Here is a 72,089-nt window from a genome sequence, read left to right on the forward strand (position 1 = left end):
TCATACGGTGCCATCTGAATGCTAGAATGGTAAATGTTATTGTAAGCAAACTCAATGAGTGGCAAATGGTCATCCCAATTTCCTCCAAAATCTATCATACATGCCCGTAACATATCTTCAAGAGTCTGAATAGTACGTTCAGCTTGCCCATCGGTCTGTGGGTGAAACGCCGTGCTTAGGAGCACTTGGGTCCCTAAACCTTCTTGGAAAGACCCCCAAAACTTGGCTGTAAACTGAGTCCCTCTATCGGAGATAATAGATACCGGAACGCCATGGAGTCTCACTATCTCCTTAAGATAAAGCTTGGCATAATCTTCTGCCACATAGGTCGTTCTGACAGGTAAGAAATGCGCTGACTTTGTGAGCCTATCCACGATCACCCATATAGAATCATATTTACGTCGAGAACGGGGTAACCCTGTAATGAAATCCATATTAATCACTTCCCACTTCCAAGTTGGGATTTCTATAGCTTGCAATAAGCCACCCGGCTTTTGGTGTTCTATCTTCACTTGTTGGCAATTGGGACACTGAGCTACGAATTCTGCTACGTCTTTCTTCATCCCATTCCTCCAATATATAGTCTTAAGATCATGATACATTTTCGTCGCTCCGGGGTGAACGGAGTAACGGGAACAATGAGCTTCTCTCAGAATCTGATGGCGTAGACCTGCCACATCGGGAACACATAACCTGCCTCGACATCGGAGAACTCCGTCTTCCGACATGTCAAATGATGACCCCTCCTTCTGAGGGAGTGTATCTCTGTACTGCATTAGCATGGGATCCTCATATTGTCGCTCTTTTACTTCCGCTACTAACGATGAAACTGCTGAATTCTGAATAGTAGCTCCCCTGCTACCTGAGTCCACCACTCGGACTCCTAGGCTAGCTAACTGCTGAAGATCACGGGCCATCTCTTTCTTTTCTGGTTGTACCTCACTTAGACTTCCCATCGACCTACGGTTAAGAGCATCAGCCACAACATTTGCCCTTCCGGAGTGGTATAGGATTTCAACATCATAGTCTTTTAGCAACTCTAGCCATCGTCGTTGCCACAAATTCAACTCTTTATGCTTGAAGATGTACTGGAGACTCTTATGATCTGTGTAAATATCCACGTGGACACCATATAAGTAATGTCTCCATATCTTTAAAGCATGGACCACCGCGGCCAATTCTAAGTCATGGGTAGGATAATTCTGCTCATGTTTCCGTAATTGTCTAGAAGCATACGCAATCACCTTACCATTTTGCATCAATACACAGCCTAGCCCGACGCCTGAAGCATCACAATAAATAACATATCCTTCCAATACCTCTGGAAGTGTCAAGACTGGGGCTGAAGTCAGTCGGTCTTTCAACTCTTGGAAACTACGCTCGCAAGCATCTGTCCATTGAAACTTAGCTGACTTCTGAGTCAACTTGGTGAGCGGTGCAGAAATAGAAGAGAAACCCTCAACAAATCTTCTGTAATAACCAGCTAAGCCCAAAAAGCTACGAACCTCCGTAGGGGTCGTGGGCCTTGGCCAGGTCTTCACGGCCTCAATCTTTTGGCTATCCACTCGAATACCGTCAGCTGCAACAATGTGGCCCAGAAATGCCACTGAGTTCAACCAAAACTCGCATTTGGAAAACTTCGCGAATAACTCTCGAGTTCGAAGAACTCCAAGGACAACACGCAAGTGATCCGCATGTTCTGCCTCGGATCTAGATTACACTAGGATATCATCGATGAATACAATCACGAATAAATCCAGAAAAGGCCTGAATACGTTGTTCATTAAGTCCATAAACACTGCCGGTGCATTAGTTAGCCCAAACAACATTACTCGGAACTCGAAATGGCCATATCTTGTTCTGAAAGCTGTCTTAGGGATATCTTTCTCCCTAACTCTTACTTGGTGATACCCGGACCTCAAATCAATCTTTGAAAACCATTTGGCACCTTGCAATTGATCAAATAAATCATCAATCCTCGGGAGGGGATACTTGTTCTTAATTGTCACTTTATTCAACTGCTGATAATCAATGCACATTCTCAAAGAGCCATCCTTCTTCCGGACGAACAATACGGGTGCTCCCCACGGGGATGAACTAGGCCTAATGAAGCCTTTTTCAAGCAAGTCTTTTAATTACTCCTTCAACTCTTTCAACTCTGCGGGTGCCATCCTATAGGGAGGAATAGATATGGGTTAAGTGTCTGGCAACACATCAATCGCAAAATCTATCTCTCGCTCGGGAGGAAGGCCTGGAAGCTCTTCCGGGAACACATCCGGAAATTCGTTCACTACCGGAACTGACTAAAGAGTCGGCGACTCAGCTTCTGCATCTTGAACGCGCACTATGTGATAAATACACCCTTTCGTGATCATCTTCCTTGCCTTTAGATAAGAAATAAACCTACCTTTTGGTGTTGCCGAATTCCCTTTCCATTCTAAGACTGGTTCTCCCGGAAACTGGAAACGAACCATTTCATTCGGCAATCAACATTGGCATAACAAGAAGCCAACCAATCCATGCCCATAATAACGTCACAATCTACCATTTCTAGCTCATGCAAATCAATCATGGTACGACGATCACAAATCACAATCACACAATTCCTATATACTCGGCTAGCTATTACTGATTCACCCACGGGTGTAGACACCTCAAAAGGTTTGATAGACTCCGGCTCAATTATAAATCGACCCGTAATATATGGAGTAACATATGATAATGTGGAGCCCAGATCAATCAGAGCATATACATCATGAGAAAATACCGATAATATACCTGTGACCACATCAGGAGAAGACTCAAGATCTTGGCGTCCAGCCAAAGCATAAATACAGTGCTGAGGACCGCTAGTACTGGGAGCTCTGCCTCTACCTCTACCATGGCCGACTGGCGCATGTGAACCTGGCCCCGTAGGGCGTACAGATGCCGAAGATCCGGCTGCCGACCCTGATGGCTGGGTCCTACCTCTACTATGTACTGAGGGGCAATCACGCATAATATGGCCTGGCCGACCACATGAATAGCAAGCGTCTAAACCTGATCGGCACTGACCCCAATGCAACTTTCCACACTGAGAGCATCGTGGTACGGGTGAACTTGGCTGGCCTGAATCACCTCTAAACTGAGACCCCGAATAACCCTGACTCGGCTCGGAACGAGTAGATCTGTCAAATCTCTGCCCCGTGAACTGTGGAGGTGTACTGGTCATAGAATAGCCTGAATGGTTGGGAAATTGATGTCTTTTTCCGCCCCTGGACTCGCTCCTCAAACCCGAAGGTCTGGCCCTCTTGTTATGGCCCCTATCCTGCTCACGTTCATTTCTCCGCTGCTGTAGGTGGTCCTCAAATTCCTGAGCATGTGCCTGAATGCGTGCAATATCCATGCCATCCTGAAGGGACGCAGTCAAACATTTATCCATCAAGTGTGGCCCTAGGCCTTTCACAAACCGGTGCACCCGATCGCCCATATCCGCTACCATGGCCGAAGCATACCTAGCTAAGGAATTGAAGCGGAGACTATACTCTGTAGCACTCATGCTACCTTGCCTCAGATTCAAGAATTTATCGGCCCTAGCTCGCCGAACTTATGGAGGCATGTAGTGACGGATAAAAGCATCGACATACTCTTGCCATACTGGCGGAGGTGCATTGGCTCCCCGCGAAGCCATCCAAACCATATACCACTGGATTGAGACATCCCTCAATCTGTATGATGCTAGCTCCACCGATTCAGTGTCTGAAGCATGTATCAACCGGAGCGTCCTTAGCATACCATTAATAAAGTCCTGGGGATACTCCTCCAGTTTCGACCCAAAGAATTCCGGGGGTTTCAAAGCAATGAAGTCATGGGCCCTTGCACTAACAGTCCTGTCACCTTGCCCTGCGCTTGGCCTCTGAGTCTGGGCCGCAACCAAATGAGTCAACAAATTAATGGCCTCTCTTACGTCTTGGCCCGAAGCATTCGGTGAAGGAGCTGGAGCTGGGGCTGAGGCTCCCACGTGTTCCTCAGTAATAGGCACTGTCTGGGAGGACTGAGATTGAGCCGCACTCTGGGACTCATCTTCCTCTACTACCGGTGGCGGTGCTCTTTCAGCCCACTTTTCTGCCACCGTCTTTCCCTTTTGGGCTGCTGTAGCCTTTTTCTTTTTAGGCATCTCTGAAACACACAACACACGATTTAGGAACAAGAATTTCTTACATCATGGCTCTATCGCACGATTCTTATGAAGAAAGAAGGTCATATATTCCTAAGATGTCCGCACCTTCTCGTTTATAAGTGTGGCGCGCAACACACCCATAACCAAGACTCTACTAGACACGGCTCGTAGACACATCCTAGGACTGAACTGCTCTGATACCACTGTTGTCACGACCTGACTCGGGGCCGCAACGAGCACCCGGTGCTAACCCACCCGAGCGCCCTCTTAGCTTACTCTTATACTTACATCTAGGTGAGCCACATAATTATACATGCATTTCCATTGATTCGTCAACTAGTCTCATATGGACAAACGCACATTTATGTCATCATAGGCATTTATGCTACATCAATATACATGGGCCAACGAGGCCGACAAAATGATATACAAAACATAGGCCGACAAGGCCAAACACATCTACCCACACACACACACGTCTACGAGCCTCTAAGAGTATAACATATCACATTAGCGGGACAGGACCCCGCTATGCCCATAATTATATACACAAGAATGAGTACCCAAAAGATATGGCTCCGAAGGAAATGGAGCTCTCTATGAAATCTCCGAATAGGCAGCTAAGGATCAAATCTGTCTCCCTGCGCACCTGCGGGCATGACGCAACGTCCACAAACAAAAGGACTTCAGTACGAAGAATGTACTGAGTATGTAAAGCATGATCAACATCAATATAGAAGCATAATAGATATCATATCAAGATAGCATAGGAGGGGAGACAGTAATATCATCATCATGTCGCTTACTTGCATACATCGTCGTTCGTATCCCATAATAATACTCGTACCAGACTTGTGCTCATATTCGTATACATGTCCTTATTCGTATTCCTATACATAGTCTTTTCACATTCATATTCATATTATATACATAGTCATTTCATATACATAGCATTTACATAGCATACCCGACCTCATGGGATCGGTGTCTTATACATACTTGGCCAACCAAGGCTCAAGGTCATACATACCTGGCCCTACCAAGGCATCAGGGTTATCCGTACCCTCTGCAGAGGTGTGCGCGCGTTTCGTAGTCGTATACATACTTTATACATAGTCATATACATATTGTCTTACCCGGCATCATTAGCTCGGGTTCTTATTATAGCCCTTCATAGGCACACATACACATATATCGTAGCTCGTAAGCATCTCTAGTCTCATTTTACTCTCATCATCATTACTATCCTCATCATTATCGTTACATTTACATTATAGACTTACTCGTCATACGAGGGACGTAGTATAAGCATAGTACATATCAAGGGTTGTGAGCTTATGAGCTCGGAATGTCAACCATGTGAAGACAACATGCTCATGTAGAGGAATTTAGGAATTTGGCCAAGAACCATGCCTTATGAAAGAAAGGGTTAGCCTTACATACCTTTCCGTCGAACTATTCTATGCTTGCACGTTCCCTTCCAATGCTAGCGTTTATACCTTCATTAATATCATAACAATGGCCATTAGTCATTCACATTATCCACATTATCTAGAATTCCTCAATTTGCCTCTAATTCACCCACATTCATGATTATAACACCCATCTTCGTCCATTCGTCTAAAGTGTTTAGTTCATGATCTTAATACCATTTATAACACATTCATATCACAACACAACAACATTCATAACTCAATTCAAACTATTTCTCAAAATGTCACTATTCATCATTCATGACCTAGTTGACCACATTTTCTACAATCCATGTATTTTAATTCTCCAATACCTCAAACATCTTGTAAAAATCATGAATCTTACCTTAGAAGTTGTAGGAACAAGCTTTTGTTGATAATACTCTTCTTTGAGCAAAACCCTAGTTTTTCTCTATTTGAATTTCTTGACTTGGATGATCCTTGATGATTCCCTTATCCTTGATTTACTTGTCTTAATGTTATGGATGACTTATAATCCTTGAAAACTCATAAAATAAATGTAGAGAGAAGTTCTAGAGAGAAGTGGTGTAATGTTGTAAATGAAATAAGACAAGTCTTGATCCTCATATTTAATGAATTGAAAAATCTGTGCTGGGTGAACAGTGGTCGTCCATGGAGGTTTACGGTCCGTATTTCAGTTTACGGACCGTCCCTCGTGGTCATTTTTAAGCTTAAGCAGAACCAGAAACTTTGGCCTGCATGCATGGTGATTTACGACCATGGTTTACGGGCCGTAAATCACTTTACGGCCCGTCCACCAGGTCGTATTTTAGCCATTTCCTCAGCTGGCAGAAAGTTGAAGTTGGACATGCCAGTTTACGACGTCAAGTTTATGGACCGTATTGCACTTTACGGTCCGTATTTTGCACTATACGACCACTGGGCAGTTTTGCCAACTTTCAATTTTTTTCTCATTTCTCGACTTTTCATTCTAATCATCCACATCCCTTTACATACATTTCCCATGAAACATTATACACTCGCACTCCTCGCAGACATCATTAGTTCATTTACTTGCGTACCAACGGGAAATTTTCCGAGGTGTAACAGGTTTGCCTTTATTGCTTCGCATTTAACCCGTCTGACTCAGAAAGGGGTGCCCTTCATGTGGTCCGATGAGTGTAAGGAGAGCTTCCAAAAGCTCAAGTCTTTATTGACTACAACTCCTATTCTATTTTCGCTTGTGGAAGGCAAGGACAATGTGGTTTATTATGAAGCTTCTTGTTCCGGTTTTGGTGCTGTTTTGATGCAGGAAAAGAAGGTGATTGCTTATACGTCCAGACAGCTGAATATCCATGAGAAGAACTATCCTACTCAAGACTTGGAGTTGGCAGTTGTGGTTTTTACGTTGAAAATTTGAAGGCACTATCTCTATGGTGCCCGTTGCGAGGTATTTACTGATGATCACAGTCTTTAGCACGTGTTTACTCAGAAGGATCTTAATTCTAGGCAGCGGAGATGGATGGAGTTACTTAAAGATTATGATATTACCATTTTGTATCATCCTGGCAAGGCAAATGTGGTAGCAGATGCTTTGAGCAGGAAATCAGCTAGTATGAGGAGTTTGGCACGTTTGATTGCGTCAGAGCGTTCGTTGACCAGGGAGGCTCAGACTGTAGCTAACAGTTTCATGAGGCTTAATGTGTCTGGTTCGGGCAGAGTGTTGACTTGTATTGGGGCGAGATCATCGTTTCTGGAGCATATTCAGGCCAGGCAATTTGAGGATGCGAGTTTGAGTAAGATTCGTGATAAAGTTTTGCGTGGTGAGGCCAAAGAGGCCGTGATTGATAATGAAGGTGTTTTGAGAATCAAGAGGTGTGTTTGTGTTCCCCGTGCTGATGAATTGATTAAGACAATTTTGGCGGAGGCTTACAGTTCTAGATACTCCATTCATCCTGGTGCTAACAAGATGTACCGTGACTTGAGGAAGCACTAGTGGTGGGATAGGATGAAGTGTGATAATGTTGAGTTCGTTGCACTGTGCTTGAATTTCCAGCAGGTGAAGTACGAGCACTAGAGACCCGGGGGTACACTTCAGAGGATTCCCATTCCAGAGTGGAAGTGGAAAAGGATAGCGATGGACTTTGTGGTTGGTCTTCCGAAGACCTTAGGTAAGTTTGATTCGATTTGGGTCATTGTTTATAGATTCACCAAGTCTGCCCATTTTATACTGGTTCAGATTACCCACACTGCTCAGAATTTGGCCCATATTTATATCTGGGAGATTATTTTCCTGCATGGGATTCCTATTTCCATCATATCTTATAGAGGCACGACGTTTACATCCCGATTTTGGAAGAATTTGATTTTAGAATTGCGTACTAGATTGGACCTTAGTACAACTATCCACCCTTAGATAAATGGCTAGTCTGAGCGAACTATTCAGGTCCTAGAGGATATGCTCCTAGCTTGTGTGATTGACTTTGGTGGTCATTGGGATCATTTCTTACCATTGGCAGAGTTTTCTTATAACAATTGTTATCACTGGAGCATTGATATGGTCCCATTTGAGGCTCTTTACGAGAGGAGATGTAGGTCTCCTATCTGGTGGTTTGATGCATTTGAGATAAGACAATAGGGTACAGATCTTTTGAGGGAGTCATTAGATAAAGTCAAGTTGATTCAGGAAAAACTCTTGGCTGTTCAGAGTAGACAGAAAGAGTATGCGGATCGAAAGGTCCTAGATTTTAAGTTCATGGTTAGGGAACAAGTCTTGTTGAAGGTCTCACCCATGAAGGGTGTGATGAGGTTTGGGAAGAAAGGTAAGCTTAGTCCTAGATTCATTGGTTCGTTTGAGATTCTCAATCGTGTGGGGGATGTAGCCTATGAGTTGGCTTTGCCCCCAACTCAGAGATATCATAGTGATGGTTCGTTTATGATTCGTTGGGATTCTGTCTTGTTGGATGAGAATCTGTCCCATGAGGAAGAGCCTATTACTATTTTAGATAGAGAGGTTCACAAATTGAGGTTGAAGGAAATAGCTTCAGTGAAGGTTTAGTGGAAGAACTGTCCCGTTGGGGAAGCTACTTGGGAGACAGAATCCGATGTGCGAAAGAATGATCCCCAGCTTTTCACTGTGTCTCTTCCTTGTCCATTCGGGGACGAACGGGTGTTTAATTGGTATCTAATGTAATGACTCACTAGGTCGTTATGGGGGGTGACTTAGAAAATTAGACCTCCGTTGGGAATTCCGAGGCCGCAGGTGAGTCCGTAGTGGTTATATGTGTCACGACCCAACCCTATGGGCCATGAATAGTGCCCGAGCTGGACACCCATATGTACCTGTCAGACATAATCAGATTGACACTATAGATAACATGGGAATCGGCATGAACCCAAAGGTTCTCAATCAATCACAACGCAATAAAATACGCAAGCCGACGAGGCTGCCACTACATGTCAATATACTACGCAAGCCGACAAGGCTGCCACTACGTATAGATAACATATGCAAGCCGGCAAGGCTGCCACAACCAACAGAAACATCCACAACAACTATATAGACACAGCTGATCATAATCTATATACAACCCACACACATGTCTACAGACCTCTCAGAGTATCAACAGTGAAATATGACGGGACAGGGCCCCGTCGTACCCCTAGATAAACATATATATATATATATATATATATACACATCAGCAGATCTGTACCAAAAGTCTAGGCTCCGAAACAACGGAGCTCTCCAAGACAGCTGACTGGAAATCCTAAGCTGGGGGATCACCGAATCGAGTGTCTGTACCTGCGGGCATGAAACGCAGCCCCCCCGAAGAAAGGGGGTTAGTACGGGATATGTACTGAGTATGTAAAGCATGAAATACAGTAAAGAGGATCATAACTGAAATAGGGAGTACAGGAGACAAGTATAACATCCAGAATACCAAAACACTTGCCTTTTGAAACATAAATCATGCATGTCAATATCATATATCATACCCGGCCCATTATGGGACTCGGTGAATAAAGTCATCATATACCATCCTGGCCGCCATAAATATATCATCATATCATATATATATATATATATATACCGTACCCGGCCCTCTAGTGAGGGACTCGGTGAACAATGCAGTGAAACTGTGCACGATAACATACCCGGCCCGGGACTCGGTGAAAGACATATTGAGGCATGCACGAGCAGAGTAGTGAGCAACCATATACAAACTAAATCATCTCTGAGACTCAATAGAGTAATCAAAACGAACTACCATTTGGAAATCAAGACAATAGTCATATCAAGTACCTTTCGAATGTCACTATGGATTATATCAAAATAGAACTTCTGGAATCATATACACGTATCAAGACATAATGAAATAACTTCTGGAAATCAAGGACATTAGCCATCCTAGTGGCTCTAAGAATAGGAACTTCTTTGGAATCATATACACGTCGTCTGTTTGTTTCATAAAGATCATGCCAAAAGAAAGAAAGGATAACTTTACATACCTGTTAAAGGTTAATCGTAATCAAGTTCGCTTTGTCGCCCCTTTAGCCTATTTAATATGAAAGTAACGCTATCGTTAGTAAACTATACTTTCTAGCTTATAAATATGTAATCAATCACTTATAGGAATCATTCTTTAATTCATACTTTCTTGATTAGGATTTTCATTAGTTAAGAACTTAACGGAAATCGGGCAGCATTTCCCCTATATAACTCGCCTAACCCGAACTTCCAATTAACCTCCTGTTATCACAACAATACCAACAATGACAGTAATAGAGATATGCGTACAAAACTCTTACAACTCAGCCCCTAAACAACTCAAACAATCCAACAACCCTTCTTAATCCTTTTCCAATCTAAATCATTAACGTTATAAGATTTTACACCAAACAAATCAACATATGCTTTGTATACGATACATTATACACTTCTTTCTTCCGAATTTAGAATCCACATCAACGACAACACCACCACAACACGAACAACAACATATGAACCATAAATCATACTTTTAATCCTTTCAACTCAACAATTCCATAGAACAACTACAACTCCTAATATCAACGATTTCATGCAATTTCTTACTTCCAATTTCATCCAACCCAATTTTAATCTTTCCATTACAACACCATTAATACAATTATACCACAAAATAAGAAAATCTTACCTTAATTTACTTGGAGGAATTTCTACACTTATTTGCTCCAATTTCACTATTTCTTCTTGCTCAATCCAATATCCAATGTTGCTATCACCTCATTGAACTTGCAAATCACTTGGAACTTAATCAAAATAAGCAACAATTTTTTTTTTCCTTCAACCATGGCTGGCCGAGAGCATCCATGGAAATGTTTTTTTTTTTTCTATGTTTGATTTTATGAAATGAAAGTGAACTAGCAAATTTGTTCATTATCAATGCTATATATATAATTGCCCTCTAATGGACACGTGCCCCCCCTCCCCCCCCCCCTTATGACTCACCAATTTGATTTCTTGATTTATATTATTATTATTATTATTATTATTATTTATTTAATTACGGGTGGGCCCCACAAAGTATAATTAAATTAATTAATTTTAATTAATCACTAATCCCTACTTAATAATCTAATCATAATTAATTAGTCCCTAATCTCCAATAATATTTCTACACTAAATAAAATTTATAAGCAACTTGTGTACTAATTAAAATTGAGAATTAAGAGTCCTATTTCATATCCAAAAATAATCCCGTCATTAACTTAAGTCGATTAGCTTGCGAATAATTCGACGTATAAAAATACGGGATATAACAATATGTATGTGCACGTTTTGTTTACATTTGTAGGGTCTCGGATTGGTGTTGGGATTTTCGAGTGCAAAACTGGTGGAAAATCGAGCTACTGGTCAAAATGGACCGCTGCAGCGAGTAAGGGACCGTTGTAGCAGGTACGTCGTAGCGGTTCTAGGATCGCCGTCAGGGTAGCCGGGGATTAATGAGGTCCGCCATAGTGGGAGGCTTCCCTCTATAGTGAGTCCACTGCAGCGAGACGTTGACCGCTGCGAGGCAGAATCCGTGTTTTATATTCTTTATTCTGGACCCATTCCCCACACAACTCCAAAATAGTTTCCAAGAAATCCTGTGGCGAAATTCTAAGGCAAGGGCTAAAACTCTCTTGAAAGGTAAGTCTCAACCCTTCACTTTGTTCATCCCATCATAGTGTTAGGTTCCATGATTAATTAAAGGGTCTAATGGTGAATGAAAGGATAGAACCCTAGAAACTGCAAATCCTCAAATAAATGAATGGGTTATTGATTTCATTGCTATGTAATCATCTAGGAGTATAGACTATCACTTCCTAGGGTGAGAATTTGACTATTGCATGCTGGAAATGATGTATTGAGACTTAGGGTTTCATAAATATGGTAACTTTAGCATAAAAACTTCTTGTAAAAGGGTTGAAATGATTAGAAAACCCATGAACGGATATAATATGATTATTGGGTTCAATACTAGTATGAATTCATGCTTAGTGATGGTTCCCATATTGAAAAAAGGTAGAAGTAGTTGGGTTCTTTTCCCCAATTGCTATATTGTTTGAGTAGATGATTCGAATACTCATGTAACGCTATATTTCTAGACTTTGAATGTTGGAAGCTTTACGAAAGGGGAAAGCTATGGTAGAGTGATTGCATTGTCCCAGTTCTGCTTTGAGGTAGGTTACTGTCTACTTGAGTTAGACTATGACTAGTTGATTGTATATGTTAGGAAATTGATAGAAGAAGCATGATTTGGGCTTTAGATATAAAGTGTGTTTGGAAATTCCTAAGTATGACGTTGATTGATTTATTACATGATGAACTATTATGGTATGATGAAGGAGTTAATAAATACCCTTATTGTTGACTTGAAGTAGCCCCTTATTCATGCTATCGGTGCATTGATTGTCGAGTCGTAATATGACTTGTGACATGGTGTTTTGTGTTCCTTGGTATTGATTTACTGATTGTTCACATTTCTTAATTGATTGTGGAATGGAAATACATTGTGATTAGAAAAATAACATATATATGAAAAAGGCACATTTGATAGGGGGTGAGGAAGTGGCCTAGTTATGGGCTCGTGATAAGAGGTTAGTTCCGCAGTGAGTGGTACATGGACACTATGGGTCCCATGCAGGTCATGACTAATTGGGGAAAACAATACCATTTAGCATGTGTGTACACGGTTGAGATACTTCTATTATTTATTGCGTTGCATCAGCTCATGACTATTTGGGCAAACATTACCATTTAGCATGTGTGTACAGATATATGACAAAGTTGAGACAATTTGTTGATACAACTACGTTGGTGATTACATGATTTGAGTTACCTTTATTGATTGTTGGTTGTGTGGGCTTATCTTAATTCAGTGGGATGATCCTTGTTGATAATTTCTTGTGGTTATGTGCTGTTGTGCCTATCTGTCTATTTTTGATTTCGTGATTTTATGCATGATATTAATCTTAGTCGGCCTATGATATCTATCGGTACATAGTATTTGTACTGGTACTACCTTGCTGGAGTCTTTTGAGTGCGGATTGTGATCCAGAGACGTCATATTTATCGTGAGGCCGGTTACCGACAGGTTTGAGGTCGAGCTCCTATTCATGCCAGGCCGCCTGAAGATATTTCTCATTTCGGATGTCTATCTCATTTCAGACATTTATGTTTATTTCAGACATTATTTCACTGTTTAGACAGTTATTGTTTTAGAGTCCTTGTACAATAACTTTCGAATTTTGGGGTTGTAGTAGTTAGACTTTCGCATTTGTTAATCATTTATGGCATGACTAGTCATTTGGATGATTATTAATTTATTTATATTCCTGATATGTCTAAAAATGTCTAGGTAATTGGTAATCGTTGGATTGGTTAAGGGGATTGGTTCGCCCACTAGGTGAATTAGTGTGGGTGCCACTCAAGGCTGTTTGGATCATGACATCAAGCCCACATCGAACCTTTATATGTATTAGTTATTATGCTATATTTATGTAATTGTGTCGTTCCCCTATAAGGGGATGATTTAAACTAATTTTTAATGCGATAATCTTTGAATGTGAATTGCCCCTATTATGGGATGTTCGAACTTGGCTTCCAAAATATTGATCTTTTAATATGTTTTGTTCTAGGAATGGGTTTTCTTTATTTAAATTTGAGTAACTATTTGAACGTGGTTCCTAAATCGATTAATGACTTGATATACCCCTACTAATATGATGATGAACATAGTCCATAATGAACTATTCAGTTTCCAGGCCTTGATTTGTGATTTGGCTAATATGCCTTGATCTCTATTTGCTTGTGTTTAGAGTTGTATAGGAGTGTTATGATATCCTAGAGGATGAATAGCCGTTATGGATCGTATTGTATCGCTTTTGAGCATTGTTATGTTAGTCCTGAGTACGATTGACTGTCGTGAGTTGGTAGCCCATCTGTATCTATAAGTAATAGGATCCTAAAGTTCCTTTTTAGTTTTTGTGTGTCAGTCCAGAAGATGATTGGTCTCCATGGGTTGACAGCCCAAGTTCATCTATTGGTTATTTGCTCGTGAGTTGGCATTTTGATGATCTTGATATCATAATGGAAAGGCTTGATATATAAATGGCATAATGAATCAAAATTAACGTATTTCTTCTTTACTTGTGTACACTGAACTGTATTACTAATTTTGAAATGTTATAAACATTGTTCTCAATTATGAACATGAACTTTATATTTCATTATAACAACTATTACCCCTTAGACATTCACTGTATACTAGTACTCAGGCATAACATTATTGTTTTTGATGGTATGTTAGGGAATGAAGAAGAGCAGGTACAGAAAAATATCACGGGCTAGGAGTACCTGCTTTTTGTATTTTGGTGAGCCCACACACTTGTTCGTGGGACTCTATCTATGCTTAGTGGTTTATTTTATTAGTTCTGGGCTGCGTCCCAAAGTTTGATTATTCATTATTTGCACTTTTTAGAAGTTCCATAGATATTTGATCTAGTTGAGCAGTGACTTTGCTAGCCATGATTGACATTTATTTGTTAAACTTAGGTTGTTTATATATCAGAATTTCGCTAATCAGTAATGCCCTTTTATTATTAATCTTTATTGTCTTATTTAATTGATGCATAATGAACCATTAACAGAAAATATGCAATTAGTTAACTTATAAGGTGCTTCGATTGCGGTTCCGCAGCATCGGATGCGGGTTGTGGCAGGACTAGATTTGAGGCGTGAACACATATGTGATGTGTAATGCGAAATAATTCTGGATGAAATGATACAAATGATATGAGCTGAATTTGTTAAAGACCGGTCATGAGAGTCATTGGCTAAGTGATGAGATTAGAAGCCTAAATGGCTAAGCACCAGATGGAAAACGGTTCGGTGTGTTGTATGGAACTCATGAATCTCCCATGGATCATATATTCCATATTAGGGATAATGTGTATATCGGTGATGGAAGGCCTTTGCATTGCATTTGCATATCTTATCATTTCATTGAGTCTTTATTGGTTGACTTACTTGAAGCATCGATTGAAATGTACTTATCTCACTTACTTGATTATTTAAATACTTGTTGATTTGGGTGATTTCCCTATCTATACTTGATTTGGTTTATAATTATGCCTTGATGGACTAATCGTGGTTAAGTGTGGAAGTAGGCATTTTATAACGACTCGTTTGGTCGTTTAGAGCATTCTAATCTTTTTCCCAAAATATCCTTTCCATTGTCTCTTTATTGTGCATATGACATGCGGGGATGGGTGGTGTGGTTCTCGAGGCTATCGACGAGTCTTGGTTCATTTTGAGGATTCAAGAGTTTTCTAAGTTGAATAAGCGAACAATAGTTAGCCCATAGTTTGCTTTTGGGTTATTGCATTCAGAATCGGATTATGATTGTTCCGTTAGGTCCGGCACCTAATTTTAGATTAGTGGGGTCCTTGGTTCGGGTCCCCAGGCATCCAGTGGCGTTTTGGGTCATTGGTTGGAAGTTGGTTTTTGGTTGGAGTTGACTTGGGTCAACACTAAGTCAAAGAGACCTCTGTTGGGAAATTCAAGTACACGAGCAAGTTTGTAGCGTGTTTTACGATAGATATACATGTTTGGTCTGTGTCCGGGAGGTCTCGGATAAGTTTCCAGTGCTGGGTTGAATTTGATGAAGACTAGATTTTTCTGGTTTCTGGTGTAACCTCACCAGTGGGTGTAGGGCCGCACTTATGGGCCTGCCTCTGTAGGGTTTGGTCTGCAGGTGCGAGCAATTGTGGCTTGGGGGTTGGTTGTATCTGGGGACCTTCCCTCACATCTGCGAAGTCTTGTTCTGTAAGTAAAGACCGTATCTTCGGCCTTTTCTCCGAAGGTGCGAGTCCGCACCTGCGAGGAAATGCTGACAGTGCTATTGATTTCCCCAATTCATTCACAATTTTAGACCTAGAAAGTTCGGGTAATGGCGATTTTGTGGACTTTTTCAAGATTCTTCTAATGGGTAAGCTCCTTACCACCCTTTTATGATTATATATCTTATTAATTTGAGAATCTATCTAGAATTCATGTTTTAGGATTAGGGTTTTATGGGTTATGAGCCCTAAGTGAAATTTTGGGTTTTCCTTAGTAGATCATGGTTTGTGCTGAGTAATCTTTTAGATTATGTCTATTTAATCAATATGTAACTAATCTTAAGCATGAATTCCCTGTTTAAACTCGAGAATCTTGGTATGAATGTGAGGGTTTTTCTACAATTGGGGATTATAATTAATGGAATTGGAAGCTCATTTGGGGTTAGATTTTCATGAAACTTAGGATGTTGACTATTTAAAATATGGGTAACATATTTCAACCTTAAATTCTATTTTTTCTGTTATAGGCCCGGGTTCACTTTGTAAGGTCGTTTTTGGAATTCGAATTAGAAGTATAGCATTATGGGTATCCTTAGATTCATCGTCTAACGTAGAATACTTATTTGATAGACTTTGATCGTTCAGAGGCTTTTTGCAAAGGGAAGGCTTTAGCTTGATTGTTCATGGCTCCCACTGGGCCATCAAGGTAGGTTACGTCTTACCTCTATTAGAATCCGATTAGAGAATCATATGTAATGGTAGATATTGACGGGGAAAGTGTGCTAGGCCTTCGGGCATGGTTGTGGTGATAAATCCACTGGTTTGGTATGAATGTTGTTATGTGGGCTTGTCGCTATCTTTGCTATTAAGTTGTGATTGTTGATTAATTCATCTTTGTCATTTGGTACCTCACTTGTTATATGAAAAAGGGAAGGATAATAATGTTGATTGAGTTGTGACTTGTGTTCGTGACATGCATTTATTTACTCTATGGTTTGAGTTTTTGTTGCTATTGATTCCATGCATGTCATGCATTCCTTCTCCATATATAATTGATGCAATGGTACGGAAAGTGATTGATAGCATCTGAGGTCTTTGTCGGAGCTAGTTGAATGATAGCCTCCGAGGTCTTCGCCGGAGAGAGTAGATTGATAGCTTCTGAGGTCTTTGCCAGAAAGCAATTTATTGATAGCCTCTAAGGTCTTTGCCGGAGAGCGAGATATGTGATAGCTTCCAAAGTCTTTGCATAAAAGCGATGTCGTACATGGACTTCGCGGGTCCCCTATAGGTCATGACTTTGAGGCATAGTGTCACGACCCGACGAGCGGCCATGATGGGTACCCGGAGCTAACTACCGAGCACCACTCATGCTAATGCTCATCATACTTATCCTGCGTACATTCGTTATTCTCATGCTTCTAATCATAGAGAAACCATTTCCACTTTGAAACATATTTGCATTTATATACATAAGCCCTTCGGCTATAAAAATAATATATATATATATATATAATGAGGGAAATCATGAGACCATAACACCCACACATACGTATCTACCAGCCTCTAATAGAGTACTAGACATATGAACCGGACAGGGCCCCGTCGTGCCCAAAATATATGTACACAAAATAATGAATCATTGGCACCTCCGGAACAATGGAGTGCTCTCAAAGTCTGCAGATAACTCCTACGAATAGGGATAACCTCCCTGCCTACCTATGGGCATGAACACAACGTCCAAAGAAAAGGACGTCAGTACAAACATTGTACTGAGTATGTAAGGCATAAACAATAATGATACATCAATGAAAACAGGAGACATCAAGTAAGGAACAACCTGTAACTGACTGACATTTAAGAATGAAATAGTGCATGTTAACTTACTCCATAAACATCATCATATCATGTATGCATATGTGTATATGCTGCCCGACCATATAGGTACGGTGTGATAATCATTAGCCCGCGTCCAGGCCTACCGCGTCCGGGGTAACCATCTCATGCCGCCCACTAGTGGTGTCTGCCCATGCCACCTAGACATGGGGTATACGCTGCCCGGCTTAGCGGTGTCTGCCCGGCCATATAGGCGCGGTGTAATATCATCATCATCATCATGTACTCATCATAATGCATGCATAAGAACTCAAAGACAGATATACTTTATCGGGGTGACATAAGGTCGTGAACCCCCGATTCCATTATGGAGTTTCATAAACATTCTGCCTCACCTTGAAGGAATTAGCATATAGGGTGAGTGTAGCACAAAGAACGACATCAATTAATCATAATTAGGATCATTATCTTTGTAGAACATCATGTCATGAACTTTATTCTACATCATATCATGAACTTTAGAATCTTTAGACTTAAGCTCATCATCATCATTATCATGCTCATAACGTATCTCTTATCTTTTTCTCATATGGGGCTCTTTATGAACATAGACTTATAATTTTTGGAATGTAAGAAGGTCATGGAAAACAAGGGAAAATCATGTCATAAGATTCATGCTTTAGAAAGGAAGGGATTAGCTTCACATACCTTTTCGTTTAGCTACTCTATCACTTGAACGTTTCTCTCCAATATTCACGTTTCTACCTTCAAGAGAGTTCATACTAACATTAGATAATCGATAGCTTAAGCATACTTGACTAAGGCTAGCGAAAATTGGACAACACTTCCTTTGTTTATACAACCTTATCCATATCACATAACAACTCCCAATCATCAACAATAACATTCGTAATATCATAATCAATAACTTTTGTCAAGTTCATCATTATCCAACTCCCAAAATTTCCTCTCAAGGTTATCCATATTCATGATCATAATACAACATTGCATTCATCCTCATCTAATGTCTCTCCCATGTTCTTAATATCATTTATAGCATAATCATTATCACAACATATGAAGAATCATAATTCATTCTGAGCTACCACTCAAAGATGTCACTATTCTCATATTTATGACCCATCTTCCACCTCCTTTCATAATCTAAGTCTTTCAACCCCTCGACACCCTAAACAACATGAAATGATTATAAAACTTGCCTTTTATTGAGTAGGAATGAGTTTTTGGTGGAAACACTTCACTTGAGCAAAACCCTAGTTTCACTTCCAATGAGATTTCTTGTCTTGGATGAACCCTAATGAGTTTCTTGCCCTTAATTCTCTTGATTTGATGAAGTTGATCATTAGTTTCTCTTGAATTCTTGTAGGATAAGTGTGTGGAACTCTCTAGAAGCCTTGAGAGAGATGGAGAAGTGTGGGAAATGAAATTAGTAAAGTGGGATCACATTTAAATACTTGAACTTAACTCAGCCCGTCGGGACTTGCACGGACACTTATAGGGTCCGTAAAACATTACACGGTCTGTATAAGTGACCGTCTGTCATCATCATCGAAACAACATTTCTGTTGGGTGCTATAAGGACCCTTATACGGACCGTATAATGTTATACGGACCGTATAAGCAGTCGTATAACCCCATTTTCCTGAAATGATTTCCGTCGTTTCGTTTGATCTCCAATCCTTATGGAACCTTCTTGACACTTGTTTAACACTTCATTACCAATCTAAGGTTTGTTGTAACTCTTCCTTAAGACATCATTAAGTCAACATTAGCTCGGTACTTTACCAAAACACAACATATGCTTTGTCTTCCTTAAGGAATTTTCTCCTCTTGCTTCCAACATCTTTGGAATCTTAGTTAGAATCGTTAAATAACCTTTATTACTTATAGAAACATCATATACTCTTTACCTTGCGTTAGCCTATTCACTAGGCAACGACATGAAATTTTCCGAGGTGTAACATCCTTCCCTCTTTTAAAAACATTCATCCTCGAATGTTATGTTCTCTGGAGTTCTACGAAAATTTCGCCAGAGCTTCCCCTGTAATAGGGCACTACCATCCTGTCACAACATCCCACAATAACAATGCCTCATAGGGCCACGACATAATTGCATTAAAGTTTGGGCACACACGACCCAAATGCATAAAAGAGAACATACATACCTCATAATCTTGATGTTTCATCTTGGATATCTTCTGGAGGTGGAAACAGGTGTGGGTACTTAGACTTCATATTTTCTTCCGCTTCCCAAGTCATTTCTTCTCGGTTATTGTTTCTTCATAAGACTTTGACTGAAGCTACTTCTTTGTTTCTAAGTCTCCGTACTTGCCTGTCTAGTATAGTAATGGGTACCTCTTCATAGGCTAGCTTTTCCGTCACTTGGACATCATTTACCAGCACGATCCTAGTAGGATCTCCGACACATTTTCGGATCATTGAGATATAGAAAACCAGATGAACTAATTTAAGTTCTGGAGGTAAGTCCAATTCATAAGCTACTTGACCCACCTTGCGGATGATCTTGTAGGGTCCAATGTATCGAGGACTCAATTTCTCTTTCTTACCAAATCTCATCACGCCTTTCATTGGTGATACCTTCAGAAATACCCAATCAGTAACTTGAAATTCTAAGTCTCGCCGACGGTTGTACGCATAGGATATTTGGCGACTTTTGGCTGTCATTAATCGATCTCGGATAATCCTGACCTTTTCCACTGTTTGTTGAATCAATTCTGGACCTATTAATTGTGTCTCCCCGACTTCAAACCACCCAATTGTGGATCTACACTTTCTTCCATAGAGAGCTTCATATGGGGCCATTTGAATACTGGGATGACAGCTATTGTTGTATGCAAACTCAATAAGAGGTAAGTGGTCATCCCAACTACCACCAAAATCTAGCACACATGCCCGTAACATATGTTCCAAGGTCTGAATAGTGCGTTCAGCTTGCCCGTCAGTTTGTGGATGAAATGATATGCTAAGCTTTACCTGAGTGCCCAAACCTTCTTTGAAAGTCTTCTAGAACTTGGCTGTAAATTGTGCCCCTCTGTCTGTGATAATAGATATCGGAACACGATAAAGTATCACAATCTCCTTAAGGTACAACTTTGCATAATCTTCTGCAGAGTATGTGGTTCTGAGTGGAAGAAAATGAGCGGCTTTCGTGAGTCTGTCCACGATCACCCATATGGAGTCATACTTGCCTTGGGAACGAGGTAACCCAACAATGAAATCCATGTTTATTAATTCCCACTTCCAAGTTGGAATTTCATTGCTTGCAATAATCCTCCGGACTTTTGATACTCAATTTTCACTTGTTGACAATTTGGACATTGAGCCACAAATTCTGCTATATCTTTCTTCATTCCATCCCACCAATACATTAGCTTGAGATCATGGTACATCTTTGTCGCTCCTGGGTGAATAGAATACCGAGAATAATGAGCTTCTTCTAGAATTCAACGACGTAATTCCGCAACATTTGGAACACATAGCCTGTCTCGGTATCTAAGAACTCCATCTATAGAAAATTCAAATGGTGACTTTTCTTTCTCATGAAGTGTATCTCTATAATGGCTCAACTGAGGATCTTCATATTGACGCCTTTTCACCTCCATATCTAAGGATGAAACAGTTGGATTATTAATACCAATTCCTGCACTGCCTGAGTCAATTAAGTGAACTCCAAGATTAGCTAGTTGGTGGAGCTCATGGATTAGTTCTTTCTTCTCTAAAGGAACTTCACATAAACTACCCATTGATTTGCGGCTAAGTGCATCAACCACTACATTCGCTTTTCCGAGATGGTATAAAATACTTACATCATTATCTTTCAGTAGCTCTAACCACCGCCTTTGTCGTAGATTTAACTCCTTCTGCTTAAAGATATATTGGAGACTCTGTGATCTGTATAGATATCGACATGTACACCATACAAGTAGTGTCTCCACATTTTTAGTGCATGGATAACCGCAGCCAACTCAAGGTCATGAGTCGGATAATTCTTCTCGTGTTTCCGCAACTGTCTTGAAGCATAGGCAATGACTTTACCGTGCTGCATCAATACACATCCTAACCCAACACCAGAGGCATCACAATATACAACATAATCATCTAGCCCTTCTGGAAGTGTCAAGACTGGGGCCGAAGTCAGTCTGTCCTTCAATTCATGGAAACTGTGTTCACAAGCATCAGTCCATTGAAATTTCGCTGACTTCTGAGTTAGCTTCGTCAATGGTGCTGAGATAGAAGAAAACCCTTCCACAAATCTTCTATAATAACCTGCCAATCCCAGAAAACTATGAATTTCTGTAGGAGTTGTAGGCCTTGGCCAAGTTTTCATAGCTTTAATTTTCTGGGTATCAACCCGAATGCCATCAGCTGAAATAATATGGCCCAAGAATGTCACAGAATTCAGCCAAAACTCGCACTTCAAAATTTTTGCATACAATTCTCGAGTACGAAGAATCTCAAAGACAATGCGTAGATGGTCTGCATGCTCGGATTCTATCCGAGAATATACCAGAATATCGTCAATGAACACGATCACGAACGGATCTAAGAGTGGCCTGAATACATTATTCATCAAATTCATAAACACTGCCGGAGCATTTGTCAACCCAAATGACATTACCTGAAATTCATAATGGCCATATCTTTTTCTGAAAGTTGTTTTGGGAATATCTTCTTCTTCTTTAATTCTCACTAGGTGATAACTTGACCTCAGGTCTATTTTGGAAAACCACTTGGCACTCTGTAATTGGTCAAACAAATCATCGATCCTCAGGAGAGGATATTTGTTCTTAATCGTCACCTTATTCAACTATCTATAATCAATACACATCCGTAGGGAACCATCTTTCTTTTTCACAAATAGGACTGGTGCTCCCCACGGTGATGAACTGGGCTTAATAAACCCATTCGCAAGAAAATCTTTCAACTGTGACTTCAGCTCTTTCAATTCTGCAGGAGCCATTCGGTACGGAGAAATAGAAATAGGCTTGGTGTCTGGCAACACATCAATAGCAAAGTCGATCTCTCTTTCCAGAGGATGACCTGGGAGCTCATCTGGGAATACATCCGGAAATTCATTCACTACCGGGACGGATTGAAAAGTTGGTGGCTTTGCTTCGGTGTCATGAACTCGAACTAGGTGATAAATATAGCCCTTTGCTATCATCTTCCTTGCTTTAACGTTGGAAATAAACCTACCTCTCGGAGATGCAGTATTGCCCTCCCATTCAAGCACGGGTTCTCCTGAAAATTGAAATCGAACAACTTTCATTCGACAATCGATACTGGCATAACAAGAGGCCAACCATTCCATTGCCATAATCACATCAAAATCTGGCATCTCCAGCTCAACTAGGTCAACTTCAGTCTGACGGCCACATACCACAATTATACAATTCTTATATACTTGTCTAGCTATCACGGGATCACCAACCGGAGTAGATACCTCAAAAGGTTTAATTGGCTCGGGTTTCACCCCAACACGACCAGAATATAGGGAGTAATATAAGATAACGTAGAACCCGGATCTATCAACGCATAAACATCATGAGAGAATATAGTCAATATACCAGTAACCATATCCGGGGAGGACTCGAGATCCTGTCGTCTGGCTAAAGCATAGATACGGGGCTGGGTACCACCTAAACTGGATGCTCCCCCTCTGCCTCTACCTCGACCTACTGGAATCTAGGGAGTCTTCCCTATTGGGCGCACAGAAGAAGAACCAACTGCTGATCCTGTGGGCTGAACCCCAACTTTACCACTCATCGATGGGCAATCTCGCATCATATGTCTAACCTGGTCACATGCATAGCAAGCATCTGAACCTCGGCGACACTGACCAGAACGCAACTTACCGCACTGGCTACATCGCGGTACTGGTGGTCTCCGCTGGCTAAAATCACCCCCAAATTGAGAACCTAAGGATCTCAAACTGTGATTCTGTCCTGAATAAATGGAGCGATCAAATCTCCTACCTGTAAAACGAGGAGGTGCACTAGTCGCTGACTGGCTTGAATATCTAAAATGTTTCTGCCTTGATCCCCCTTTATAGTTGCTACCGGTACCCATAGATCTGGCCCTTTTACTCTGCCCTCTATCGATATCGCGCTCACTCCTTTGCGGATGTTGATGTTCTTCTAAGTTCTGGGCATGGGCCTGAATACGGGAAATGTCCATCCCCTCTTGTAGTTAAGCCGTCAGGCAATGTTTAAACATATGTGGCCCTAGGCCCCTCACGAACGTATGTACTCTATCTCCCATATCAGCCACTATGGTCGGAGCATATCTAGCCAATGAGTTAAAGTAAAGGCTATACTTCTGGGCACTCATGTTTCCTTGTTTTAGATTTAAGAACCTATCCGCTCTAGCTCGACAGACCTCGGGTGGCAATAGTGGCAGATGAAGGCACTTACAAATTCTTGCCAAACTGGAGGAGGTGCATTCTCTTTTCTTGAAGATATCCAATTATTATACCAAAGTACCGCCATATCTCGAAGCCTATAAGATGCCAACTCCACGGATTCAGTTTTGGAGGCATGAATAATCTTCAATGTTCTCAACATTTCATCAATAAAACCTTGCGGGTCTTCATCCGGCTTTGACCCGAAAAATTCTAGAGGATTTAAACTCATAAAATCACGGGCTCTAGTACTAATTACCCTGTTACTTGGACCCGAACTCTGCCGCCGTGCCTGGGCGGCAACTAACTGCATCAGTAGCTGAATAGCATCGGTCATTTGTTGACCCGAAGCACCCGATGGAGGAACTGGAGGCATAGAAGCTGGAACTGAAGTCCCCTCTTGCTCTTCTAAGTTAGGCGGAGAGGGAGAGGTATTAGATGGAGCCTCATTATATGAGTCACCTTCTTCTACATTGGTTGGCGGCTCCCTTTCTGTCCGCTTTTCTATCGTAGCCTTGCCCTTTGGGGCAGCTGTAGCTTTTCTCTTTGGCGGCATCACTGAAATCACAATGCACAATTAGGGAGGATGAAATCTTATAACATAGCTCTATCACACGATCTAGTAAGGAGAAGAATGGTTATTTTTCCTAAATGCCTTGTAGCCTCCTGTTTATAGGTCTGGCGCGCAACATACCATAAACAAGACTCTACTAGACACGGCTTGTAGACACTTTCTAGGACTGAACTGCTCTGATACCACTTTGTCATGACCCGACGAGCGGCCATGACGGGTACCCGGAGCTAACTACCGAGCACCACTCATTCTAATGCTCATCATACTTATCCTTCGTACATTAGTTATTCTCATGCTTCTAATCATAGAGAAACCATTTCCACTTTGAAACATATTTGCATTTATATACATAAGCCCATCGGCTATAAAAATAATATATATATAATGAGGGAAATCATGACACCATAACACCCACACATACGTATCTACGAGCCTCTACTAGAGTACTAGACATATGGACGGGACAGGGCCCCGTCGTGCCCAAAATATATGTACACAAAATAATGAATCATTGGCACCTCCGGAACAATGGAGTGCTCTCAAACTCTGCAGATAACTCCTATGAATATGGATAACCTCCCTGCCTACCTGTGGGCATGAACACAACGTCCAAAGAAAAGGACGTCAGTACAAACACTGTACTAAGTATGTAAGGCATAAACAATAATGACACATCAATGAAAACAGGAGACATCAAGTAAGGAACAACCTGTAACTGACTGACATTTAAGAATGAAATAGTGCATGTTAACTTACTTCATAAACATCATCATATCATGTATGCATATGTGTATATGCTGCACGACTATATAGGTACAGTGTGATAATCATTAGTCCGCGTCCAGGCCTCCCGCGTCCGGGGTAACCATCTCGTGCCACCCACTAGTGGTGTCTGCCGATGCCATCTAGACATGGGGTATACGCTGCCTGCCTTAGCGGTGTCTGCCCGGCCATATAGGCGCAGTGTAATATCATTATCATGTACTTATCATAATGCATGCATAGGAACTCAAAGACAGATATACTTTATCGGGGTGACATAAGGTCGTGAACCCCCGATTCCATTATGGAGTTTCATAAACATTCTGCCTCACCTTGAAGGAATTAGCATATAAGGTGAGTGTAGCACAAAGAACGACATCAATTAATCATAATTAGGATTATTAGCTTTGTAGAACATTATGTCATGAACTTTATTCTACATCATATCATGAACTTTAGAATCTTTAGACTTAAGCTCATCATCATCATTATCATGCTCATAACGTATCTCTTATCTTTATCTCATATGGGGCTCTTTATGAACATAGACTTATAATTTCCGGAATGTAAGAAGGTCATGGAGAATAAGGGAAAATCATGTCATAAGATTCATGCCTTAGAAAGGAAGGGATTAGCCTCACATACCTTTTCATTTAGCTACTCTATCACTTGAACGTTCCTCTCCAATATTCGCGTTTCTACCTTCAAGAGAGTTCATACTAACATTAGATAATCGATAGCTTAAGCATAATTGACTAAGGCTAGAGAAAGTTGGATAACACTTCCTTTGTTTATACAACCTTCTCCATATCAGATAACAACTCCCAATCATCAACAATAACATTCGTAATATCATTATCAATAACCTTTGTCAAGTTCATCATTATCCAACTCCCAAAATTTCCTCTCAAGGTAATCCATAATCATGATCATAATACAACATTGCATTCATCCTCATCTAATGTTTCTCCCATGTTCTTAATATTATTTATAGCATAATCATAATCACAACATCTCAAGAATCATAATTCATTCAAAGCTACCACTCAAAGATGTCACTATTCTCATATTTGCGACCCATCTTCCACCTCCTTTCATAATCTAAGTCTTTCAACCCCTCGACACCCTAAAAAACATGAAATGATTATAAAACTTGCCTTTGATTGAGTAGGAATGAGTCTTGGGTGGAAACACTTCACTTGAGCAAAACCCTAGTTTCACTTCCAATGAGATTTCTTGTCTTGGATGAACCCTAATGAGTTTCTTGCCCTTAATTCTCCTAGTTTGATGAAGTTGATCATTAGTTTCTCTTGAATTCTTGTAGGAGAAGTGTGTGGAACTCTCTAGAAGCCTTGTGAGAGATGGAGAAGTGTGGGAAATGAAATTAGTGAAGTGGGATCACATTTAAATACTTGAACTTAACTCAGCCCGTCGGGACTTCCACGGACACTTATACGGTCCGTACAACATTATACGATCCGTATAAGTGACCGTACTTCACCATCAGAGAAACAACATTTCTATTGGGTGCTATACGGACCCTTATACGGACCAAATAAGCGGTCGCATAACTCATTTTCCTGAAATGATTTCCGTCATTTCGTTTGATCTGCAATCCTTATGGAACCTTTTTGACACTTGTTTAACACTTCATTACAAATCTAAGGATCATTATAACTCTTCCTTAAGACATCATTAAGTCAACATTAGCTCGGTACTTTACGAAACTTTTCCAAAACACAACATACGCTTTGCCTTCCTTAAGGAACTTTCTCCTCTTGCTTCCAACGTCTTTGGAATCTTAATTAGAATCGTTAAATAACCTTTCTTACTTATAGAAACATCGTATACTCCTTACCTTTCATTAGCCTATTCACTAGGCAACGACATGAAATTTTCCGAGGTGTAACACATAGCTCTTAGCATGTGTTTACAGATTAGAGAGGTAGCCCGGTGGCATTGAATTCCATTGGATTGCATCACATTTACATTTATGCATTTACTTATTGACTGTCCTACTTGGCATTTTATACATTATGTCTGCTCTTGTACTTGAACATGTTTTGTGACTATGTTTGATCGCTTATCTTCTCTACTTGTTGTTTCTTCCTATATATATGTGTTATGCAATCGTTGCCTATGATGCCTACGAGTACTAGTGTTATACTCATAATACTCTCGCTGCACTTTTTGTTGAGTGAAAAGTTTGAGCATGGATATTGTTTGCGACCTCGAGATTGATTCTGAGGCCTTTCTTTCAGAGATATTAGGGTGGGCCACTTGCCAGATTCTGCAACCCGGATTTCCTCCATTGCTATCTGTCATTTGATTTAGTTATGCAGTTTTGGGACTTGTATTTTTAGTATTCCGCATGTTGTATTTGCGTTAGTGCTCTTGTACTAGTTCAGACAAGGCTTGGGATAGTTGTTGTTGTTATTTTCGCACTTTTGATACTTATATATATATATACATGATGTTGACTTGGTATAATTTCTTTTTTCATTCCGCAAATATTCTTTAATTGATGTGATTAAGGGAAGGGTCGCCTACTAGAGGTGATAGTGTAGGTGCTCTCATGACCCGTGATTTGGGTCGTGACACATTTGTAAGACCAACCCTCGTCACCATTTTAGTTTAGGGTCGGTCGACAATATTGCTGAGTACATGTTAATTTTTCGTACTCACTGTACACTAGCTGCATCTTTTTGTGTGCAGTCGGTTCCTAGCACTAGTAGGGCTTGATATTGAGAAGGCTAGCTTGAGGTATTCAGGGTGAGCTACTGGCTAATCTGTGGCATCAAATTCTTCGCATTTATCTTATTTCAGTCTTTCTTTACTTCCAGACAGTGTATTTGGATATTATTCCAGACTTGTATTTTCTATCCTACTAGTTCTTGTACTAGTGACACCTGGTTCTATGATTTGTAGCACCTATTCTGTTTACCTATTATTATGAGACTTGATTATGACTTGAGATCAATTTATTCTTTTTACATAATATACTTGTTAAAATTTGGCTATATTGGTTGTGGATAGTTTGACTACCATGTGGGGTAGGTGCCTTTGTGGCTTTAGAATTTGAGTCGTGACATCGATCACAAATTTTGAAATCATCTTGAGCATATACGGTGCTAAATCAATTATATTTGTGCAAAGGAGAACGTTTTCGTGACTCATTTCAATATTGTGTAATGAAATATCTACTTTTGGTAAAGACAATAACCCATAATGCTTTTCTATCTATATAGAAAGAAAAATTTTAGGTGACTATTCATTTTTTACCAATAAAATCTAACAAGACACAATTAAATTTGAACCTTTACAGTAAATGAACTACATTTCAACACCAAATTAACAACACAGAATTAATGATATTTAATGTGTCGTAATCATGTATACACCTAGCATAAGATAAATTCAAATAGCATTTAATTTTTTTTTGAGAAACCATAAAACTTAGTGGAAAGACATTTTATTAATAATAAAAAGAAGTGGCAAAGCAAAAAGGAAATAAGAATCTAATGAAAGAGAAAAACCGATAGATCTAGAACTGAAACAACATCAAACACAATTAGAAAAGTTGTCGACGCCTTGGACTCATAATCTTCACAGGAGTTCACCGAAGCCGCAACTATCACGCCCCGAACAATGGCCTGGGCGTAACATGACACTCGGTGCCTATTTGCATGTGACCGAGCGAGCCAACTGGCTGGCTGAATCAACATGTGATATCAAACATACTAAATGTGAGAATAACACTGACATATGCTGTTCTACTAAAAGTCTGACTGAAATATCATAAATGCAAAATACTAAATAAGATTGAAAGTCTGAATAATTAGCCAACAAGGCTAACACCAAAAGCTGCTAAACATTTGACTGACTGGACTATAGTCTATGAATCCTTTAAAGAGTACTAAGTTGCTAACTGTTTACTGGTACAAGGCCCCCGATATACCTCACTGACAGAACGACTATAAAGACTGAAAGTATGATAACGGCCCAAGGGAACTGGGGCTCACCAAGTAGCTGGTACGAGAAGGTCCTAGCAAGAAGAATTGTCAACCTGTAAATCGTTACCTGCATCGTGAAATGCAGGACCCCGGGAAATAAAAGGGGACGTCAATACATTTGAATTGCACTGGTATGTAAAGCAACTGAAAGAAAGAACTGTAAATACTGAAACTGAAACTGAATTGATAACTGATAACTGATAACTGAACTGAAATAAGGAAGAAAAAATATAAATACTCCCTTTTCTGAATGACGAACCACCTGTTTATCTGAGTAAATAATTTGCGGCCTCATGCCCTATATACATGTGCACAAGCTGCGGCCTCAGGACAAAGTATACGTATATATAACCGCGGATTTAGGCCCAATACAAGTGTTCATCATTAAGAAATTTACATAAAAGAACTGAGAATCATGCTGAAATATACAACACTAACATACTGGGCAACGATTAACTCATACATGTATGCACGAACTGATTATGAGAACTGAAGGATTACCTTTTTGAAGTTCAATCTTCTTGAATTCGGATTCTAGCATAGTTCATATGATACTCTCTATCAAACCCATTTACGATTCTCCCAAGAACTCATCAATTCACAACAATAAGTGATTAGAGTGCAGAAGTATTACCTTTTTAAAGTTCAATCTTCTTGAATTCGGATTCTAGGGTTTGTTTATCCAAGACGAAGATTCAATCGATAATCTATGGAATAGATTAGGATTCTAGCGTTAATCTTTGTTCGATTGATGAAATAATCAATGGGGTTTGAGTAGGAACTCACCTTGGATGCTTTATGGAGGTCCTGAGGTATTTTCTCTCCAAAAAGACGGTTTAGAATGAAGTGGAAAAAGTTTTTCAGATTTGGGTACATATAAAATTCGAAAAAAAAAATGTTTCGGGCATAATTTGCCCAAGTGCGTTTCCTAAGGTGACGCACTAGGCCTATATTATAGGGCTTGATAAATTTTACATTTTTTGTTATTTTGGCTTGGCGCGGCACCCGAGGTGTCGCCCTAAGCCATTTCTAACACATTCGGTAAAATGGGCATAATTCCTAGCACAAAGCTCTGTTTAGGCTCCAAAATATACTGTTGGAAAGCATTTCAAAGGTCTATAACTTTCATGTTTTAAGTTTTCGCAAATTCTCAAAGGATTTTCACGAAATTGGGCTGGAAGGCAGACCTATCAAAAACTTAGCCGATTCTGTCAAATCTTAAGCGCCTTACTATTAGCCATCTTGAGACGATCATACCTATTTGATCCGATCTTTGATAGGACTGTTCCTTATATGGTTGGAAAGGTATTTATACGTACTACAAATTTCATTAAAGGTACTTTTCCAAATTCCAAACTAATCAAAGGGTTATGGTTTCCCGAACTAGGCCTGTCAACTATTTTCAGAGAATGTTCAAACCTTCAGTTTTTCCCCTAAAACTCTAATGATATGAGTCTAACCTTAGTTCTAAGATATGGGGTGTAACATTATCTCCCCCTTGGGATCATTCGTCCTCAAATGATTGTCTTGGTTATATTCGCGGCTAATTCTGAGACTCTTCTGAAGCTTGGCAGAGTTTACTCTGTAACTCAAATACATGAAACTGATTAGCTGAGGCACGTGATCATTGAACTGAAGTGAACACATGCTTACTGATCTGAATGAATACATGATTACTGAACTGACTGCCTTCTAAACTAACTGAATACTAGACTGGCTGAATACTGGACTGACTGGCTATTGAAAAACATGGAGATTATAATATAAGCATCTGAATGAAAAGGTTAGTTACCTTTAACATTTTCTACTTTCTTTTCAAAGAGATAGGGATATCTGGACTTCATGTCCTCTTTGGTCTCCCACGTAGCCTCTTCAACTTTCTAATTTCTCTATAGTACTTTCACCGAAGCAATCTCTTTAGTTCTCAACTTGCGGATTTGATGATCAAGAATAGCCACTGGGATCTCTTCATAAGAAAGACTATCTTTAACCCCTATGATTTCTGTAGGAACAACCAGAGACGGGTCTCCCATGAACATCTTCAACATAGACACATGAAATACTAGGTATACAACAGCCAATTCTTGTGGCAATTTTAACTCATAAGCCACTTGCCCGATCCTTCGCAGGATTCTATTTTGCCGAATATAGCGGGGACTAAGCTTCCCCTTCTTCCCAAATCTCATAACTCCTTTCATGGGCAAAACTTTCAGAAACACCCAATCATCAACTTGGAATTCTAGGTCTCTACGCCGCACGTCCGAATAGGACTGTTGGCGACTCTGAGCTGTTTTCAACTGCTCTTAAATTAACTTGACTTTCTCCGTAGCCTGACAAAAGTCTGGCCCTAAAACCTCTGCTTCACCAACTTCAAACCAACCAATTGGTGACTTACATCACCGCCCATACAAGGCCTCCAACGGTGCCATTTGGATACTATAGTGGTAACTATTATTATAAGAAAACTCAATGCGAGGAAAATGGTCATCCCAATTACCTTTGAAATCTAGGACATATGCTCTCAACATGTCCTCAAGAGTCTGAATAGTACGCTCTGCCTGGCCATATGTCTGAGGAAGAAAGGCTGTCCAGAGGTTCACCCTTGTGCCCAATCCTATTTGAAAGGATTTCCAAAAGTTCGCTGTAAACTGAGCACCACGATCTAAAATGATGGACAAAGGAGTCCCATGCAATCAGACGATTTCCTGAATATATAACTTGGCATAATCTTCTGCTGAATCTGTAGTCTTCACTGTCAAGAAGTGAGCTGACTTGGTAAGTTGATCTCTAATCACCCAAATCGAATCATGCTTTCGAAAATAGCGAGGTAAACCTGTTATGAAATTCATGTTTATCATCTCCCATTTACAAACGGGAATGTCTATGGTCTGAGCCAACTCACCAGGCCTCTTGTGTTTGGCTTTCACTTGCTGGCAATTTGGACACTTAGCCACGAAATTTGCTACGTTATTTTTCATGCCATTCCACCAATAAATCTCCTTAAGATCTTGATACATCTTTGTGGAACCTGGGTGAATAAAATAACTAGAATTGTGGGCTTCAGACATAATCCGATCTCTGAGCCCATCTATGTCTGGAATGCATAGTCTGTCTCCATACCTCAAAGTACCATCATATCCCCCTTGTTCAAAAGGCGTAGTATTGTGTTTGTGAATCCCCTCCTTCAGCTGCAGTAGGTAGGGATCACTAAACTGCTTTTCCTTTACTTCGACTACTAAGGAGGATTTAGCCCTGTACTGAACAACAACAACACCATCTTCAGAGTCTAGAAGTTGAACTCCTAGGCTTACTAGGTGATGGACTTCTGTCTCAACATGAGCTAAGCTTCCCATAGAACGCTGACTGAGAGCATCGGCTAGAACATTTGTTTTTCCCGGATGATAGAGGATATTAACATCATAATCCTTAAGCAATTCGAGCCATCTTCTTTGTCTAAGATTCAGCTCCCTTTGCTTGAAAATATATTGTACACTCTTCTGATCTGTGAAAATATCAACATCCACTCCATAAAAATAATGGCGCCGGATCTTTTGCGCGAATACCACGACTGCTCACTCAAGGTCATAAGTTGGATAATTCTTCTCGTGGGGCTTAAGCAGTCTGGACGCATAAGCTATAATGTTACGATCCAACCCGCCATGACAGGCACCTAACTAAATCCTAGTGGGCGAACCAACACACAAGATCTCTATTCATTCAAGTCAAACGATTATACTCATTCAACTGGGTAAGTCATGCCATAAATTACTAAAACAAGTGCGGAAGTCTAACTATTACAAATTCCCCAAAATCCAAAAGTCATCGTACAGGACTTTAAGCCAAAAACACGTCTAAGAACAGAAATCTATCTAATAAATATCCATAATGTCCAGAATACGAAAGACATCATAAGTAGAAGATCTTCCGGCGGCCTAGCATAAGAAGAAGTTCACCCTAAAATCTGTCAGCAATTATCCTCCATGCTAGATGTGAGGATGAGTAGCGTTCTCTATATCAAAATCTGCACTCAAAGAATGCAGCAAGGTAGTATCCGTACAAACACTATGTACCGGTAAGCATCATAGGCCGACTAAGATTAGTATCATCCATATCTTATGAAATTAATAGAATAAACAAGAAAGTCAATCATACACGAATATCAATGCATCACAACAAGTCAACCACGGACAATCACAACAAATCACCAAATTGTCAAGAATCACAAACACGTCAAACACAATGGAGATAAATTTATCATTATGACCCCACTCGCTGTACACACATGCTATCTGATGTAATAGCTAAGTAGTCATGACTTGCAGGGGACCCATGGTGTCCATGTACCACTCATTCCGGAACACTCTTAGGACCCGAGCACAACCTCCGCTCCGGAACGAACTTTAGACTCGGGATATAACAATAAACCTCTCATTTCTGGAACTAACCTCGGACCACAAGCCCATAATCTAGGCCACATATGTGCCTTGTCATAGCTTTTACGGAACAACGTTTCTTAACTTCTCAATATCCGTATTCACCTCATCATTTCATGTCACAATACCCTCAAGAAGGCTATATTAACTTCTCATCAAAATATAACCACTGCAGATTGAATCACACATGAATAATGGCATGAAGCCTACACAATATTCAATCACAACACATAATAGCTCAATGATACAATATCATGTAATGAATATTAGACATGCTTTCTCCTAATGAAATGACAAACATACATTCAACTAGCCAAAGTCTAACTCAAGTAAACCGTAACCAACCTCAAAGCAGAGCTGGAACAATGCAAGTCACTCTGCTACATCCTTTCCTTTCCTCAAACCCTCAGAACGCTCAAAGTCTAGAAATAGAGGGCTCAATGAGTCATAATACTCAATCACAAGTTTCAACGCAAGAATACCCTTCCCTTACCCCATTCCAAGGGTTGGATGATTTTCTAGGTGATAAACAACCTATTTAGACCCTTAGTAATCATTAATCATCAGTTTATAACAACATTCTATCAATACTCCCATTACAAGCAGTTTTCCATGGCAAAGACTCCATTTTTATAGAACCCTAGGTCTCCAATCACTTAGTTTATGTCTCTAAATGTTCAATTTATGACAAATAGCTACTAACCAACGCATTTATGTGATAACTAAGCGATAATAGCCATAACCCATTAAGTTTAGAAGTTTCATTAATATTCTAGGGTTTCTAATTCAATTTCACAATTAAAGACCCATGGGGATGATTGCAATGATGAAGGGGAAAGGAATGATAGAATGAAAGCAATGGAACTTACCTCACATGACTGTCAAGCCATAGCTTGAAAATTCTCTCCAAGTGTTTGTTGGGAAGTGTATTAGGGTGTTATGAATGAGAAAATAAAACTAAGGCATTTAAAACCCGATTACTGCCTCCCGTCTTTTGCACCTCGTAGTTTGGCACGTTGCGATTCGCTAGGTGACAGTTATACTATTGTGGGCGCGGGGTGAAGTTAAGGATGTACGAGGTTATATATATGATCATCCTGTGACTATCGGGGTTAAGTTTGTATAATAGGTCATGGAAAGGTTGGAGGACGAGGAAATCAAGAGAGCTAAGGGGGGGGGGGGGGGGCACACGCTGGGGTTTTATAAAGGACATATGGAAAGTAATTTGAGTAGTACATGGGAAGTTGAGCAAGTCTTAAGAAGGACCCTTAGGCCAAATATGGGCATAAGCCCTCCAAAAGGGTAAAGTAAGAAGGTGATTTCGGACGATCTGAATTGAAGAGGCCAAAACGCTGCTATAAGTTTCGAATTTGGAATAACACCAAGAATGAAAGTTGTAGCTAATTGAAAGAGATTTCCAACCATAGGTCGTCGGCCCTCATACGATATCGGGACCACACGTTATGCTCATTTTATGGTCGGCTGTCAGGGCAGGGAATTAACCCTACACGAACAGGGGAAGGGTCTGCAACAGCGCAAACGTGCCAGAAGGTAGTGCGAAGGCGCTGCGTTAATTTTAAGTCGGTCCAGGCAGAACCTGGACCGTTATAAAAAGGGGGTCACCCCCCTCCATTTCTCAGCCAAACACACCCAAAAACCTCTCAAATTCTCAATATTAAGCCAAAACCAGGTATAATTTTCACGCCCACTTTTATGCCAAAACCAGGTATAATTTTCAAATTCCGGTCCGGATATCATATAGTTATCGTTGCAGAATCATATGGAGGCGTGTTGTGGCCTAAACTTAAGGTGGAAAAGTGAAGATACAACAATATTAACGGGAGAAAGGTATGAATCTCCTCCTATTTATGTTAATACCGGCTTATTTACAAAGATAGAGTGGTTAAATGATCGTATAGTGAGTTGATTAGTTATGGAAGTTGGAAAACAACGTGTGGGCTATTTTATGGAATAGTTTGGTATGGGAAATAATGTTATTGATGTTGGTATTCTGTTGTTATTGTTGGTTGTTGGATTAAGAATTCGGGCAAGGCATATAAACAGGGGAGATGTTGCCCGATTTTTGGCAGAATATGAAATAGTTTAATTTGAAAACTAGGAAAAGTGTGTGATAATGAGGCTAACATTAGTGTGAATCCTCTCGACTGTATATTTACAAGATCGGGCAGATAAACGTAGCTAATAGGAGGTCGAGCAGGTATGTTAAGGCTCGTCCCTTTCCTTCAAAGGCATGATTCCTAGGTTATAATTCCGTAAATGTTTTCATAGCCTACTTGTTTTCAAGGTTAGAAGTTTATGATTTAAAGGCATGACTCCTTTCCTGATAGTTTATAAATGCTTTCTAAAATGTTCGTATTTTTCAAATCGGAGATTTATGATTCGGTAAGATTTTGTGACAAAAACGATGGATGTGTTTTACAATGACAACGATGATGTCAAAAATGAGAATATTACTATGATGACTATGATGAGAACGATTTTATGTTTAAATGTTCCATGTTTATGATTTAAACGACGATATGAGAATATTGAGCTATTTTTTGACTTTTCTCAATTTTATTCATTGTTGTTGGTCTCTCCTTATAATAATTGTTCCTTCAAGGTGAGATAAAGCGATGATGACTATTCCATAATATAACTGGAGGTTACCGACCTTACGTCACTCCGATAGAGACATAACTTTCCTTGGGCTCTCATGCATGCTGCTTATATGATATATGTATATGTATATGGGGAATATGGGAAAAAGGGTGAGGCGCTATAGACGCATGAAAACCTGATTAGTTGGTATAATATGATATAATATCATCCCAGACGCTAGATGCCCGGATGCGGGGTATATGGTTAAATGGATCAGAGCCGACCTTCCTCGGCAATATGATATGTTCTATTTTATGTATACATGTATAAGAAATGTTTTTCAAAGAAATCTAAGCATGCATGGCATCCGCCCTAAGAGACACTCATATGTATTGGTTACTCTTTTATCTTACGATATGCTCTATATGTCCATTCTATTAATTCATGCTTTGTATCCTTTACTATGTTATCACTCATGCCTTACATACTCATTACATTCCTCGTACTGACGTCCCTTCATGTGGACGCTGCGTTCATGCCCGCAGGTAAACATGTAGATGCGTCTGATCCTTAAGAGCTCCACCAGCGGCATATTGAGAGTGCTCCAGTTATTCCGGAGCTTCATTTTATTGGTACTACTCTTGTGTACTTGTTTGGGCACGGTGAAATCCGGCCCCTCCTTGTGGACATATATATCTTATTTAGAGGCTCGTTGACAGACGTATGTGGATCGTTGTTTTCATAATTTTGTTCGTCCCTGTTGTGATAGAATATTTTTGTAAGGCTTATTGACATGCGCTTATGGATATGATATTGCAGCCTATGTTGAGTAAAATATGACTGTATCGTCCATATGGCCCACTTAGTAGTAAGAATGGAATGCGAGATAAGAGGTGCTCGGTATAGTAGTATCGAGTACCCGTCACGACCTCTAGTAGGGTCGTGACAAAAGTCGTATCAGAGCAGTTCGTCCTAGGGTATGTCTACGAGCCGTGTTTGGTAGAGTCTTGTTTATGGGTGTGAAGCGCACCACATCGATAAAAAGGAGGTTGCGGGGGCATTTAGGAATAACTGACCTTCTTTGTACTCTAGATCGTGCGATAGAGGTATGTTATCAGGTTCCCCTTATTTCTTAATCGTGTGTAATAATTTCAGCAATGCCTGTGAAGAAGAAAGCTACGGCGGCCCAAAGGTCAAGACGGTGGATGAAAGAAGAGTTGAACGGGAACCACCGGTGGAGGTAGAAGAGGGAGAGTCTCATAACGAAGTCCCCTCTCAGACTTCCCATGCTCCACCCATGTCAGTGGAGTACGAAAGAGTTCCGGCTCCAGCCCCAGCACCTCCAGTTCCACCGCCAAGAGTTCCGGACCAGCAGATAATAGAAGTTATTCAGTTGCTGAACTAGTTGGTTGCCGCGCAGGCTCAGCGGCAAGGTGCGGGCTAAGGTGACAGGGCGGTGAGTGCAAGAGCCTGCGATTTTATTAGTCTGAATCCTCCAGAGTTCTATGGGTCGAAACCTGATGAAGCTATCCAGTGGTATAATGCTTGGATATCTTTGAGAGGAGCAAATGCCCCTCCCTCAGTCTGGCAAGAATTCACCGGTGCTTTCCTGCGACATTACTTACCACCTGAGGTCCGACGGGCCCAAGCTGAAAAGTTTTTGAATCTCAAACAGGGAATACAGTCTTTGTTTTAATTTCTTTATCTAGGTACGCCCTAGCCATGGTAGCTGACATGGGGGATCGTGTGCATCGGTTCGTGAGCGGGTTGGGGCCACATTTGGTTAAGGATTGCTTGACGACCTCACTCCAGGATGGGATGGATATCGCTCGCATTCAGGCCCATGCCCAAAATCTGGAGGAGCAGCAGCAATCGAAGAAAGGTGAACGTGATTCTGATAGGGGGCGCAGCAAAAGGGGCACATCTTTTGGAGCTGGCAGTGAGTATAGAGGGGGGCAGACATAATAATATTTCAGGTATTCAGGCCAATTAGTGGCCAGCGCACCTTCTCAATTCGTGAGTAAAAGATTTGATCATCCTATATATTCAGGACCAGGCCAGAGTTCTAGTGCTTCAAGGTCCCAGTATAGAGCTGATTCTAGCCGGACGAGACCACCCCTACCACGGTGTACTCAGTGTGGTAGGCCACACTCTGGATAGCGTCGCTTAGATATAGGTTCTTGTTTCTCCTGTGGTCGAGTTGGCCATTTGATGCGTGATTGTCCACTGAGGAATGATGGAGACAAGGCCCAGCCCGCCGGATTGGCAATTGGTTCATCATTGACTGGGCACCCTCCTGGACAAACTTCCGAGACTCCGGCAAGCCGTGGCCGAGGTAGAGGAGGAACACCCAGTTCAAGCGGCCTTCAGAACCGCATATATGTACTGGCAGGATGGTAGGATCTTGAATCTTCCCCGGATATGGTTATAGGTATATTATCGGTATTCTCCTATGATGTGTATGCGTTGATTGATCTAGGTTCTACTCTGTCATATATTATTCCTTATGTTGCTAACCGCATTGGGATGAAACCGGAGCCAATTACACCTTTTGAGGTGTCTACACCTGTAAGAGACCCAGTAGTAGCTAGGCGGGTATATAGGGATTGCGTGATCGTAGTTTGCGATCATCGTACTACTGTGATCTACATGAGCTATTGATGTTAGATTTTGACGATATTATGGGTATGGACTGGCTAGCCTCCTATTACGCTAACGTTGATTTTAGAACGAAGGTGGTCCGATTCCAATTCCCAGGAAAACCAGTGTTAGAATGGAAAGGCAATACGGCGTCTCCGATGGGTCGATTTATCACCTACCTCAAAGCGAGAAAGATGATTGCCAAGGGATACATTTATCATTTGGTTTGGGTTCAAGATATAGAAGCAAAACCACCAACTCTTCAATTTGTTCCTGTAGTGAATGAGTTTCTGGATGTGTTCCCAGACGAGCTTCCAAGTCTACCACCAGAGCGCGAGATTGAGTTTACTATCGATGTGTTACCTGACACTAAGCCCATATCTATTTCCTTATATCGAATGGCCCTTGCAGAATTAAAGGAGTTAAAGTCGCAACTGAAGGATTTGCTCGAAAAAGGCTTTATTAGACCAAGTTCATTGCCATGGGGAGCGCCTGTGCTATTCGTAAGGAAGAACGATGGTTCCTTAAGGATGTGTATTGATTATAGGCAAGTAAATAAGGTGACCATAAAGAATAAGTATGCCTTTCCAAGGATCGATGATCTATTCGACCAACTACAAGACGCCACATGGTTCTCGAAGATAGATCTAAGATCGGGGTATCATCAAGTGAGGGTAAAGGAGGAGGACATTCCAAAGACAACTTTCAGAACGAGATACGACCATTATGAGTTTCGGGTAATGTCATTTGGACTAACCAACGCTCTGGCGATATTTATGAACTTGATGAATAATGTATTCAGGCCTTTCTTAGATTTGTTCGTGATTGTGTTCATTGTAGACATTTTGGTATATTCCCGATCAGAGGCGGAGCATGCAGACCATCTGCGTACTATTCTTTAAATCTTTCGAGCTCGAGAGTTATATGCCAAATTCTCAAAATGTGAATTTTGGCTGAATTCTGTGACTTTTCTGGGTCACATTATTTCCGCTGATGGTATTCGGGTAGATACTCAGAAGATTGAAGTTGTGAAGGATTGGCCAAGGCCTACAACGCCTAAAGAAGTCCGTAATTTCTTGGGGTTGGCCGGTTACTATAGGAGATTTGTAGAAGGATTTTCTTCTATCGCTGCACCACTGACGAAGCTGACTAAGAAATTGGCTAAGTTTCAGTAGAGATGCGTGTGAGCACAGCTTCCAGGAGCTGAAAAATAGATTGACTTAGGCCCCAATCCTGACACTCTCCAAAGGATCGGAGGGCTATGTTATTTACTGTTATGCTTCAGGCGTTGGGCTTGGTTGTGTGTTGATGCAGTGTGGCAAAGTAATAGCTTATGCCTCACGGTAGTTACGGAAACACGAGAAGAATTATCCAACCCATGACTTAGAATTGGCTGCGGTTATTCACGCATTAAAGATATGGAGGCATTATTTATATGGTGTTCAGGTGGACATTTATACAGATTATAAAAGCCTACAATATATTCTCAAATAGAAGGAGTTGAATTTACGACAAAGACGGTGGCTAGAGCTGCTAAAGGATTGTGATGTTTACATCCTATACCATCAAGGGAAAGCAAATGTTGTAGCAGATGCTCTTAGCCGTAAATCTATGGGCAGCTTGACAGATGTACAACCAGAAAGCAGGGAGATGATTCGTGAGATTTACCAGCTAGCCAGCCTAGGAGTTCTCTTGACGGACTCGGGCAATACGGGAATCACTGTTCAAGACCTGACTGTTTCGTCCTTAGTTGAGGAAGTAAACAAGTGCCAATACGAAGACTCTGTGTTAGTTCATTATAGAGATATGGTTTCCCAGAAGGAGGAGTCACAATTTGACGTCCCTGCGGATGGAGTCCTCAGATATCAAGGAAGATTATGTGTTCCTAATGTGGTAGGGCTACGTCAACGGGTCTTGGAAGAAGCCTATTACTCTAATATTCCGTCCATCCAGGAGCGACGAAGATGTACCATGAACTTAAATCTATATATTGGTGGGACGGCATGTAAAAGGATATAACGAAGTTTGTGGCCCAATGTTCAAATTGCCAACAAGTCAAAACAGAGCATCAGAAGCCGGGAGGATTACTGCAAGCTATAGAGATACCAACTTGGAAATGAAAGGCGATTAATATGGACTTCATTACAGGCTTACCTTGTTCCCGGCGTAAGTATGGTTCTATATGGGTGATAGTGGATCGACTCACAAAGTCCGCCGATTTTCTACCGGTCAGAACGACGTATACAGTAGAAGATTATGCAAAATTATATATCAAAGAGATAGTGCGACTTCACGGTGTTCCAGTGTCTATTATTACGGATAGAGGAGCACAATTTACGGCTAATTTCTGGAGGTCCATCCTCGAAGTTTTGGGAATGCAGGTGAGACTCAGTACATCATTCCATCCGCAAACCGACAGACAGGCGGAGTGCACTATCCAAACCCTTGAAGATATGCTAAGAGCATGCGTGCTAGTTCTTAGAGGCAATTGGGATGATCACCTGCCACTTATTGAATTCGCGTACAACAATAGCTATCACTCTAGTATTCAAATGGCCCCATATAAAGCTCTGTACGGGAGAAAGTGTAGATCGCCTATTGGATGGTTCGAAGTAGGAAAGGCACAGTTAGTGGGCCTAGATCTGATTGAGAAAGCGGTAGAAAATGTCAAGCTTATTCAAGAACGACTACTAACAGCTCAGAGTCATCAAAAATCCTATGCGGATAACCATCGGCGAAATTTGGAATTCAAATTCAATGATTGGGTGTTCTTGAAAGTATCACCGATGAAAGGGGTGATGAGATTTTGCAAGAAAGGGAAGCTTAGTCCTCGGTATATTGGACCTTATGAGATTGTGCGCAAAGTAGACCAAGTAGTATATGAGTTGGACTTACCTCCAGAATTAGAATCAGTCCACCCAATGTTTCACGTATCCATGCTACACAAGTGTGTTGGAGATCCCTCTAGGATTGTGCCTGTGGACGATGTACAAGTCACGGAGAAACTGTCCTATGAGGAAGTACCGGTTACTATTTTGGATAGGCAAGTCCGAAGGCTTAGAACCAAGGACGTAGCTTCAGTCAAAGTTCTGTGGAGAAATAATAACAGAGAAGAAATGACTTGGGAAGCTGAGGAAGAAATGAAGTCTAGGTACCCGCATCTATTTCCGCCTCCAAAAGATGTGCAAACAGAGCCCTCAGTACCCTCAGGTATGTGATACTTTTCTAAAAAATGATTCCTTGACCAAATTTTGGATTGTTTTGACAGGACAATAGTGGTGCAGTTATAGGGGAAACTCTAGTAAAATTTTTGAGGCCCTTAAGAGTCTAACATTCGAGGATGAATGTTCCTAGGGGGGGGGGGGAATGTTACACCTCGTAGTTTGGCACGTTAAGATTCGCTAGGTGACAGTCGTACTATTGCGGGCGTGGGGTGTAGTTAAGGATGTAAGAGGTTATATATATGATCATCATATGACCATTGGGGTTAAGTTTGTATAATAGGTCATGGAAAGGTTGGAGGACAAGGAAATCAAGAGAGCCAAGGTGGGGCCCACACGCCGGGGTTTTATAAAAGACGTATGGAAAGTAATATGAGTAGTACATGGGAAGTTGAGCAAGTCTTAAGAAGGACCATTAGGCCAAATATAGGCATAAGCCCTCCAAAAGGGTAAGTAAGAAGGTGTTTTCGGACGATCTGAATTGAAGAGGCCAAAACGCCGCTATAAATTTTGAATTTGGAATAATACCAAGAATGAAAGTTGTAGATAATTGAAAGAGATTTCCAACCATAGGTAGTGGGCCCTCATATGATATCGGGCTCACACGTTATGCGCTTTTTAAGATCGGCTGTCAGGGCAAGAAATTAACCCTGCGCGAACGCCCCAGAAAGTGGTGTGAACGCGTAGGGCAAGACCCTGCAACTCAGCGCGAACGTGCTAAGTTAATTTTAAGTAGGTCCATGCAGAACCTGGACCGTTATAGAAAGGGGGTCACCCCCCCGCCCTCATTTCTCATCCAAACACACCCAAAAACCTCTCAAATTCTCTGGAAAAATCACTAACCTTCCCACACCTACTTTTAAGCCAAAACCAGGTATAATTTCCAAATTTCGGTCCGGATAGCGTATAGTTATCGTTGCAGAATCATATAGCGGCGTGTTGTGGCCTAAACTTAAGGTGGAAAAGTGAAGATACAACAATATTAACGGGAGAAAGGTATGGATCTCTTCCTATTTATGTTAATACCAGCTCATTTATAAAGCTAGAGTGGTTAAATGATTGTATAGTGAGTTAATTAGTTATGGATGTTGGAAAACAGCGTGTGGGCTGTTTTATGAAATACTTTGGTATGGGAAATTATGTTATTGATGTTGGTATTGTTGTTGTTGTTGGTGGTTCTTGGATTAAGAATTCGGGCTGGGCATATAAACGGGGGAGATGCTGCTCGATTTTTGGCAGAATATAAAATAGTTTAATTTGAAAACTAGGACAAGTGTGTGATAATGATACTAACATTAGTGTGAATCCTCTCGAATGTGGATTTATGAGCTCGGGCGGATAAACGTAGCTAATAAGAGGTCGAGCATATATGTTAAGGCTCGTCCCTTTCTTCAAAGGCATGATTCCTAGATTATAATTCCATAAATGTTTTCATAGCCTCCTTGTTTTCAAGGTTAGAAGGTTATGATTTAAAGGCATGACTCCTTTCCTCATAATTTATAACTGTTTTCTAAAATGTTCGTATTTTCCAAATCGGACATTTATGATTCCGTAAGCTCTTATGACAACAACGATGGATATGTTTTACAATGACAACAATGATGTCAAAAATGAGAATATTACTATGCTGACTATGATGAGAACGATTTTATGTTTAAATGTTCCAAGTTTATGATTTCGACGACGATATGAGAATATTGAGCTTTCTTTTGACTTTTCTCAATTTTATTCATTGTTATTGGTCTCACCTTGTAATAATTGTTCCTTCAAGGTGAGATAAAGCGATGATGACTATTCCATAATATAATCGGAGGTTACCGACCTTACGTCACTCCGATAGAGACATAACTTTCCTTGGGCTCTCATGCATGCTGCTTATATGATATATGTATATGTATATGGGGAATATGAGAAAAAAGTCGAGGCGCTATAGACACATGTCCACCTGATCAGTTGGTATAATATGATATGATATCATCCCGGACGCGAGATGCCCGGACGCGGGGTATATGGTCGGCAATATGATATGTCCTATTTTATGTATACATGTATAAGAAATGTTTTTCAAAGAAAGCTAAGCATGCATGGCATCCGCCCTAAGAGGCACTCATATGTATAGGTTACTCTTTTATCTTACGATATGCTCTATATGTCCATTCTGTTAATTTATGCTTTGTATCCTTTACTTTGTTATCACTCATGCCTCACATACTCAGTACATTCCTCGTACTGACGTCCCTTCTTGTGGACACTGCGTTCATGCCCGCAGGTAAACAGGTAGACGCGTCTGATCCTTAAGAGCTCCACCAGCGACATATTGAGAGTGCTCCAGTTGTTCCAGAGCTTCAGTTTATTGGTACTACTCTTGTGTACATGTTTGGCCAAGGTGAAATCCGGCCCCTCCTTGTGGACATATGTATCTTATTTAGAGGCTCGTAGACAAACATATGTGGATAGATGTTTTCATAATTTTGTTCGTCCCTGTCGTTGTGTAATATTTTGGTAACGCTTATTGACATACGCTTATGGATATGCTATTGCAGACTATGTTGAGTAAAATATGACTGTATCGTCCATATGGCCCACTTAGTAGTAAGAATGGAATGCGAGATAAGAGGTGCTCAGTATAGTAGTATCGGGTACCCGTCACGGCCTCTAGTAGGGTCGTGACACCGTCAACCGTTGCGGCGGTCGCTACGCCGTTGCAACGGTCCCGCTATAGCGGTCACTTGACCGCTATAGGTATCCCCAACTTTCTCGCCTGACCGCTATGGAGGTCGGTTCACTGCTATAGCGGTACCACCAGATACCAATTAAAACACCGTTCGTCCCCGAACGGACAAGCATGAGAATCTAGGGAGGAGTTACCTGATTTGGCGAAAAGCTGAGGGTATTTACTACGCATATCCGCCTCTGTTTCCCAAGTGGCTTCTTCCACTGGTCGACTCTTCCACTGAACTTTTACAGAGGCTATTTCCTTAGACCTCAACTTGCGGACATCCCTGTCTAAGATAGCAATGGTCTCTTCCTCATATGACAGATTTTCATCTAACAACACCGAATCCCAACGAATGATATAGGAACCATCACTGTGGTATCTTTTCAACATCGACACATGGAACACCAGATGAACGCCCGATAACCCCGGAGGTAAAGCCAACTTGTAAGCCACCTCCCTCTCACGTTTGAGAATCTCAAACGGACAGATGAACCTCGTGCTAAGCTTGCCCTTTTCCCCAAACCTCATCACACCTTTCATGGGTAAGACCTTCAATAGCACTTGCTCCCTTTCCTCAAACTCAAGATCTCGGACTTAGGGTCCGCATACTCTTTCTGCCCATTCTGCACCGCCAACAGCTTGGCTTGAATCACCTTCACCTTCTCTAGGGAGTCTTTCAGAATATTAGTGCACCAAGGCCTCACCTCAAACGCATCGAACCACCCAATAGGAGACCTGCACCTCCTCCTATAGAATGCCTCAAACGGAGCCATATTAATACTCCAGTGATAGCTATTATTGTAGGAAAATTCGGCTAAGGGTAAGAACTGATCCCAATGCCCACCGAAATCTATCACGCACGCACGAAGCATATCCTCCAGAACCTGAATAGTCCGCTTAGACTGCCTGTCTGTCTGAGGATGGAAGGCGGTGTTAAGATCTAACCTCGTACCCAAATCCTTATGCAAACACTCCCAAAACCTGGATGTGAACGTAGTGCCCCTGTCGGACATGATAGAGATAGGAACCCTGTGGAGTCTAAGTACCTCCCAAATGTAAACCTTAGCCAACTTCTCTGCATCATAAATTACTTCACCAGAATAAAGTAGGCAGACTTAGTCAACCTATCAACAATAACTCAGATGGAGTCAAACTTCCCTAACATCTTCGGAAGACCCACTACGAAATCCATGGCCAGTGTAACAGTCTTAGAGTGTAAATAAAGTATAGCATAATGCGAGGACAACCAACTCATACCCAAAATAACATCAAAATCTACCATGTCTGAAATAGGGGTATCAAGGGTATCACACATCATATCCAGACCCACAGAAAAATAGGTAGATACATAGGAAAAGGTAGAACCCGGATCAAACAAAACAGAAGCCATACAATCATAAACGGAGATAGTACTTGTGATAACTGCATCGGAGGCCTCAGCGTCGGGTCTACCTGGGAAGGCATACAAATGACCGCGCCCCCCTATCTGGCGCGTACCCCCGCAATTACCGCTACGAGTCTAAGCCTAGCCCTTGCCAGGCTGCTGTCCCCCTTTACCTGCCTGATATCCGCCTTGGTTTGGTTGGGCACCACCACTACCCGCAGTGTGGCCGCCCCGCCCTGCCGGTGCGCGATCCTTACCCCTTGATCTGGTGCATATGAAGCTCGAGGAGCCTGATACTGAGTCCCCTGCCCACTCTGTCTAAGTCTGGGGCACTATCTCTTAATATGCCCTATCTCACCACACTCAAAGCAAGCACAGTCCAGCGTAGGCCTATGGACAGATGCCGATGAAGCAGTGTAGCCCCCATGCTGATCGGAAGCTTGATAATTTTCCCCTGATGGGCCCCCAGCTAATACCTGCATTGCGGACTGAACCGGATGCCCTGAATAAACCTGTGAACTCTCACCCCTTAAGAAAGAGTTGTTGAACATCCCACCATTACGGGCCTTCTTCTCTACATGCTTCGCCTGACTCTCCTGCCTAATACTCATAACAGTACGGACGTGCTCCACTACCTCCTGAAAGGAAGCCCAGTGGCTACAAACTGAAGAGTCGATAACTGAAGCCCAGTGTTCAACCCCTTCACAAACCGCCGTATACTCGCCTCTTCAGTGGGCAACAACTGAATAGCATATCGGGATAGGGAGTGGAAACGGGAGTCAAACACAACAACCGACGAGTTCCCCTGATCAATAGTAGAAAACTCATCCTTCCTTCGGTCCCTCAGAGTACGCAGGACATACTTGTCCAAAAACACAAAGTAAAGTTGGACCTAAGTCAACGGAGGAGACATAATTGGCCTACACTCCACATAAGCCCTCCACTACAGCTTGGCATCACCCAAGAACTGGAACGTCACAAATTCTACCCCGTACTTATCCACGGCCCTATCTTATACAACCGCTCATGACAGTCGATGATGAACTCATATGCGTCCTCCGATTCAGTACAATAAAACACAGGAGGCTTCATTTTTGTGAATCTGCAAAAAAGATCATGTTCCTCACCAATCATCGCTGGTCCTGCAACAGGCCTTGGGAAAGCCTCAAAATCCGGAACCTCATCCAAGCGACCGGCGGGCTGAACCTCCAGAGCCTATGCTCTATCCGGATATGGAGCCGCTACCCTTGCGCCCTACCTACTGGACCCACTGGTATAACTCTGGTCTGTGCTAACCAACGCAACAGATTCAACATTTGTGATATCGCGTCTGGTACACCCTGGGCAGCTGCAGCTCCTGGTGGAACTGGTATGCTGCTGGCTGGGCTGATGCGGCTGCAACTCCCGCTGCCTCGTTAGGGACCACAGGAGGCACGGGATCAACCATTGGGATGCTATCCCTAGGTGGGGCCGCCCCTTTGCTAGCTCCTCTGCCTCTCCCTCTTTCTCTAGCTGCTGCCGCGCGTGTTCTCACCACCTGCGAGAGAATGATGGATAGTCAGATACCAATTTGAATCAACAGATACCAATTGGAATCAAGTAGCAGGAAAGAAGAAAGAAAAGATAGTTTTCCTAGTGTCCGACAGCCTCTCGAAGATAAGTACAGACGTCTCCGTACCGATCTACAAGACTCTGCTAGACATGTCCTAGTACGATGAGATCGACGAACCTAAGGCTATGATACCAACTTTGTCACGACCCAACCCGCCATGACTGGCACACAACTAAATCCTAGTGGGCGAACCAGCACACAAGATCTCTATTCATTCAAGTTTGATTTTATATTAAACAAGTCAAACGATTATACGCATTCACGCATCAAATAAACTGGGTAAGTCATGCCATAATTTACTAAAACAAGTGCGAAAGTCTAAATATTACAAATTCCCCAAAATTTGAAAGTCATCGTATAGGACTGTAAGCCAAAAACACGTCTAAGAACTGAAATCTATCTAATAAATATCCATAATGTCCAGAATACGAAAGACATCATAAGTAGAAGATCTTCGGGCGTCCTGACATGAGAAGAAGCTCACCCAAAAATCTATCAGCAATTATCCTCCACGCTAGATGTGAGGACGAGTAGCAGTCTCTATATCAAAATCTGCACTGAAAGAATGCAGCAAGGTAGTATCAGTACGAATACTATGTACCGGTAAGCATCATAGGCCGACTAAGATTAGTATCATGCATATCTTATGAAATCAATAGAATAAAGAAGCCCGTCAATCATATACGAATATCAATGCATCACAACAAGTCACCCACGGACAATCACAACAAATCACCAAATTGTCAAGAATCACAAACATGTCAAATACAACGAAGATAAATTTACCACTATGATACCAATCGCTGTACACACATGCTATCTGATGTCAAAGCTCAGTAGCAATGACCTTCTGGGGACCCATGGTGTCCATGTACCACTCGTTCCGGAACACTCTTCGAACCCGAGCACAACCTCTTCTCGGGAACGAACCTCGGACGCGAGATATAACAATAAAACTCTCATTTTCAGAACTAACCTCGGACCATGAGCCCATAATCTAGGCCCCGTATGTGCCTTGTCATACCTTTTGCGAAATAGTGTTTCTTACCTTTTCAATATCCGTATTCACCTCATCATTTCATGTCACAATATCCTCGAGAAGGCTATTTAACTTCTCATCAAAATACAACCACTGCAGATTGAATCACATAGGAATAATGGCATGAAGCCTACAAAACATTCAATCACAACAGATAATAGCTCAACCATACCATATCATGTAATGTATACTAGTCATGCTTTCTACTAATGAAATTACAAACATACAATCAACTAACCAAAGTCTAACTTAAGTAAACCGTAACCTACCTCAAAGCAGAGCTGGAACAATGCAAGTCACTCTGCTACAGCCTTTCCTTTCCGCAAAGCCTCAGAACGTTCAAAGTCTAGAAATAGAGGGCTCAATGAGTCATAATAATCAATCACAAGTTCCAACGCAAGAATTCCCTTCCCTCACCCCATTCCAAGGGTTGGATGATTTGTTAGGTGATAAACAACCTATTTCGACCCTTAGTAATCATTAATATTCAATTTATAGCAACATTCTATAAATATTCCCATTACAAGCAGTTTTCCATGGCAAAGACACCATTTTTATAGAACCCTAGGTCTCTAATCACTTAGTTTATGTCTCTAAATGTTCAATTTATGACAAATAGCAACTAACCAACGCATTTAGATGATAACTAAGTGATAATAACTATAACCCATCAAGTTTAGAAGTTTCATTAATATTCTAGGGTTTCTAATTCAATTTTGCCATTAATGACTCATGGGGATGATTACAATGATGAAGGGGAAAAGAATGATAGAATGAAAGGAATGAAACTTACTTCCTAAGTGTTTGTTAGGAAGTGTGTTGGGGTGTTATGAATGAGCAAACAAAACTAAGGCATTTAAAACCCGGTTACTGCCTCTCATCGACCGCTGCAGCGATCCCGCTATAGCGGTCAAGTGACCGCTATGGCAGTCCCCAACTTTCTCGCCTGATCGCTATGGCGGTCGGTCTACCTCTTTAGCGGTATCGACATAGAAGTCCACCTTGCGCCACAACGGCCACCCAAGAAATGGTTGGCCGCTGGAAGCGGTCGAGGCACCACTATAGCGGTACTGCCGCAGCGGTAATCCCACCACTGCAGCGGTCCAATTTGGGCAGTGAGATCAGTTTCTATCCAGTTTTTTCCCCTATCACCCCACATTTCATCCAAGTCCTCAAAACACAATATGAAACATGCATACATACAAAAAGACGCCCTATGAATCCACCCACGGCCTCGTAGTTCCCAATGGAGTCCTAAATTTCCATAACGACCGGAAGGGTCATTACATATAACCTTGCCCTACTATATTAAAGCACATCCAAGACCAACTCCTGAGCCATAACAATACTCCATGAACCTTTCAGTTCAACTCTGGTAGCGTCAAGACTGTAGATGAAGTCAAACTCTTCTTCAACTCCTCAAAACTTTTCTCGCAAGCGTCAGACCACTGAAACTTGACCTTCTTCTGAGTCAGTCTAGTCAAAGGGGACAAGATAGAGGAAAATCCCTCTACAAAATGCTTGTAATAGCCTGCTAGACCCAAGAAACTTCTTACATCGGATACTGAGGTAGGTCTAGACCAATTCTTCACTGGCTCTATTTTCTGAAAATCCACTTTCACACCTTCACTTGAGATGACATAGCCCAAAAACACTTCTAATTTAAACTAGAATTCACATTTAGAAAATTTCGCATATAGCTTGCGATCCTGCAACACAATTTTGAGATGATCTGCATGGTCAGTCCCGCTACGGGAATAAATCAGGATATCATCAATAAACACAATAACGATCAAATCAAGATAAGGCTTAAAGATCCCGTTCATAAGGTATATGAAAGTTGCTGGTGCATTCGTCAAACCAAACGACATCACCAAAATTCGAAATGCCCATAACGAGTCCTAAAAGCTGTTCTAGGAATATCCACCTCCGTAACTTTCAACTGTTGGTACCTTGATCTGAGGTCAATCTTGGAATAACACTGGGCACCCTGAAGTTGATCAAATAAGTCATCGATTATGGGAAGAGGATACTTGTTCTTGATGGTGACTTTATTCAATTGATGATAGTCAATACACATATGCAGAGACTCATCCTTCTTTCAGACAAACAGGACCGGTGCGTCCCAAGGTGAGACACTTGACCTTATAAATCCCTTATCATCTGATGCTATTCTACGGTCGTGTATTATCTTTTCTGAACTATAGACATGGTTCACACTTAGGGAAATTTCATCTGTCTTAAATGAAACTTGGAAAAACTAACCCTAAACTTTCTATATACTTCAAAATCATATCGGACTATACACATCCAGGGTAAGAAATTAATCACATAACTTAAGAGGGAATTGTCATAACTTTTATCTAATAGTAGTATCTGCTTCTTGTAGTAACTTACTAACATAGTACTATCTAGTTCTAATCCGAATAAACTTGTTCCCTAAAATTCCACATCGTCAGCTCTAGGTTCTCATTCCGTACCCCATATCTTCTTAGTCATGTACATGAGTCGTATAAAAACATATCTTTTGTAAAAACATTTTGGACTCCTATGTATTTTGCCCTTAGGCTCTTTTCCGTTCAAAAGTGTACCGAGCAGTTTATGCCCGTTGTGGCTAACTTCATAACATGTTATCCCGTAGGGTCTTAAATCTGAGCTTTTATCCTCTCACTTGTGGCTCTATAGCCTAAAAAAATTATCAAATCAACTTATTCTATAAGGTATAGAATATTCGCATATGCTACCATGCGCCCCTTGTCCTTTAGAGGATACTATTAACTGATAAATTACTTCATGCGCCATTTGGCGATTCTTGGGTCTTAACCCGAACTTAAAACATGCGAATATTTCACTACAGAAACCATTACTTGCACTTTCGTTTTGGACACATCCGCATCACAGTATACTCACAAGTCACAAGAACCCGGATACACTAAAAATTAAAAATCTGATAAATAAATAACTGAATACTGACATACTAACTGACCATAACGCTGCTAACTGAAAGGGATGCATAACTGATAACGTAGGTAAACTGATCTCTAAAAAAAACATGATAACAACTTTTGTACTTTCTAATAAAGTTATGCTCTAATCTGTACTACTATGCATTGCATCCCACTTTCAACATCCTCACAAGTTTCATTTGTTACCAATCTGTACTTTATAATTATACCCAAATGGGCAATCAACCTCTCTAGGACCTTGGGATTTCCTGCACGTTGTTTGCGCATTTGATATGTATGTAATTCGATAGGAACTGAAGGTTACTTATTGCTCTAAGCTTCATGGCACGATCTAGAGTAGAAAGAAGTGAGACAATCTTAAATGTCTTGGTGGTCAACTTTTCATATGTATGGCGCGCACACACATATAAAAGTGATCCCACTAGACACTTCTTCATAGACTCCCTAGGACAATTGAACCTAGTGCTCTGATACCAAACTTTGTCACGCCCCGAACCATGCCTGGGCGTAACACAACACTCGGTGCATGTCTACATGTGACCGAGTGAACCAACTGGCTGGCTGAATCAACATGTGACATCAAACATACGAATTGTGGGAATAACACTAACACATGCTGATCTACTAAAAGTCGGACTAAAATATCATAAATGCAGAAATACTGAATGTCTAAATAAGTAGCCGATAAGGCTAACACAAAAAGATGCTAAACATCTGACTAACTGGACTATAGTCTATGAAGCCTCTAAAGAGTACTGAACTACTAACTGTTTACCGGGACAAAGCCCCCGGCATACCTCACTGACAGAACTACTATAAAGACTGAAAGTATGATAATGACCCGAGGGAACTGGGGCTCACCAAGCAGCTGATACGAGAAGGTCCTAGCAAGAAGAATTGTCAACCTGTAAATAGTGACCTGCATCGTGAAATGCAAGCCCCCGGGCAATAAAAAGAGACGTCAGTACATTTGAATTACACTGGTATGTAAAGCAACTGAAAGAAAGAATTGTAAATACTCCAACTGAAACTGAACTGATAACTGATAACTAAACTGAAATAAGGAAGTAAAGATATGAATACTCCCTATTCTGAATGACAAAGCACCTGTTTATCTGAGTAAACAATCTGCAGCCTCAGGCCCAATATATATATGCACAAGCTGCACCCTCAGGGCCAATATTCATGTGCACAAGCTGTGGCCCCAGGCCGAAGTATACGTATATATAACTGCGGCCTTATGCCCAATACAAGTGCTCATCATTAAGAAATTTACATAAAAGAACTGAGAATCAAGCTGAATGATACAACACTGACATACTGGGCAATGATTAACTTATACATGCATGCACGAACTGATTATGAGAACTGAAGCTTTAACGATTTATAAATATGTTGAGTATTCTAGACTGAAACTCATGGGTATCAAACACAAGTCTATATTGATTGCGTACTGAGCTCACAACATTCGGAATGAAAGCCATGAATGAACTATGAAACTAGAGAATAGAAGTTCTGCAACTATTCAAGGAACTATGCATAACTATATTTTTGAGGGAATTGGTAACGTTGTAAACGAACGTGGCGTAGGGAGAATCATTAACATTGCCAAACGTACAGAGTTAGCCTCACATACCTTAATTTTGGCCTTTGAGTGTAATACAACATTCGTGAATCCTTTCAACTTTAATCTATAGCAACACAAGTCAAAGGGATTCCATATTAGCAATAATATCCATGCTTTGGTCTCCTAAGTATTTTTTCAAACTTGGTGGGCATAGAGCTCCACAACCTTCATTAATGGTGTTTTCTTCACCCAATTCCCATTCTATTACTTCTAGGTGATTCTACAATCTCAATTTGATGAAAGTAACATCATTCTTCATCACCCATATGACTATAACAATCCTAAGTTAATAATCCAAAACCCTAGCATAGTTCATATGATACTCTCTATCAAACCCATTTAAGATTATCCCAAGAACTCATCAATTCACAACTATAAGTAATTAGAGCGTAGAAGTATTACCTTTTGAAGTTCAATCCTCTTGAATTTGGATTTTAGGGTTCTTTTGTCCAAGACGAAGATTCAACCTATAATCTATGGAATAGATTGAGATTCTAGCGTTAATCTTTGTTAGATTGATTTAATAATCAATGGGGTTTGAGTAGGAACTCACCTTGGATGCTTTGTGGAAGCCCTAGGGTGTTTCTCACCAAAAAGACGGTTTAGAATAAGGTGGGAAAAGTTTTTTGGAGTTGGGTACATACAAAATTCGAAAAAAAAAAACGTTTCAGGCATAATTTGGCCTGGTGCATTGCCCAAGGCAGCTCACTAGGCATATATTACAGGGCTTGATGAATTTTATATTTTTCTATCAATTTGGCTTGGCGTGGTGCCCTAGGCCATTTCTGATAGCATTTGGTAAAATGGGTATAATTCCTAGCACAAAGCTCAGTTTGGGCTCCACAATATACCGTTAGAAATCTATTTCAAAGGGTTACAACTTTCATGTTTTAACTTTTCTCAAATTCTCAAAGTAATTTCACGAAATTGGGCTGGAAGTAAGACATATCGAAAATTTAGCCAATTCTATCAAATCTTAAGCACCTTACTATTAGTCATCTCGAGACGATCATATCTATATGATCTGATCTTTGATAGGCCTGTTCCTTATATGGTTGAAAAGGTATTTCTATGTACTACAACTTTCATTAAAGGTACTTTCCAAATTCCCAACTAATCAAGGGGTTATGGTTTCCCGAAGTAGGCCTGTCAACCATTTTCAGAAAACGTTAAAACCTTAAGTTTTTCCACTAAAAAACTAACGATGCGAGTCTAACCTTAGTTCTAAGATACGGGGTGTACCAAAAACTTCACCTAAGGTCAAGCATCTAGTTTTTGATATTGAGACACTTCGTCGCACCACAAAGTTCTCACCCGGTGGAGTGAATCTATGGCCAAAGGTGTTGAAACTCAAAAAAAATCAGATCTCTTCCGTTCAGGTAAAGGTTTGTTTCAAAAGCCTCGACTTCCCCTGATTTATGTTTGATGTTGAAGTACTGTACCAAATGTTTCATTAATATCCCCCCTGACTTGATATAATCTTTGCATGTTCATTTGGGGTGTTGGGTTCATGATTAGATGTACCCACTGTGATGTCTATGTCATTTGTAGTTATTGTGTTTAACTTCCATATTAGCCTCGTTTCTAGCCTGTATCTGATTGCTTGAAATCTACTACTAAGGGACTGATCTTACCAACTCAAAAGAATTTATAAAAGAGTTGGCTTAACCCCAAAGAAACTAGATTATGTTGACCCCAAAATGGTTAGCAAGCTTCAGATTAATAGATAAAACTTATTCAATGCAACACATATTCTAGTAGTCTAAAGGTTCAAGTACCTCAGGTACCCTAGACTTTCATGTCAATTGCTCTAAACAACTTATGATGGTACATTGTCCTCTGCTTTTCATTTATTGTCAAACCTTTAATGGGATGAGCCAAGGCTAATACCACCATTAGAAGTCTTGTCAATATTTGAGTTATAAAGTCATACATATACATCATTACCTCACGTATTCTTAGCATTTCTGATTCTAAGATTGGGAACTTGATGTGTATCCATATTTAGTATTTTCCTCCCTGCACTAAACAGTACCGGCTCCATGAAGAAGCAAATAAGGTAATTGCTTTAGGCCCCCAAATTTGGGGGACCCCATTTATAAAAAAAAAAAATTGATAAGTTTTCTTCAATAAAAATATGAAGTACCTTTAGAAGAAAAGTTAATAAAACATTCATATATAAGGAAAGATAATTTTATTACATTTGTGAATACACCATAAATATCATAATGATTATTATGGGATGTATCAATTGTTGTATATTTTTATCTTCCTTATTTTTTTTTCTAGTCACAATCTACCTTTTTCCGTCTCTCACAATATTACATACTTTGTCTTTTATTTTCTTCTTTCTTTCTTCAAGAGTTTATAAGTTCAACAACTCAAAAGATTTAGTATTAAAAAAATTAGATTATTAGATGATAAGAATTTAAAAAATATAGTCTCTTAACCTTGAAGGTTTCAGAAAAATAATCATGACTAATATAGATGGTTTAGACGTATTTTCTAAATTAAGAGTGTTAACAAAAATAGTACAAGTACATTGACATATTCAATCAAATAAAAAGACTTGATTCTTTTGCAAATGCAGATATATTGCTTAAAAAATCATCTTAACGGTTCCTGAAATAGTTTCCTCAATTGAAAGAAGTTTATTAAAATTAAAATTGAAAATCATAACTAACGATCAATAATTCTCAAGAAAGATTAAATGAGTTGGCTATATTATTGTTAGACTTCGTAAAATTTCACGTAGTTTGCATCGTAAGTAAACTAATGTAACAACCCGTTTGGTCGTTACCAACTTTCCTCTACTTGAGTCCTAATCTTTCTTGATCAGTTGTGCTCGTTAGTTTTATGCGAGGGATTTTCAGCTTAAGTTGACCCGTAGTTGAGATAAAAAGAAACTACAAATTGAGTCAGGGCCACTAGGCCCAGCACTTCACCACAGCGAGGGGTGGATCGCTGCATCGAGTCTACCCCAGTGAATCGTTGCTTGCTATAGCAGACTGTTTGCAACCTAAGGCTTCCGCCCCAGCGGATCCTATTTCCGCCACGATGGAAGAGACAAACCTCCTTACGACAGTCCCAAGAATATATTTTAGTGTATTAAGAGTTTTGAAGTGAAACAAAAGTCTAAAGTGAAGTTTGGGAATTCTAGTTTCCAACGCAACAAACCGCTCCTCAATCGGACATCGGGGTAAGGAGGTATGGACGTTACAAGTCGGTCTGGCAGACCAGGAAAATGTTCTGCCCGAACGCGCCAGGGAGTGGCGCGAACGCGCAGAAGGCCAAAGGGCCAATACAGCGCGAACGCGCTGAACAAAAAAATTGAAAATCAAGTTCGGAATGAAGGTTGTGTTATAAGAAGGTAATAATAACATATATATATATGACATTTGGAGACCATATGGTGTAATTAGTTCATATGTTATTTGACGAAATGCCCTCGCTGCCGCGAGCTAAGTGGGACCCACATGTCAGAGTTTTATAAAAGACGTGTGAAGGGATATATGAGTAGTACATGGAAAGTTGAGTAAGTCCTAAGAAGGACCCATGAGCCAAATATGAGTGTAGGCCCTTCAAAAGAACGATTTGAGAAAACGTTTTCGGGTGATCTGACTTCGAGGGGGAAAACGGTATTATAAGTTTGGAATTTGGAAAAGCACCAAAAATGCAAGTTGTAGATAATTGAATTATCTTTCCAACCATAGGTCGTGGGCCCTCACACGATATCGGGATCAAGAGTTATGACCGGTTTACTGAACGAAGGTCCAGGCAGAAAAAAGGACCAGCGCGAACGCGCCAGAAGGCTGTGCGAACGCGCTGAACACTTTTCCAGTCGGTTTTGGCAGATTCTAAAACGTTATATAAAGGGTCTTAACCCCTTATTTTCAGATCAAAAACACCCCTAAATGCTCCCAAAAATCTGGAGAGCCTCCCCAACACCCAAGCCAACTTTTTCGCCCAAAACCAGGTATAATTTCCAAATTCCAGTCCGAGTAGCGTATAGTTGTTGGTGCAGAATCGTATGGCGGTGCATTGTGGCATAAAATTAAGGTGAAAAAGTGAAGATACAAAAATATTACAGGGAGAAAGGTATGAATCTCTTTCTACTTGTGTTAATATGGGATTATTTACGAAGAAAGCGTGATTAAATGATTGTATACTGAGTTAATTAGTTATGAAAGTTGGAAAACGGCGTGTGGGCTATTTTATGAGATATTTTGAAGTTGGAAACATTATGATTGATGTTGGTATTCTTGTTGTTGTTGTTGGTTGCTGAATTGAGAATTCGGGCTAGGCATATAAACAGGGGAGATACTGCCCGATTTTCGGCAGAATATAAAATAGTATAATTTGAAGTATGGTACAAATGTACGATGAAAAGGCTAACATTAGTGTGAATCATCTTAAATTTAGACTTACTAGCTCGGACACATAAGCATAGCCAATAAGAGGTGGAACAGGTATGTTAAGGCTCGTCCCTTTCTTTCAAAGGCATGATTCCTACGTTACGATTTAATAAATGCTTCCATAGCCTCTTTGTTTTCAAAAGTTAGATGTCTATGATTCCAAGGCGTTATTCCTTTCTCGATAACCCGTAAATGTTTTCCCAAAATGTCCGCATTTTTCCAAAACAGAGGTTTATGATTTTGTAAGCTCTTATGACAACAAGGATGGACATGTTTTTATCATGATTCTTAAAAGTTTCCTACGATACTAAAGATGAGATGTTTTCCATAATGTCTTTATCCTCAAAAGTTAAAGTTTCATGATTCCAAGAGTTTCTTATGACGCTGAAGATGAGTATGCTTTATAAGAATAAAGAAGATGAGATGTTTTCTATGATGTGCATGATGATGATGATTTTGATTCGAGAAGTTCCAAAGCTTATGATTTTAATGCTATTATGAGATTATCAAGTTTATTTCATGATTTCCTTGAGTTGCTCATTGTTGTTGGCCTCACCTCATGAATTGTTCCTTCGAGGTGAGATATATTGATGATGATTATTCCATAATATAGATCGGAGGTTACCGACCTTACGTCACTCCGATAGAGTTGTAGCTTTCACTTGGGCTCTCATGTATGCTTTATAATTATGTATGTATTTTAATAACACCGTGCCTACATGGCCGGGCAGTATAACACCGCGCCGTCCAATAGGCGGCCGGGCAGACACACCACTGCAGTGGGCAGTTTATGATTACCTCGGACGCGGGAGGTCTGGACGCGGGCTAATGATGATCACACCGTGCCTAAATGGTCGGGTAGCATTACACCGTACCTATATGGTCGGGCAGTTTATTTGCAAATATTTATATGTTTTTCGAAAGAAAGCTATCATGCATGGCATCCGCCCTAAAAGGCACTCATATGTACAGGTTATTCTTTTATCTTATGATATACTCTATATTTCCCTTCGGCTATTATTCATACTTTACATCCCTTATTATGTTACTATTCATGCCTTACATACTCAGTACATTGCTCGTACTGACGTCCCTTCCTTTGGACGCTGCGTTTCATGCCACGCAGGTGTATACAGATGAGTAGAGGATATTGCTAGAAGATGCTCCAGCTGGATTGGCGTGCTCCATTTCCTTCCGGAGTGTTGCCGAGTCAGAGTATCTATGTTATGGTATATAGCATGTTAGAGACTTTGCAGACAGAGTCACGTATATAGCATGTCAGCCTTGCAAGCGGCTCTGCAAGCCGATGTATCATTATGCATTATGTTACAAATTTCATATGATTACAGATTTTACTCGAGTTGAGAAAGACGAAAGGAATGTTTTTGAAAAGCTTTCATTATGCATTTCATTTTGTGATTTAAGAGTCCAGTGAGACTATGAATATGATGAGAACTAGCGGGTTCGCTCGGCTCTAGTAAGGGGTCGGGTGCCGATCATGCCCCATGAGGACTGGGGCGTGACAGCAAACCTAGTATTTAAAGTTCATTTTGGGTTTCGACCTCATTTTTCACCCTACTCTCAATACAAGCCGCCATTTGGGATATTGTTAGAGCTAATCTCGTTAAACCTAGGGAAAGGTAACATGTAGGCCTTATTTAATCCATCTCTCTTGAATTTCTTCCTTCATTTACTAAGTTTTGATTACAGGGTTTAATAAAAATGGTGACTTCCTAACTTGAAAAACCCTGGAAAGGTAAAATGGGTTTCTTCACATAGAAACATGGCATTTTCGAAGGAACTCTTAGATTCCTATTCTAGGTTAATTAACCAACCCCGAATCCTATTTCTTCCACTATTTTGCAAATGGGTTAAGTCTTGGGTTTTCTTGAAATTGGAGATTTTAAAGAAGAATGCTATTTATGACTTTTTTTGGTGTAGATAACCATAAAATCTATATTATTAGTCAATAGAAACCTAGAAAACCTAATTTGGGGAAAAAGTTCCAATTTTACCTTTATGGGCCCAAAGTTGTATTTAGATTCTCTAGTTTCTTAATGGGTATGAATACCTTAATGCTTGACACTATCTTACTCGGATTCCTTGCTATTTCTAGACCTATTCGTCTCAGCTTCCTTCCAAATATGGAAGGTGAAGATCAAGTGGATGTTCGCGGCACATGCTCGGACTCGAGATAGGTTATGGGTTACTTGAGTTAGACTCCGATTCGGATTTCATATATGTACAGTAAAGATTGACGGAGAAAGCATACCTAGGTCTTCAGACGTGGTGTTGGGATGGATAGTCCTAGGTTGGTACCGTTAAGTGTGATTCTTATTAATTATCTTATTGGTTGTGAGTGTTAGTGACTGCTTAGCATGACTGAGTTCGTGTTCCATTATTTGAGTTCTATTGTGATCCTAGTTGACCTTATGGTTATACCTCGGCTAGCGAAGCATATGTATAGTTAGTGATTGTCGGAGAAAGCATGTTACACCTTCGGGTATGTAGTCAAGATGGATTACCTACGTTGGTACTGTTGTTTGATTGTGGCTTGTTGCCTTATTGTGATCTATTGGCTTGTATCCACGTTTGTGATACTAGAATTGATGCTTAGTTTCCTTATCATGATTGTGAAACCATATCTCTCATTTATTGGGTATTATCGGGTATAGAGGAAGGATTTGACTCATTCTCGATATTGTCGTATGTGTCCATGTGTGGCACGATTGGTATTGATATATTCTCACTGTCATTGATATCATTCATGCATTTATACTCATGTATTTGAATCGGGTTGCACGCCACAACACATATATACACATATTTGGACCGAGTTGCACGTTCTGTAACATATATTTGGATTGGTTTACACGTTCTGTAATGTATATTGGATCAGGTTGCACACCGCAGTAGATACATAGACTTCGCGAGTCCCTCATTGGTCATGACTATCGAGGCTTGGAGGTATTCCACCCGGAGCATGTGTGTACGGAGATTACATTGGCCATTGCATATCATTGCATTGCATATGCATTCATTATCATCATCTCATTTTACATCTATTGATCGAATTTGTTAGTTGTACTTGTGTTTGCGGTTAGTCTGAGAAATTGCGGGAAACTTGGCAGACTTATGTTTAGGTGCTTCTCCATAGGCTATGATTTGGCTATTTGATCTTTCTGTATCTTGAGTTGCTATTTTTGGACGGTGTCTATGATGGTATTTGTATATGGTATCTTGAGTCCCTGTGTCACTCACCCTTGTAGCGTGAGTTGCCCTATTTATTTCGTTAGTATAGTGGTGCAGTCCCAGTGGTGAGTAGGCATATATGAGTAGTAGGCGTAAACTTAATTTATATTTGGACTTAGTAAGGTTATTATTATTTGATGGCTTAAGGTAGTACATATGAATCTTGGTTTGTGTTGTATGTTATTAGATTGGGGAGTAGAAGTTCATGCTTAGACTTGGGTGTTGTATTGTATCTATTGTGATAAAACACATATCTGATTTTTAGATTGACTGAGTTACTGCCTACCATACTTATCTGCTAATTCTTATTGTTATTGTTATTGTGTTCTTCTAATCATTGTCGGCTTATGATGCTTACAAGTACGAGTGTTGTACTGATAATACTCCTGCTACACCCTAACCGAGGTTTAGAGTTGTTACAGGTTGAGTTTGTGGATTAGTAGCTTCTGAGGATTCTCCAGTTTCCATCTCGAAGACTTCTGTTAATTCTATTCTAAAATAGAGGTTGTTCTCCATTGTATGTTAATTATTCAGTTGTAAATCTTCGAAGCTCTTGTACTAGTCTAGACCCAATTTTGGGGAATTGGTTATTGTAAAAGTATTTCTTGTATTATTTCTGATCTCAGTGGATAATATAAATTGATAGTGTTGTGTTATTCATTCTTTGTCTAAATTGAGTGTTTTTGGAAAAATGATTCGCCTCCTAGGTGGGATTTAGGGAGGTGCCCGCGCGATCCCTGATTTGGGTCGGAGAGGCCATGGAACCCCTATATGGTCAAATAAGGTCTTGAATGAGTGTTAAGTTGCCACGACCCAACCCGCCATGACTGGCACCCACACTAACTCCTAGTGAGCGAACCAACACACAAGTCATCTACTCATTCAAGACTTATCTTTATATTAACCAATTCAATCAGTTATTACTCATTCAACCAATGGGTGAGTGATTCCTAGGTGTAAAACAACCTAACAAGGGCCTTAGTGATCGCTAACCATCAACTATAACAACATTTCATCAACATTCCAATTACAAGCAGTTTCCATGGTCAAGCTACCATTTTTATGGAACCCTGTCTCAATTCACTTAGTTCATGGATCTAAAGGTCAAATTCATGATTAAGAGGAGTTAACCCAAGCTATTAGGTGATAAATAAGTGATAACAATCCTAACCCATCAAATATAGAAGGTCTATTAAGTTCTATGGTTACTATTAATAATTTCACCATTGAAGTCCCAAAAAAGGGTTGATAATCATGAAGATGATACGGAGTGATTGAAAGGGATGGATGAGACTTACCTCTCAAGAATATACTTGTCCTAGCTTGGAATTTCACTTTAGCTGCTTGTGGGGAACTGTGTTAGAGTTTTACGAATAAAGAATTTGGAACTATGTGTTTAAAACACAATATTCTGCCCTCGTCAACCGCTGCAGTGGTCTCGCTATAGTGGCCAAGTTCCCGCTATAGCGGACCAATGAAACCCCGACCTCCGCTTTGGCGGCCCATGTTCCGCTTTGGCGGCCCACGTTCCGCTATGGCGACATCGCGATAGCGGGCCATTGCCTACCATAGCGGACACTCGAACTCACCTTGACTGCTAGCGGCGAGGGGGTCACGGCTATTGCCGTGCCGCCGTAGCGGTACCAGCCCCGCCGCAACGGTGCCATTTGGGCAATAAGCTAGACTTTTTTCCTAGTCTTCCACTCTATCACCCAACATTTCATCCGAGGCCTCACAAACACATACAAACATGCACATACATATAAAAACATCATACGAATCCACCCGTGGCCTCAGAATTCCCGACGGAATTCTAATTTCCTACGTCACCCCCCCGATGTACTCAACAAAATCGAACAACCATCAATAACAAGTAAAATTTTCAGTTCTTAGAATCATACAACTGATTTTCTATTAGCTCACTCTACCCTTTGGAAGGTTCTATTATGTGGGGTGATCCTACAGTTCCTATAACGACCGGGAGGTTCGTGTTACTAGATACCAATGAAAATACCGTTCATCCCCGAATGGACAAAGATGAGGAATCTAGGAAAAGTTACCTGACTCGGCGAAAAGCTGAAGATACTTGCTACGCATATTAGATTCTGTTTCCCAAGTAGCTTCCTCTACCGGACGATTCTTCCACTGAACTTTCATAGAGGCTATTTCTTTGGACCTCAACTTGCGAATATCCTTGTCTAAGATAGCAACAGGATCTTCCTCATATGTCAAATTCTCATCTAAAAACACCGAATCCCAACAGATTATGTACGAACCATCGATGTGGTACCGCTTCAACATCGAAACGTGGAAGATCGGATGGACGCCTGATAGACCTGGTGGTAAAGCCAACTCCCCCACATGCTTGAGGATCTCAAACGGCCTAATGTAGCTCAGGCTAAGCTTGCCCTTCTTCCCAAACCACATCACACTCTTTATGGGTGAGACTTTCAACAACACTTGCTCTCCCTCTCCAAACTCAAGATTTGGGACTTTGCGGTCCGCATACTCGTTCTGCCTACTTTGTGCTGCCATAAGCTTAGCTTGAATCACCTTCACCTTCTATAGGGGCTCCTTCAGAAGATCAGTACCCTAAGTTCTCACCTCAAACGCATCAAACCACCCAATAGGAGACCTACGCCTCCTCCCATACAACACCTCAAACGGAGCCATATCAATACTCGAGTGGTAGCTATTATTGTATGCTAATTCGGTTAAATGTAAGAACTGATCCCAATGCCCACCGAAGTCTATCACACAAGCATGAAACATATATTCAAGAACCTGAATAGTCTGCTCAGACTGCCCATCAGTCTGTGGGTGGAATGTTGTACCAAGATCCAACCTCGTATAAAACTCCTCATGCAAACACTCCTAAAATCTGGATGTGAACGTTGTGCCCCTATCGGACACAATGGAGATAGGAACCCTATGAAGCTTAACCACCTCACGAATATAAATTTTAGCCAATTTCTCCGCATCATAAGTTATCTTCACCGGAATAAAGTGGCAGACTTAGTCAACCTGTCAATAATAACCTAGATAGAGTCAAACTTCTCTAACGTCTTTGGAAGACCAACTACGCAGTCCATGGCTATTCTTTCCCACTTCAACTTAGGAATGGGCATCCTCTGAAGTGTACCCCTATGTTGATGATGTTACTACTTCACCAATTGGCAGTTCAGACACTGAGCAACAAAATCCACTATATCATGCTTCATCCTAGTCCACTAGTAGTGCTATCTCAAATCGCGATACATCTTCGTAGCGCCAGAATGAATAGAATGCCTCGAACTATAAGCCTCTGTCAGAATGGTTTTGATCAAATCACCCACATGTGGCACGCAAACTCGCCCCTTAATCCGCAGCACCCCCTCTTCGTCAATCACGACCTCTTCGGCCTCACCACGCAATACCTTGTCACGTATTTTGGACAAGTTAGCATCCTCAAATTGCTTAGCCTTAATATACTCCAGAAATGATGACCGAGACTCAATACAAGCCAATACCATTCCTGTGTTGGAAATATCCAACCTCATAAAACTGTTAGCCATAGTCTGAATCTCTCTAGCTAACAGTTGCTCTAAAGAAATCAAACGAGCCAAACTTTCCATATTAGCCGACTTCCTGCTCAATGCATCAGCCACTACAGTTGCTTTACCAGGATGATGCAGAATGGTGATGTGATAATCCTTCAGTAGTTCCATCCACCTCCGCTGCCTCGAGTTCAGATTCCTCTGAGTGAACACATGCTGCAAACTGCGATGGTCAGTATACACCTCACAATGGACGCCATACAAGTAGTGCCTCAAGATTTTCAACGCAAACACCCCCACTGCCAACTCTAAGTCATGAGTAAGATAGTTCTTCTCATGCACTTTCAACTGCCAAGAAGCATAGGCAATCACCTTCTTTTCCCGCCTCAAAACAGCAACCCAACCCAGAACGTGAAGCATTACAATAAACAACAAAATCCTTTCCCTCCACGAGCAATGCTAGAATAGGTGTTGTAGTCAGCAAAGTCTTGAGCTTTTGAAAGATCTCCTCACACTCATCGGACAACTGAAACAGTACCTCTTTCTGAGTTATCGAGTCAAATGAGAAGCAATAAAGGAAAACCCTTTCACAAACCGACGATAGTAGCTAGCCAGTCCCACGAAACTATGAATCTCGATCACTGATCTGGGCCTAGCCCATTCCCTAACTGCCTAAATTTTTTGAGGATCCACCATAATACCTTCCTTCGAAATTACATTCCCCAAGAAGGAAACATAAGACACCCAAAATACGCACTTGGAGAATTTGGCATACAACTCCTTCTTCCGCAATACCCCAAGAGCAATCCTCAAATGTTTCTCATCCTCTTCATTACTTCTAGAGTACACCAGGATATCATCAATGAACACTATTAAGAAAGAGTCTAAATAGGGTTTAAACACACTGTTCATCAAATCCATGAATGCAGCTGGGGCATTAGTAAGCCCGGAAGACATAACCAAGAACTCATAGTGTCCATACCTGGTCCGGAAAGCTGTTCCAGGAACATTCACTGCTGGAATCTTCAATTGGTGATACCCTGATCTTAAGTCAATTTTTGAGAACACAGAAGCTCCCTGTAGCTGATCAAACAAGTCATCAATACGGGAAATGGGATACTTGTTTTGGATAGTCACCTTGTTCAGCTAACGGTAATCAATACATATACGCATAGACCCATCCTTCTTCTTAACAAACAACACAGGAGCACCCCAAGGAGAGGCACTCGGGCGAATAAACCCTTTACTCAAATGATATTTCAATTGTTCCTTCAACTCCCTGAGTTCTGCTGGCTCCATCCTATAAGGTGGAATAGAGATAGGACAAGTCCCTGGGTCAAAATCAATCCTAAAATCAATGTCACGAAAGAGTGGCATACCGGGCAAGTCCGCGGGGAACACATCTGCAAACTCGCGTACCACTGGAACTGAATCAATAGGTGGAGTATCTGCACTGGTGTCACGGATCTGTGCCAAGTAAGCTAGACAACCCTTCTCCGCTGGATTTCTAGCACGAACGAAGGATATGAATTTCTTAGGGAGGGGACTAAGGTTACCCTTCCACTCAAGTCTGGGTGCCTCAGGCATAACTAAGGTAGCAGTCTTAGAGTGACAATCAAGGATGGCGTAGTGAGGGGACAACTAACTCATACCCAAAATGACATCAAAATCTACCACATCTAGGATCATCAAATCTGCCCAAGTACTATATCCCATAAAAGTAATCGCGCAAGAAGGGTAGACTCTAACTACCACCACCGAATCCCTAATCGGAGTAGATACATAAATAAGCAAATCAAGAGTATCACACACCATATCAAAATCCACAGCAAAATACATAGATATGTTAGAACTAGTAGAACCCGGATCAAATGAAACAGAAGCCTCGGGTATACCTGGAAAAGCGTACAAATGACTGTACCCTCCTGTAGCCTGTGTACCACTGCGATTACCTTGTCCAGTCTAAGTACTGCCCCTGCCAGGCTATTGTCCGCCTCTGCCTGCCAGAGAGCCGCCTTGGTTAGGCTAGGAGCCACCCCTACCCGTGGTGTGGCTGTCCCGCCCTCCCGGTGCGCGATCCCTACCTCCTCTATCTGGTGCAAACGGAGCTTGGGGAGCCTGATAATGAGTCTCTGTCCACCCTATCTGAGTCTGGGGCATTACCTCTTAATATGCTCTATCTCACCACACTCGTAACATGCGCGGTCCAGTGTAGGTTGCTGAATAGAAGCTGATGAAGTAGTATAACCTTCATGCTGACCAGAAGCCTGATAATTTACCCCTGATGGCCCCCCAGCTGACACCTGCATAGTAGACTGAACCGGACGCCCTGAATATACCAGCGAACTCTGACCTCTCGAGAAGGAGTTCCTGAAAACCCCACCCCTTCGGGCCTTCTACTCTACCTACTTTGCATGACTTTCCTGTTTAATCCCCTCAACAACACGAATATGCTCCACTATCTCCTGGAATGAACCCCAGTGGCCATAAGCTGAAGAGCTGAAAGATGAAGTCCAGTGTTCAACCCCTTCACGAATCGCCGGATCATCTCCCCCTCAGTAGGTAGTAACTAAAGAGCATATCAGGACAAAGAATGGAAATGAAACTTGTACACAACAACAGACAAGTTCCCCTAATCTATATTAGCAAACTCATCCTTCCTTCCCTCCCTCAGAGTACGCGGGACATAATTATCCAAGAACACTGAATAGAACTATACCCAAGTCAACAGAGGTGACCCAGCTGGCCTGCACTCCATATATGCCCTCCACCATAGCTTGACATCACCCAAGAACTGGAAGGTCACAATCTCTATACCGTACCTATCCACCGTCCCCATCTTATCGAGCCTCTCATGACAGTCCATGATGAACTCGTATGCATCCTCTAACTCAGTACCATAGAAAACCAGAGTCTTTATCTTCGTGAACCTCTAAAACAGATCATGCTCCTCACCAGTCATTATCAGACCTGGAACCGGCCTCGGAAAGGCCTCAAAACCTGGAACTTCATCCAAGTGAGGTGCCACAGCTGCGACATGCTGAACCCTCAGAGCCTGAACTCTATCCGGACTTGGGACTGCTACTCCTGCGCCCCTACCTGCTGGAACGGCTGGTATAGCCTCGGCCTGTGCTAACCCATGCAACTAATTTAGCACCTGCGCCATAGCATCTGGTATACCAGGAGCAGCTTCAGCTCCTGGTGGACTGGTACTGCCGCTGGCTGGGCTAGTGGGGCTGCATCTTTTGCGGCCTCATTAGGAACCACTAGAGGCACGGGATCGACTACTGGGACTCCGCCCCTAACTGGGGCCGCCCCTCTATTGACTCCTCTACTTCCACCTCTTCCGCTGGCTACGGCCGATCGTGTTCTCGCCCTCTGCCAGAGAATGAAGGATAGTTAGATACCAATTTAAATCAGCAGATACCAATTGGAATCAAGTAGCATGAAAGAAAGAAGAAAAGGAAATTTTCCTAGTATCCGGTAGCTTCTCGAAGATAAGTACAGACGACTCTGTACCGATCGAAGACTCTACTAGACATGTCCTTGTACGACGAGATCAACGAACCTAAAGCTCTGATACCAACTCTGTCACGACCGAACCTGCCATGACTGGCACCCACACTAACTCCTAGTGGGCGAACCAACACACAAGTCATCTACTCATTCAAGTCTATGTTTATATTAACCAAATTCAACAGTTATTACTCATTCAAGCATAAGATAATCAAAATAAGTCATGCCATAAAATAATGAAGTAAATACGGAAGTCCTAACTATTATAATTTCCTAAAATTCAAAAGTCATTGTACAAGGACTCTAAACTAAAACATGTCTAAGGAATGAAATCTGTCTAACAAATAACCACAATATCCATAATAGGAAATAAACAACATAAGAGGCAGATCTTCGGGCGGCCTGGCATGGATAGAAGCTAACCCTAAATCTGTCAGCAAAACAGCCTCAACGCTAGATGTGAGGGCGGGTAGAAGTCTCTGTATAACAATCTGCACTCAAAAGAATGCAGCAAGGTAGTATCAGTACAAACACTATGTACCGGTAGATATCACAGGCCGACTAAGATTAGTATCATGTATATCTCATAAAGTCAATAGAATAAACAACTCAGCCAACATACAGGAAATAAATAAACAACAACAATTCAACCAAGGATAAGCACTAATCGAGTCACCCAAAATATCAAGAACTCAATCAACGGAAACCACACAACAGAAACAAGTCTACCATAATAACCATACTCACTTTACACACATGCTAATTGATGTCATTGCTCAGTAGTCATGATCTACAGGGGACCCATGGTGTCCATGTACCACTCGTTCTGGATACTTATAGGACCCGAGCATAAACCTCCGCTCCGAAAAGAACCTCGGATGCGGGCCACATCAATATATCTCTCATTTTCAGAATGAACCTCGGACAACGAGCCCATTAATAGGTCATATTTATGCCTTTCCATATATCTATACATAACAATATTTCTTAGCCTCTCATTCTCAATGCTCGAATCATCATCCCATATCATAATTTCACCGAGAAGATCAAATGAACCTGTCACCACAATAACATCAACTGTAGATTCAACACACATGAATAGGGGTACGAAGCTTACATAGTCACTCAATCATTTACATATAGGAGTTCAAACACACAAAATCATGCATGAAGACTGGACATGCTTTCTCCTATAGAATTCACAACACATACAATTAACTAATCAAAGTCTAACTCAAGTACAACAACACGAATCACTCCGCTACAACTTTTCCCTTCCTTAAAGCCTCGAAACTCTCAAAGTCTAGAAATTAGAATGCTCAATAAGTCACAATTATTTTAGTCACAAAATTAATGCAAGACACCCTTCCCTTTAGCTCCATTCCAATGGGTGAGTGATTCCTAGGTGTAAAATAAACTAACAAGGGCCTTAGTGATCACTAACCATCAACTATAACAATATTTCATCAAAATTCCAATTACAAGCAGTTTCCATGGTCAAGTTACCTTTTTTATGGAACCCTAAGTCTCAATTCACTTAGTTCATGGCTCTAAAGGTCAAATTCATGATTAAGAGGAGTTAACCCAAGCAACTAGATGATAAATAAGTGATAACAATCCTAACCCATCAAATATAGAAGGTTTATTAAGTTCTAGGGTTACTATTACTAATTTCGCCATTGAAGACCCATAAAAGGGTTGATAATCATGAAGATGATACAGAATGATTGAATGGGATGGATGAGACTTACCTCTCAAGATTATACTTGCCCTAGCTTGGAATTTCACCCTAGGTTCTTGTGGGAAACTGTGTTGGAGTTTTATGAATAAAGAATTTGGAACTATGTGTTTAAAACATGGTATTCTGCCCCCATCGATCGTTGCGTCGGTCAAACCACCACTACAGCGGTCTCGCTATGCGACCAAGTGCCTACTATAGCAGACCAACAAAAACCCGACCTCCGCTATGGCAGCCCATGTTCCGCTATAGCGACATCTCCATAGAGGGCCATTGCCCGCCACAGCGGACACTCGAACTCACCTTGACCACTGGCGGCGAGGGGCTCATCACTATAGCGGTGCCACCGTAGCTGTACCAGCCCCGCCGTAGCAGTTCCATTTGGGCGGTAAGCTCGACCTTTTTCCCAGTTTACCACTCTATCACCCAACATTTCATATGAGGCCTCACCAACACAAACAAATATCCACATATATATAGAAACATCATACGAATCCACCCGTGGCCTTGCAATTCCCAACGGAGTTCTAATTTTATATGGACCCCCCCCCCCCCCAATGTACTCAACAAAATCAAATAACCATCACACACAAATCAGATTTTTAGTTCTTAGAATCATACAACCGAGTTTCTATTAGCGCGCTCATACCTTTTGGAAGGTTCTATTTGGTGGAGTGATCCTAAATTTCCTAGAAAGATCGGGAGGGTTGTTACATAACTATATGTCATAAAGGTTGCAGGTTAAACAAATTGAGGAAAGCCCATTTCGATGAAACTCTATATCTGCGGATGATATCTGCGATGCATTTAGAAGAATTCCAAGTATCCTTAGTCACATATGGGATGGATAAAATGCACAAGGTTCTGCCTCAGGAAAGCCTTAGGATCTGCAAACCATATAGCATCTGCGTCGCAGATCCTATCACATTTCGAAGGTGGTGGCCGACTTTTATGTTTTAAATTCGTGTTCAAAGCTCATTCTTCATTATTTTCCACCCAAACTTCGACCCTAAGCTCTCCTAAGACCCTAAAATTAGTCATCAAGGTTCATGAGAGAATACTAAGGTAATCAACTCAAATCGAAGGAAAGGAGTCTGCACCACGAGAAAACTACCTCTATGATGTGGTCTTGCCATTGAGGGTGGTTGTAAGATAATTACAGCTTGGATTTCAACTTGAAACTACTGTAAGAGGTAATTATATTGTGATCTTGCTTGTGCTTAAGGTTATCTTAATATTGGTTAAGTTAAATGGATGGATTAAGCATAAACTAGTGAGTAAAGTTGATAATTGAGAATAGTTGGATTTGTGGACTGTTTTCTTGTTACGTATATATGGTGTACGGCTGGATTCAATGATGAATGACTTCATTATCACGTTAAAGGTATTTTTAAGATAAATTAAGAAGTTCATAAGGGTGATACGGGTTCCAAGTTGCTATATGATATCTTGTAATTGATGTTTATGCTAATTGGAGTGGTCTGGTTGTTGTTTTTTGTATATGGTATTAGAGGAGGTACTTGTTAGAGGGGAGATGCCATCCAAATTTATGTAAAACGAGCTACTAGCTTAAGTAACGAACTTAACCTTTACTTAATATTGATCATGGACCCCTTTATACTATTGTAGATTAAGTTAAGTTGGTTGAAGGATCACTTGAGAGGTATTGACGACTTAGTAGGATTAAGGTATGTTATGGCTAACCCTTCCTTCTTTTGACATGATCTTTATGAAATGAAACATAACCGCAATGCTACGCCATAACACTTCCGCTCTTAGTAGCTAGTGATGTCCATGTTGATTCAT

The sequence above is a fragment of the Lycium barbarum genome, chromosome 4 (genome assembly GCF_019175385.1).
Source record: "Lycium barbarum isolate Lr01 chromosome 4, ASM1917538v2, whole genome shotgun sequence".
Lineage (NCBI taxonomy): Eukaryota > Viridiplantae > Streptophyta > Magnoliopsida > Solanales > Solanaceae > Lycium > Lycium barbarum.